At 44.6% G+C, this 72,089-nt stretch overlaps 3 protein-coding genes across 3 annotated transcripts in view; 1 reads left to right on the top strand and 2 right to left on the bottom strand.

Moving 5' to 3' along the window:
- The window catches only part of tango6 (transport and golgi organization 6 homolog (Drosophila)), a 12,154-nt gene extending 3,595 nt beyond the window's left edge, over positions 1 to 8,559 (bottom strand). The window contains exons 1-13 of the mRNA XM_036543869.1: positions 8,465 to 8,559; positions 6,483 to 7,132; positions 4,843 to 4,959; positions 4,410 to 4,542; positions 3,953 to 4,077; positions 3,492 to 3,654; positions 2,704 to 2,753; positions 2,271 to 2,383; positions 1,933 to 2,109; positions 1,645 to 1,771; positions 1,333 to 1,536; positions 819 to 953; positions 43 to 648 (exon numbers count right to left, since the gene is read on the bottom strand). Coding sequence (XP_036399762.1) covers positions 43 to 648; positions 819 to 953; positions 1,333 to 1,536; positions 1,645 to 1,771; positions 1,933 to 2,109; positions 2,271 to 2,383; positions 2,704 to 2,753; positions 3,492 to 3,654; positions 3,953 to 4,077; positions 4,410 to 4,542; positions 4,843 to 4,959; positions 6,483 to 7,132; positions 8,465 to 8,516 — 2,652 coding nt within the window. The 5' untranslated portion in view covers positions 8,517 to 8,559. The remainder of the gene's footprint in view (positions 1 to 42; positions 649 to 818; positions 954 to 1,332; positions 1,537 to 1,644; positions 1,772 to 1,932; positions 2,110 to 2,270; positions 2,384 to 2,703; positions 2,754 to 3,491; positions 3,655 to 3,952; positions 4,078 to 4,409; positions 4,543 to 4,842; positions 4,960 to 6,482; positions 7,133 to 8,464) is intronic.
- An 8,094-nt stretch (positions 8,560 to 16,653) lies between these two features.
- On the bottom strand, positions 16,654 to 52,471 carry zc3h18 (zinc finger CCCH-type containing 18). Its single transcript, XM_036544442.1, has 19 exons — positions 52,397 to 52,471; positions 50,250 to 51,079; positions 46,965 to 47,049; positions 46,100 to 46,248; positions 43,986 to 44,081; positions 43,220 to 43,377; positions 42,002 to 42,119; positions 41,499 to 41,770; positions 26,416 to 26,598; positions 26,110 to 26,235; positions 25,767 to 25,868; positions 23,639 to 23,848; positions 22,667 to 22,807; positions 21,760 to 21,768; positions 21,193 to 21,389; positions 20,775 to 20,974; positions 19,670 to 19,766; positions 18,439 to 18,532; positions 16,654 to 17,697 (listed from the first exon to the last, which is right to left on the bottom strand). The coding sequence occupies exons 1-19, from the start codon at positions 52,407 to 52,409 to the stop codon at positions 17,481 to 17,483; spliced, it is 3,297 nt and encodes a 1,098-aa protein (XP_036400335.1). The 5' UTR covers positions 52,410 to 52,471; the 3' UTR covers positions 16,654 to 17,480.
- Positions 52,472 to 57,486: 5,015 nt separating this feature from the next.
- On the top strand, positions 57,487 to 62,786 carry trhr2 (thyrotropin releasing hormone receptor 2). The gene is made up of 3 exons (XM_036544232.1): positions 57,487 to 57,875; positions 58,226 to 58,640; positions 62,271 to 62,786. The coding sequence occupies exons 1-3, from the start codon at positions 57,487 to 57,489 to the stop codon at positions 62,784 to 62,786; spliced, it is 1,320 nt and encodes a 439-aa protein (XP_036400125.1).
- Positions 62,787 to 72,089: the final 9,303 nt, after the last annotated feature.

Genomic DNA, 72,089 nt, shown 5'->3' with positions numbered 1-72,089 from the left:
GACACACACACACACACACACACAGACAGCAGGGCCTCTTACGGTGAGCACTCTCTCCTGGGCCTGCAGCGCCTCGGTGTTCCTCTCCTGAAGCGCTCTCGTCAGCGTCCTCAGCGCCACAGCCCGGGTCGGGACGTCGGGGTGGCAGGCCTCCAGCAGACACTCGGAGAAGGCCTTGCTGGGGGAGGCGGCGGGAGACTTGCTGACCCCTGACCCGCCACCCGCTGGCACTGTCATGTGAGCTTCTGTTCCAGTGGGACTCCGTGCCGCCCCCTGTGATACCTCCTCCACCAAGGGCGTTTGGGTAGGCCTGTCACCTCTCCTGGCAGAAGCACTTGCTTTCCTGTGCTCTGAGAGGGGAGTGGCTTGGGAAGCAGGCGTGTTGGGTGTGGTTTGGGGAGTGGCTGTGGTGTGGGTTTTTTGGGAAGCGGGTGTTCTGTGGGGGGTGTGAGGTGTGGCAGTGTCGGTTTGTGAGCCAACGGGGTGGGCTGCCCGGGTTACGCTGTCGGGGCAGAACGCCCCATGCGTTGCCACAGCTGCCCTCAGGTCCATGGCCAGCTCTTGGATGACTGGGTCTGGGTGCTGCTGGGAAATGCGGTCCAGGGGTGGCAGGAGCGCTGACATGGATGCGTAGTCTTGCGCACTCAGCTGTGGGGAGGAATGGCCGCATCATACATAGCATCAATCCCATGAAACATCTCACAGACATCAAACATCAAATACTAACCCAGCCATGAATCACTTTTATCTATCATCTTTATCAACAGCCTGAAGGCAACTGTCACTAATTCCCCAGCCTGGTCAGACAGCAGCTGTACCTGCATATTTCCTGCCATCATGGTGGCCACCAGGCCCATCCCCATGCTGAGAGTCTGGGTCTCCATAGGTCCCTCAGAGTCGTGGTCCAAACCCACACAGGCCCGCTCCAGCATAGCCACGATGAACTGCACCACCTTACAGAGACAGAGCCTGGGTCAGAGCTGCTGTGAGCACACACACACGTACATATGCACACACACGCATGCATACACGCGCACACACACACACACAATTGCACACATGCACACAGACACAGACAGACAGACACACACACACACAGACATGCGCGTAACCATAAGCACACGTGCATGCACACACACATGTAATAAAAAAACATCTGCAAGCATACAAGCATGCACACTCAAACACCAGTAAAAACATTTGTCCCTTGGTGGTCAAAGACTCTTCAACACAACACCAAGTAACACCTATTGCTCGCTCCAATGATCACTGTAACGTTATAATACACAAAGGGATTCAGCCACTCGTGTTCTCTGCACGGGGTCAGCTGACCTGGGAGGGCTTGCGCAGCAGCAGGGTGTGGGAGAGGCCCTCACACATGACCGCCAGCACCTGCAGCAGGGCCAGCCTCCGGCCCCGGCCCTCACCGCGCCTCAGCAGGTGCTGTTCCAGCTCCAGCAGCGTCATGGCTGCTGTGTCCATCCTTTCCTCCTCATCCTCCTCTTCATCCTGCTCCGCCGCCACGCCAGTCAGCTCCTGCGGGGGGAGAGATACATATCAGGCCACCCCGGCACGCACTCACTAACAGCGGCCCACAATCCAAGCTCTACGAGTTCGCAGCCTCCGGCCAGCAGGGGGCAGCACCTTCAGCAGCTCCAGGAAGAAGTCTCCGGGCAGGTCGCTGTCCTTTATCTCGGCCAGCAGCTGGACCAGACACTCCACGCTCCACTGCTCCCCTGACACCTTCTCATACAGAGCCTCATCTTCATCACTGATGAGGAAGAGGAGGGAAGAGACAGAGAGAGAGAGAAAGAAATGAGATGATGAGGGTGAAAGAGGGATGTTGGAAAGAAAAGAATTTACAAAACCAATTTATGATGTGTGTCTATACTGTGACATAACAGTGATGTAATGGTGTCACTGGTCAGTCACCTGACAGGCTCTTTCTGTGTAAGTGTGGCTCCTCCCTCACTGCCGGGTGAGAACTGGAGCCCAGGGGCGACGCCGCCCGCCTGGCTGCTGAGACCACACAGCTGCTTCAGAGAGTTCAGGGCCTCCTGGGGTGTTGTGTTGGCCAGGTACCACAGGAGGATCTCCTGACAGGGAGCACTGTGGAGCCAACAGTCATGACTTAGTGCAAAACAGTGTTCAGAGCAGCAGTGTGAAGCCTTGGTTAGGGCAGCAGTGGGGAGCAGCGGTCAGAATAGCAGTGGGGAAGAGTGGTCAGGTCAGCAGTGTGGAGCAGCAACAGACAGTAGAAACACACTAACCGTAAGTGGCAGACACTCTGCTTGGTGAAACAGTACAGAGAGAAGAGCACAGGAACTGTGTCTCCCAGAGCCTTCAACAGAGCAGGGCATGGACTGTTCCCAACTACACACACCTGAGAAAGAGACAGGGAGGGAAGGACAGCAGGGGGGTACACCGAAAGAGGGAGAGTGGGAGGAGGGAGGACAGACAGAGACAGGGAAGAAGAAAGGCAGTGTCAAATAAAGGTAGAGACAGAATTTCTGCTCAGCAGTCAGCAACAGTGTGTATTATACACACAACGTCACTGAATATTATAACGATGGTGATAATGACACTGAGAGTACATGTTGACCAAATTACAACAAAAAGCTCTCAGTAGCCATGCTCAGACTAAACAGAGGCTCAATGACATCATCAGTGTGAGACAGGCTGTGTTGTGTGTGCTGCGCTCACCTTGTACACATCCTCCACGCTACGTGTTATTTCCCACTCCTCCACAGGACCTGGGCCAAAACAGACTCAATCACTGACTGGAAACTATCAGCTTTTCCGACAATACTTATATATCTGTGAGACATTTCTCTTTTTAAATTCCTAGCCTACGGTTTGCAAGGGCAGTGGGCCCATTTCTATTTGGAGAAATAAAGAAAAATACCTCTGTACACAATAAATAGAATGTAATTTTATTTATTCAGAATTTCCAGACAGAAGCCAGAAATAACAGGACTTGTAGCAATACGATGGAAACAACCTGCTAAAACAATGGGGCCATCAGAATATCACAGTGGAAATATCCCAGAGCGCAAAGTGAAATATCCCAGAAATATCCCAAGTGGGGAAAATACAGGTGGGATTATCGGGGTACCACAGTAGAAACTTCTTGTTGTTGCAACAGTACCACAATCTCCCAGTGCTTCAGTTTACCACTCAGTAAGGAATGCCGTGATGGTACAGAGATAGCACTGCCCTGAATCAGTGTGTCAGAGAGTCTGTTTATCAGTGTGTGTCTGTATCCACACTGATAAACTGCTTTATAAACTGCTATATAATAAGGCTTACACTTTTAAAGCAAGATCAAAGCTGAACTGGTATCAGAATCAGCAGACTTATTAAGACACCATGACTAAAGCTGCCACATGCTGGCAGCATGACAGTGCTGTGTTGTGCATTTTGGAGACTCGTAACGTTAACGTGCTGGCAGACACTCACAAATCAGGGCTGCCCCCCCACCCTGCACTGACCTGTCGCACCTCCGCAGCGAGCGAGCGGGCCGAAGAGAGGGGCCAGCAGGTGCCTCTGGGCAAGCTCTGGACGCTCCTGCGCCATGGTGAGCACCGCCCTGGTGACCACGCGCTGAAACTGCAGGGCTGTCAGCTTGTCTTTGAAGTGCAGCAGCTCCAGCACCTGAGCAGTGACAGGAAACACTCTCAGAGTGAAAACCTACCACGGGAGGTCTTCCATGAGCTACAGGGACCACTTGCTAATAATACTGCATTACTGGAAGCTGGAATGCAATATGTGGAAAACCCCCTTGCATTACAACTGGAAGGTAAAATGATTAGAAAATTATCAAATAGAAAGCAATAGTCCTTGTTCTTGATCAGATGGACATAGCTATGTTAGCAAATGTTACAGGATTAACATGTTATGCTGTGCTGGTTCTTTGCTAAAACCCCACCCCGTGAAAGACATTGACACATACCTGCGGGCACACCTGGCTGTAGTAGTCCTCCAGAGAGAGAGACTGCTGAGGGCAGGCCGCCAGGATCCTGGCCACTGCATCACACTTCCTCCAGTCTGTCACAGCCACTTCTGGCCCAGCGCCCCCTAGTGGATGGAGGGTGAGCGACTCCCGTAGTTTACAATTATATCCATTTATACAGCTGGATATTTACTCTTGCAATTGTGGGTTAAGTACCTTGCCCAAGGGTACAACAGCAGCATCCTGGCAGAGAATCGAACTAGCAACCTTTTGATTACGAGTCCTGTTGCTTACCATTACACCACACCGCTGCCCTACACCCCGCACCCAGCCCCCACCCATCTGCGTTCTGTTAACCCCACCTCCCCTGCGTTACGCCCCGACTGTGTCTCCAATCAGCACCACGCTCAAACTTTAACAGCACGGCCTGTGTTTCTGCCGGCGTTCCCATCCTCACCTTCCAGCACGGCTCTCACCACGGCCTGGACTCCGCTGGGCTGCATCAGCCTGTCTGACAGCAGCTGGCCACACAGGCGGCGCAGCCAGGGCGGGGCCTGGGCCAGGGGCTGCCCGCCGCAGCCGGGAGGGGCCTGCAGGCACGAGGGAGCGCAAAGAGCCATCACGACACCGTCTAACACCACGCAGCACATCACATGCCTCACACGCGCATACAGGCTTCACTCACCCAGAGGCTTCACAGATACCCGAGCAGAACAACTACTTGCGCACACACAGAAAGGTTACAAACAAAGATGTGCACACGGACTGCATACTTCACACCCAAGGTTACACACACACGTAAACGTACACACACATAAACATCACTCACAGACACACGTTCATACAGACTGACAACATCACACACATGTGGCAGCGTACTGGCAGCATACCTGTTTGGGACCCCCTTGAAGAATCAGGAGCTCTTTAATGACAATTGGCTGGTACACCTTCCCCAGAAGGTCCTGCAGAGCCTTCCTGCACTTCAAGCGCTCTTCCATGCTGATGCCCTATTGCAAAAACACAAAGACACCTGTGACACACACGCTACACACATGCTATATATGTGCTATGTGCACACCATCCTAGAGGACACATACTACCCCCTCTGCATACAATCCCAAAATATAGATCCTCACAAATAATAGTCCTGTGTGAATAGTCCTGAGTTCATTTATTGCTGCTGAATCATTGTTTTATGCTTTTCAGAGCTGTAGTGCATGCTATCGTGCATGGAAATTTGTGAAATTCAATGAGTATTATGGCCTAACTGAAATATTCATTGCACAGTATATATACAATATATATACTATATCTAGTATATATATATATATATATATATATATATATATATATATATATATAATTTAGCAGAATTGGCAAGGGCTTCTAAAATATGTCTTTATCATGCTGTCTTTCTGGTAATACTTTATTTTATGCCAATGAAACAATGATTTGCTCAAGTACGAAAATAACGAAGAACAAAATTTCATAATAACACAAAGTTTCAAATCCCATCTGTGATCGAGAAGACAGCAAATATAACGTATGTTTACCATCAACAAAGCAGCAAGAAAAAGGCCCAGCATTTAGTCAAAAGATTTAGGCAAATGAAATGGAGTAGCAGTTTCAGGAAGGGAAGAATAACGCTACCAGAAAATAGCTCTGAACTTCAGCAGCCTCAGTACTATGAATTTAAACATTGAACTTGCTATAAAAGCTTCTTCACAGCATGTCCTTTCATTTGAAATCTCCATCTGGACAGTGCTGTGTTAATGGCTTCAAACTAAGAGTGCGGGAAAATACATTCAAACAGAAGCTTTTACCGCAACACTTGCAGCTGTTCACTTTAAAGACAGTTTCAATAATGAGTAAAATTTCTGTGTAGTTCTGATATACTAACTTTACATAACATGAACATTACAATAAAATGATAAAGGTGTCATAAGTGTTATTTTTTTTAATGATTTGTGCTCTCTAGTCATCTGCATTATCGCAAATATTTTGGTGAGAAAAGTCAAGAAATTCAAATTTCTTATATAAAAACATGTGACTTGTGCTAGCCTGCCCAGCTGAAATGCATTGTACTGGACTGTGTACTAAGTTCTCAGCCTAGAAGACTTGGTTTGGCACATTATGTTATTAACAAGAGATGACTCACCCTTAGGGTGCCGCTTACTCATAACACTTGGACCTTTCAGAGCTTTGCTAACAGGATACAGTAAATTGCCAAATATCTAGCTGATCCACCTGATTATTTTTTCCACAGATAAACAAAAACACAGTAATTCAGCCACTCACCAGGCCACTCATCTCAGTAGGCACCCAGATTTGACACCCTACTGAAGAGGAAGGCAGTATATTATACTACCATTATCCAACAATGTAATATTTGTGCTTGATGCTTATGCCCTCCAAAAGTACTCCCTTACACACAGAAGTATACAACATGTCCAATACATGCCCAACACTGTGGCTCTAGCAACACGGCGTGAACACTTCAGTGAGACTCGCTTGATGAGAGGTACAGTACCTTTTCGCACTCACTGCTGCCCCCCTCTGGCCTCTGCGGGCGGTGTCCCAGCTGGCAGAGACCCGCCGTGACGTCACCCAGGTGCCGCGTGAAGACCAAGGTAGCGAGAGAGGAGAGCTGGGATATCTCCAGCAGCACGGATGTGGTGGCCAGGAGCCGGCGGTCGCAGGCGGGGGCCTCGCCTCGGCGCACCGCCCCCTCCACCACCGCCCCGAACGCCGACCTGCGCCCCAGGGGCACGCCCACCCCAGGGGCCAGGTACGGGCAGAGGCCCAGCGTGACCGCAAACTGCAGCGCCGCCCCGACGGCCTTCTGCTGGCTCACGCTGAGAACGTCCGGGGGCAGGGGCGGGGCCGCCTCGGGGGTGCGGGGGTTGGGCTGAGCTGGGGCGGGGCGGAAGGACTCCAGCAGGCGGGTCAGGTGACGAGCCAAACTCAGCAGAAGGAGAAGACATTCCTGCGTGAAGCGCCAGGTGATGTCCTCTGTGTGCCGGTACCATCCCGCCCCCTGGCGGACCTGTTCCCTCAGGCCGCGTAGCTCCTCCCATCCCGGCTCCACCCTCAGGCGTTCTTCTAGAAGCTCCAGGTTTGCCTGCAGCGCGCACAACAGCGCCCCCTGCTGCGTAGACTGCGCAGGACTCACATAGGCCTCTGGAGGACAATAGCGAGGTGGATGGTGATCAACAGTTCAGGACCACAAAATGACAATAGTAAGAACAGCCTAATGGGGACCACTAAATAGAGTTCAAAACCATAAAATACACCACTGCTCTCATCCCAGCCGTAACTCTCTCACATGGTATATCCTCCTGAACCAGCGATGACCTCTTTCAACAACTTCCACGGACTCGTACAGGCTAAACCCACATAATCTTTCAGTTAAGTTCGGGTTCTTGATCTTGATCCACAGGCCCCACCAAGTATTCTGGTTTTCAATTAACTGAACATAACTGATTGGGTGGGATTTCAATTTTAATTGAATACTGGCCTGAATTTAACACTTAACCTTTCACTATAACTAAGCCCTTGTTAGAAGAAATGCATAGTTGGAGGCAGGTTTTTTGTCTGTCTCAATTATTTATACTAAATGAAGGGTTCAATACATTATTCTGGGTCAAGGGGACCAGGTGTGAGACAGTTACTACTGTAATAAATAATATAGCACCTCTACTGTGTTGTCTGAGTTTGATCATATGAGTTTGATAATATGTTTTTATTTAAATAAACGAATGCATGAAAAGAAACCACGGTTTCACATTTGATTATACACTGTACATCATTCTGAGCTAGGACATTTTAATTTAAATGAGCCAAACCACTTGAAACTTCTTTTAGCGTCATTATTAAGCTATGTGATACCCGGGGAACTTAATATGGGAGAGTAAGAAATTAGGTGAGGGCAGAGGAGTTTTGAGCGGAAGAGTGCGGGCGCTCTTTCAGCAGCCGCAGGTGAAGACGTCTGAGCGCCTGTTCTATCGACACCTGCGTATATTGTGCGCAGGTGTTAGTGATGTTATTTGTCTGTATCCACCACAGCTGCACTGACCGCTCAGACCTTTCAAATGTTCTTTCAATACTTGAGAACTGGAACTAACCCTGATGAGTTAAAGCCAGATAGTGCTGTCTTGTCCAGCCAGCATACACTATGTGAGCATACTAACACAACGACAGTGGTTAGATCTCTCTTTCAAGAAAGAGCTAGTTAACGTTAGCAACATTCTTTAAGCCACGGGATTCCAGAGAATTCCACAAGTCAGTGTTAGCTTGCTTGCTATAGCTAAATCGCTGAACAGTTTATATTTGTTTGCTTAGCAGCAACCTAACACACGGACACACAGCTGAACTACGTGTATGCTAGGCAGCTAGCATACACGCTGCTTGCTGGCAGGCTAATTACTTGTAACTTTAATGTATCTGACGTGGTCTCTAATGTGATTTCCACATTTCTGCCCTGACGTGAATTCCGAACCGGATGTTACTGACCTCCGATAGGTTTCGTTAGGACAGAGAGAGCCTCCACAAAAGCCGATGTCATTTCAACCAAAGAATTCCCTCAAATCTCCTACGCGTTTCAGCCTCCCAACTAGCCCAAAGCTCATGGCGGCGCATTCAATAATACGTCATTATGTGGCGCTCTCTAGCTTTTTTTTTTTTTTTTTTCAAGAGTAATGAGGGGGGGGGGGAGTTACAATAAGGAAACCAAACAGACAGACCCAACAGAGAAAAACAAACAGCCTTTATTAGTGTCGAAACCAAAATCCTGCAATTCAGCGAAGAATACTTTCCATATTTACGTAAATTTAAAATAACATTCACAAATTTAATGATACACTGCAGGTACACTCATGTCCAAAAGCAAACATCTGTTTCAACTGGATATCTTAACAGATAGTTCAAATAAATATATCTCGTATTATCTGTTCTTACAAGAAGTTGCCCATTTTACATAAATTCTCTATATACTCCAGTCATAAACAATAGGCTATTTGTATTAATAAAGTCAATAAAGACCAAAAAAGAAATAGGCCTACATCAATTCAGTGAAATGTAATAGGCCTAATAAATATTTTGCCAAACATATTATCATATAAATAAATACAATATATTATAGCTAGTTACATAAATAGTTTAGAACTTCCTTTCCACTACGAAATGCAGTCTGGTTCTATTTTATCACATGTAAAACCACGTAGTTTTCGTTTGCTCATAGGTTATAAGCACGTCGAAAAAGTTATCTTTAAAAATAACCCAAGTGCATTTTAAAACAAACACAACGAAATGTGAGACAAGTCACTACACGTTAGTTTAAAATAAAATCCTCTATGAGAGGTGAAATGAACTCCTTGGTATAACGCAGGTACAAGCTACCGCCACCTGCACAGTGGTTACTTCGAACGTGTACTTGGTTTGGTCTGAGGGACACTGGATCTTTTTGAAGACCTCACGCGGTTGCAGCACCGGTACGGAGTTGTATGAGCTGTCCTCTTTTCCATTAATGATGCACCCGCTGCACAAGCATTCGGCCACATAAATGTCGACAGGGATCCTTCCCTCAACATGGTTTTGTCTGTGGGGGCAAAAATGTTTTATCAAATGTAGGCCTATGTTTCACAACATGAGCTGTCTCGTCAAAAACATTACAATACAGACAAAATATTATTATAATAATAATCCCATCATACTATTAAGACACGTAGGTTAATTTAACTGCAAAGACATCACTGGATAAGGTATAGCGCATTCAAGTCTAAGTTACATCTGTGCTTTAAGCTTTCTAAAACACTGAAGAAAAAGAAAATCAAGATTTGAATTTTTTGAGAATTCCATCAAATCTCTCATTTTAATCATCACATTACAACCGTTTCTACAATTCTGAAATAGATGTGTTGTCTTACCTGTAACGCCAGGGGGAGATTGATCGGTCGTGTTGTTCCGCAGACGAAGAATTTAGTGTAGAACTGGAACAGGTCAGCGGCGACTGTTTGTCCGTAGGCTGTAGCACGTCTCCTCGGCCAGTGCTATTTGGAAACCGGTGCTGACGCCTCTTAAGAGCCCGTTCTTTAATCATATTAGCATCATTTTTGTAACATTTGTAGTTTTGTCCAGAAGTACCCGCCGGACCGGCAACCAAAAGTATGAACAGAAGTAAGACCTGAAAAGAATGCGTGAAATTGATGTTCATGAAGTTCAATAGCATACAGAATGTCAAACGGTGATGTAGAATAATTCAGGATACTGGAGTACAATGACATAATTATTTATAGTATTATTATATTATTACATTAAATATTACATATCGTTAAATTAAACATTACATGTTGTTACCTTCATTTTTATATCATCTGACTTACCCGCATCATCTTTGAAGACGTACAAACCAAGAAAATTGTATTGGGAAGGATTAGCGTTAAGTCTCGCGATTCGCTCGTTCTGTGCCATATTCCAGCTCCACGTTGAATTTATAGTGACTGCCGCCTGCTCTTGGGGAAATCCGACTTTGTAGAAGGAAATGGAAATAAACACAATCAGTTATGCACTTCCCTTTCCCAAGGAGCGCAGGTAGGCTACTCTACCTGCATGGAAGAGGCTATATACCGCAGCTCTGCCCCGAAGCGTATTAATTTACATTAACCTAAATATCAAGATAGCAAGACATTTGGAACACATTCGTAGATACGTCATGTCAATAAACAATAAAAGATTCAAAGTGCGACCCGTAAGACTTACTTATGTGTTGTGCATTCTCACGGTTTTGGAGGTGGACGCAATGCTCTCTGAACTGCTCTCTGAAATATTTTATTTACGCACTTCCTGATGGGGACGCAGAAATGATGCAGGCTAGGCGGCATTAAAAATAGACGGTCATACCCGACCGCCTCTAAAATATCTCGCTGTAATATTGCCTATTTTAGCTCCAGTAGGTTCCATCGTTATAATTGATATCAGTGCTTCTTTGAATTTCATTAGAGGTTATTGACGTTATAAGATGGTGATTCCCCGTAGTAGTAGTGATATAAGATAACCAACGTGTAGAAGGAGGCTTCACTATGGGACAAGATTTAAAACGGATAGTTTACATCCTCTGTAAGAGCTTTGGTAATCCACCACAAAGGAAAAAGAGGAGACTACTTTCTGGTATTGGGCAATGTTTTGGGTTCTTGTCCGATAAAACAATAAAGCAACATACTGTGGACAGTATGGCTTACTCCACAGTACATAGAGTTTGATATACTCTATTCCGCGATTGACCAAAGTTGTTGTCATGACTTCAGACCTCGAAGCCTCTTGGAAGGAAGACAGAGGGCGCCAGCAAGCCAATCAAACCTTTCACAGTAGTACCAGACAGCAGATAGCTCTTCCACCCTCATCTCCTGTTCTTCCTCATCGTTGGGAAAGGCCCCCTCTCACGTTTCAATTCAACTGTGGTTTATTGGCGGGACAAAGCGTTACCATAGCAGCCACATGGAATACATAATATAAAGTGAACATGAAATGTGCGCACATTCACAACTATGTATTCGTACATGTGTGCATTCGCAACAATGAAATGAAGGAATGGAATGAAAAGTCAACAAATGACAGGCAGAACGTGTATCAGAAGAGTTCACTGTGTCCTGCATGCTGTAGGAAGGGGTGACAGAGTGGGTGGGCATTGCTTTGCATTATTGGCATTTAGCACATGGTCTTATCCAGATAGACTTACATAGGTAAGTCATACAATTTTTTACATGTTACCCATTTATACAGCTGGATATTTACTGAGGCAGTTCTGGGTTTAGTACTTTGCCCAAGGATACAACAGCAGCACCCCCTCTCTGATTCCATCCAGAGCTGTAGAGTGAATTCTGTGTACATGATGAAAAGGGCTGTATGTATCCCGGGGGTATCATTTTTATTATTCTGGCTTCCTTTCCCTTTTCTCGCTCTCTTACACACACACACACACACACACACACACACATACAACTTCCCTGAGGCAGAGAATACATGTTGCTGATTCCAACAGAGCAGTCATTTGTGTAATAGCACTGGAAAAAAAAAACAAAAAAAAAACAAAACAAAAAACAGTTCCTTCATCCTTTTAGTTACAGTTTATAAGTATCAGAATCAATATGAGCACAACCAAGGTGCTCAGACCTCCTTTGGGCACATACTGAATCACATGTGGCTGGTGATGATTGGTGCATGTGTGTGGGGCACGGGGGTATTTAAAAAGAGGAACCAGTTATGTAATAATAATAATACACTAGTAGTATTGTAATAATACACTGAGACATAAACACATTTTTATCTAAGAAAAAAAAAAAATGCATGCTATCAGCTTCCTGGTCCACTTCCCCACCTGCACATGGGTATATGTGTGTGTGCACGAGAAAGGGGTGGAATTGGCACACAAACTCATATTTAGTGCCATTTATCGTGTAGGTGTAGCTTAGAAAGAAAAAAAATTCTTATGTCTTTGGCTCTCTCAATGCTTTTCCAGCAGGACAATTTAGGAAATGGACTTGGTTTTCAGAAAGTGAGGCTTGGTGGACTTCACATAAATGACTTCCTATTAAAGCACCGAGAGAAGCCCGCCATCATGCTTCTGCATTTGCATGGGGTTGTCCCCAGTCTCTCTGGCTTTCATATGCATTCGAGGCACGCCGGAACTGAACTGTACTCTGTTCTGACAGCTTACAAGCTTCCCAGAGGGGAATGAACACACATAGCCAAACAGCTTCATTGTGAGACAGTGAGAGGAACAAAAGATGAGAACTAGGTCTCACCCGAGCTCTCTGCAAGGTGACAGAGCCATGGGTCCCCACAGACTTCAACAGAAATTGAGGAAATCCTTCTTTTCATCACATTGTTTATTTTCTCAGTGGTAGCTCATGTGCAGGGCATCTTGTAAAGCATACTTTTTTTGCCATCAACTCCATTTATATAGTTGGATATTTGTACAAGTAATGCCATTTATATATCCTGTTGCTTGTGTTCTTTTTCTTCTTCTGTCTTCATTTGTAAATACCTGATGTAATGTTGACAACAGCTTAATTTCAAGGTGTTGTAAGACAATTTTATTAAGTCAGCCAGAAACCCAATGAACATTGGCTATTATGGTTTATAATTGCTTGGCAATAGGGAGCTGGGTTATTGTTGTCAATTTCTCTGCAGCAAATCTCATACAACATCCAAGTTCAGCACCTTGCTCAAGAATGCAACTGCAGTTCCCTATGTACAATATTAACCTGCACCCATCAGATTACAACCTGAGGTCCTGAACCCCAACGCTGCACAGGTCCGCTTAAATACACTGCTAAACTTAGTGCACTGCATCAGTGAAACAGAAGCTTACTACCAAGCAAGGTGTAGTCACTTTAACCGTGGGATGCAGAAGGGCTGAAATAACTAAAATGAAATATATATTTACCAATCGAGGTGCTTAAACAGTGTGCACTATTCTAACCAGTATATCTGGCGAACAAGCCTGTAGAAGCCAACAAGTTCTGGAGCACTACCGAGCTTAATAGCCAGCATTCCACAGATCAGAAAGAATAGCATGATTGTGTGGGGGTGGCTATCAGAGCTATCATATATCATGAATTTGTTTAGCAGTGTTTATGAGGAGCATTATTATCTTGGAATATGGGAACATCTTGAGGAAACAGTGTTTGCACAATAGGGTGCACTTGGTTGCCTTAAATGGCTTTGTATTCCTTGGCCGTAGGGTGCACCTGGTGGCCTTAAACAGCTTTGAATTCCTGGGCTGTAATTCTACCATACAGAGCAATAATGACCCAATGACCCCTACAAGAAGGCTGCCCATACTGTTACAGAGCTCCCACCATGTTTAACAGTTGGCAAAAGTTAATGTGGGGTGAAGGCTTCTTTTGACTTTCTTCAAAGGTAAACCCATGCAGATGTTCCACAAAGAATAAAATATGACCCATCAGATCATACTGCTTTTGTTGTTGTGAACTGGCCTGAGTTACAAATGGTTTCCGAATGGCAGTCTTACCATAAATATCAGTTTTGCTCGCAACATAGTTTTTGTTGAGACTGGATATTGGAGGTGTAGATTCAATTTCTAGCAACTATCTTGTTAAGCGTCCATCTATCCCTATCAAAGTGAGCTTTGATCTGGGACCACTGTTCTTCTCTCAGATGCAGTTTTCCTTGTGTGGTGTATACGGTCATAATTTTCTACACAGTTTTCCTAAACATATTAAATTTTGCAGTTACTGTGAGTAACACACCTGCAGCAGCAACCTTTTCAAAAAATCAGATCTTTTATGCTGCTTTAGAAACTCACAATTAATGTACTGATTTAAAAAATGTCTTTTATAGCAAAGATATTGTTAATTAATGCCGGTATTAATATGAAGCACATGCGTGAACTCCTTTCTACTTATATTGAGCTACTTCAAAATAAGTCCTTTTTTTGTTTGTTGTTTCATTATTTTTTTTCTAACCTCTGTGTGTACACCTGTGCAGACAGGTGTTGTTTTTTTTTTGTGGTTGAGTGCCAGAACATTGTGGTATGTGGAGGTGTGAAGGTGCGGGTGGGGAAGTGGACCAGGAAGCTGATAGCATGTATATTTTTTTTTCTTTATGTCTCGGCGTATGCATGTATGTACAAAACCCACAATAAGGGCATATATCAACCAAAACGGCACAGGTGGAGACACCCAATCATATGTTGATGAACATATCAAACTAATATTATTGGCACAGTGTTTGTGTGGCAAGTGGCTCTGCCTGAGGGCGATACTGTATCTTTTTAATCTCTTCAAAAAGAAATAAGACTCCGCTTACAAAACAGTCAACTTACATGGAGGAATTATCAGACACATTCCATCAATAAAAATGTACTAAAAATGTATGACGCCAAACAACTGCTATTCAGTATTTCCTTGATTCCTATATCTAACATGCTCCAGTGGTTTTCATCTCACTACATAAAGACATTGTTGAAAATGATGAGGGTGTATTTTCTTACTTATGGTATGTGCATTGGTGATTTCTGATACACTCACATCATTACAGCAACTATTTTTCACACTTCACAAGTCCAACAGTGCACCACAGGGTGCCTGAGAAGTGTGAGATGAGGTGACCCTGGGTTAACCCAAGAATGGGTTAACACACTCTTGAGAAGGTATGGCCGTATTGCCTGTACTTAGACACACTGAATACCTGTTCCAATTTAAAATGGTGGGCAACAGAATACAATTCAACATTGTATGCTCAGGACATGTTTTACATAGGTTCAACAGCTCTAGAGGCACATGCCACAAATGGATTACAGATAGACGAGGAGAAGGCTCAGATGACAGACAATTTACAGCATATACAGTACATGTCTGTATCCACACAACGCCACTACCACCCTGTCTCTCCAAATCAAAGAGACCTGTCCCTGTGCATACATACTGTATGTATGTATGTACATGTAGGTCCAGCAAAGGCAAATATGAATTAAGAATTACTCTCATTCAAATCACAAAAAAATTCACATTGTCTAAAGACAGAATGTGGATAGTTTTTTCTTTTATGAGGACCCAGTAAGGTCATGGTCATGCCTTAATTCACTCTGATCCCAGGTGTTTGAGGTCGCAGTTACACTTGCAAACCCGCAGCCGCGTTAGGGGAATGCAGTCAAGAAAGAGAGAGCAGGGGCCAAGGTTGAAGTTTCGACCAAAACTTTTGATTGCATAATCTGATCAATAACCGACCGGGCATGTTACAGAGAGAAAGTGAAACGATGAAGTCACACAGGGAAAGACTGCTCAAGGCTAAACGGAGTGGGGAAAAACAAGCGCATGCCCCGTGTGACAAAATGCCCGTTGCTGCCTCAGGCTCCCTTCCTAATATCAACGGGTTTCAATTCGCAGACTCTGCCAGCGCCTTCCAACAGACACCACGGAGGTCATGTTCACACCGTCAAATCACTGCCACCCACCTTCTACTCTCAAAGCTGCAGCTTACCTGGCACTTCCATTCCGCAGATGCTTGACACAACAGTGGGCTTTCCCCATCTACGGCTTGGGAAAAACAGACAGATCACACTTTTTTCAGCAAGGAGGCGCGTGGACGAGAGAGAAAGGATTTAGAAACCACACTGACGGCTTGCAGGGAAATCCAAATCAGTGGACAAACTTGGCACGTTTCCAAGTGTTCTGCGAAACAAATTGCCCAAAGCACTTTAACACACACATTATGACTGTCTAGAAAAATCAAATCTGAGTACACTTGAACACAGATGTGTGTACACTTGATGGCCAATTGTAGAATTTGCATGCTGTAAAGAAAGAAAAAAACAGATCTGGGGTATCTGGGTAAATTAAGACGTGAAGACTGGCTGGCTGGCATCATGCTGGCTGGCATCATGGCTGGCTATGTGACTGCCTTTGAAGTAACACTGTGGTTTACAGGTAAGAAACAGAACAAGACAATTAATCATTACAGGTGTTCTGAAGAGGCCAAAGGATCAATTCACAGTAAATGTTATTTTACTTTGACTGACTACTAACAGTAAGCATTTCCTTGTGAAAAAACAATTTTGCGATTGCTGCCCCTTTTACATTACACTGTGAATTCCAACACTGTGCTGTGCACTGCACATCTTTTGATATTAAGACACAATTTCACTGGAAAACTGACATTCTGAAAAATTGCTGCGAAGGCTAAAAAAGAAAGAAAAGCATCTCTCTCTTTATCAAAATAGTTTATTCAGTTGCTTTTCCTGCCACAAAAGCAAGACACAATTCCCCTTTTCTGAAGATATCTCAAATACAACCACACTGGGTCAACTAAAACTGTGGGACAAATAAAATAGACAGATTTTTCTTTTTTTTTAACGTAGGAAGAGCCGGGGGAAAATGCTGCAGATTAAAAAAGGCATACTTCACATCACAGTAAGTTGTTTGCTATAGTTTTACACTTGAAGAAATTGCAGTTTCTCATGTGTTCGCTATAATTGTACACTTTAAGAAATCGAACACAGTCGAAAAACACTAAACAAAGGAACTAAGAGAATGAAGTTCACTGGTAAAGAGACCTTCTTGAATGATGGGTCCAGAAAAAGGTCACGTGACATGTTTTCAGAGTCTGTTCTCCACACCAAATCTTGAAACCTGTGTCGTTTCTTTTTTTATTTTGTTTTAACCAGATTCTGGAAGCAGCAGAACCACAGACCTAAGTGTGGAAGAGCCTGGGGTCCTGTCTGAGACAGCAAAAAAAATCAGAAGCATCCAAACAAAGTGAACGAGAGAAAGACAGAGACAAGGGGAGGGAACGAGGGGAGAAAATGAATCACAGGTTTCCTGTTTCGATGAGACACTTTGGGGGTGGGGTGATCCCCTCTGTCCAACAGGGAGAAACAGTGACGGCCCCCCCCTTCTACCACTTTTTTTCTATTTCATTTCAAATATAAAAATCTGACGGCCTCTCTCTGAGGGCAAACGCGCGGCGGTGTCACGGCGGTGTCACGGCGGTGTCTCGGCGGCCCGTGCCGTTATTTCCCGGGGATCTTCGCCCTCTTGCGGGCGATGGCGTCCTCCACCGCCTTCAGCTGCTTCAGCAGCTCCTCGCGCCGCGACAGTGTGCTGCTCGGCTTGCCCGACTTAGGCGGGGTGGGCCCGGCCGCACCCGGCCCCGCCCCCGGGGGCTTTCCTGATGACATTCCTGGCCCCTTCCCGGAGGACTTCGGCGGGGGAGACAGAGGTCTCTTCCTAAAAAGGGGAGCACCCAAACATTTCTCCCAATGGCAGTGAAAACACAAACACACTACTACTGTTAAGCAAAGCTTGGAACCAAACTAACAAAAAAGGTTTCACTGTTCATTTGTGACAATGAGATCATGGTACTTTACTATGAGGCCATATTTGTGATCACTCAATTAAAATAAATCATGTTTATGCTGCCCTCACTTTTGATAGGCACTGGTAGGATCTGGAAAAAGGGTGCAACATTCTGATTCTATTTTATCAGTTATTATTAGTTTATTCTATTATTTCAATGTTTTATTTTTAGCCATTCAGGTCAACAGCACTTTCTTCCACCAAAAAGGAAGTGGCACAGCTAGCTTAACAGATGCGACTGTCCGTAGCTTATCATTTTCACACGCTATCCATTTATACAACTGGATATGGACTGAAGCAATTCAGCTTAAGTCACCCTTGCCCAAAGGTATAAGAAGTAGGAAATTTCCAGGGAACCTGGAAATGAAACTGGTAACCTCTAGGTAATGACTCCTGCTCCATGCCAACACACCACACTGCTACACTGTGAACGTGTGCACCTCTCTCTGTGCACATCCATTCATGTGTGGTGAAAACATGATGCTGTTAGACAGTTTTCTCTCTCTCCAGATTTCAGCTCAATGACAATGATTTGCAACGCAGAGCTATGACATCGCCTGTCACCTGAGGTGCTGGGAAATGAGGGGGCGGGGAAGGGGGGGGGGGCGTTACCTCTCTGCTTGCAGGGGCATGGGTCGGGGCCCAGGGCCTCGGGGGCGGTCCAGTCTGGGGGAGAGGGGGGGTCTCAGCATCCTCCTGTCCCGACCTGCAGACAATGAAGGAGAACTTTGTTACCTTTAGGATAATGAGGAGGGCATGGCGTCATGGCACCAGCTTCCCCATCTACAGCAGTGAATATGCCTTCAATGTAACACACAAATACATACTCATAAATACACGTGCATGCACCATCCACACGCACGCGTGCACACACAGGGGTTTTCTTGTAGTTGAGCACTGGCAGACTGTGGTATGTGGAGGTGTGAGTGGGGAAGTGTGACATTTTAGTTTTACAGCACCTTATAAAATAATAAAAGCAAAAGGGCTGTAAAAATGGACTATATCACCATCCAGTTGGTCTGTTTTTCCTTGAGGTCAGCTGCAGATACACCGTCTGCGCACTAGCAAAGACGTGTGGACCTGGACAAAGCCTATGTGTGTGTACGTGCGCATATGTATCCAAAGATATAACGTACTTATGCAGAACACCACTACCTTTGCAATTTTTTTTCCTAACCAATCAGGAGTACCATGGCTTGGGTTTAAGGACTGAACTTTGTGTATGACACTGACATGTAAGTGTGTTTGCTTGGCATTTGCACTCACATCAGATCAAAGGAACACTTTAACGTGTCACGTTAATTTTTAACCTTGTCATGGGCTGAGGCAGCAGAGTGGCAAAACTGTTACTGAGCAGCACCTGTGGAGCAGCAGGGTCTATTGCCATGCGAGAGGCTGTGATTAGCTCTTGGCACACAAGGACACACAGAAAGCATTTCCTTGAAACCTTGAAAAAGGGCCTTCCCTGGAGTTGCTTGAATTATTTTAAAGTCCAATAAATTGCTAACACACGAAATGTAAGACTTCCCTAGTGCACCTGCTCAGTAAATAAGTAATGTGAATGACAAATTTGGATGAGTGTGGCTGTCTGCCTGTCAAGCTAGCGCAATGACAACGATTTATTACTAAAGGTCAAGGTAGAACCAATGAGGAGAGGGTCTGCTCCTTTACATCCCTGCCCCTCATACACAATTAACCTGTTGACTACAATGCTCATGTTCTCACTGCATGCGTTGATGTTCATGCTTTTAAAAGGTTTGTTTGGTAAGTGCTGGTCAAATTTAACGGGTTGAATCCGGTCAGTTTTAGTGGAAGCTGGCCCCAGTGGGGAAATGACTCTTACCCCTCTCCGGTGACAGCGCTGCCCTCTTGCTGGGAGGGGACGTGGGCCGTTCCTTGTCGGAGGGCAGGTATCTCTTCCTGTTTCCCCGGTCCGCCTGCTGCTGAGGTGACAGACACAACCATTCATAACCACAGATGCAGAGGGACAGGCAGTGACAGCATCCACCTTGCAATGCCTTCCTGGAAATCCCTTGATAAACCGGATAATCATGAAACCAGTCCTAATTAACCCACAGACACAATGTTATGAAGCAGAGTTTACACTCCTGAACATTGGTTACAAGTCTGGATTTTCCACAAAATATCCTACATAAACGTAGTAAAATATGTGTTACAATATCAACACTGATGACGATTAAGGGATATAAATACTGTACAAGCATTTAAATACAAGTATATTTAAGTATATTTAAACAGACTGCCACTGTGTAACAACTCTGGAATGACAGTATATGGACAACAGCAAAATGCAAATTATGCTGCCATGTGGGCACCAGCTAAGAGCGCGTTCTGCAGATATCCACTTATCTGGATGAGGTAATGTAATCATTTGTGTCCACTACCTGACCATCCTGATGATATAGAGATGTGTTGTGAGGGGATGCTCATGGAGCAGCCAGTTTAACTGATAGGCATACACTGGCAGGATGAGAAACAGTGCAAACACATCATGGACACAATAAGCGCTCCCTCGTGAAAGATCCCAGAGAAGAAAAAGATTTTTGATTTTGCTTTTTTACCTCATTGCTTGTATTTGCCCTTTCTTATATACAGTATGTCCTCATTTGCAAGCCTCTTTTCACAAATAGGGAATATGTGTCAAACAATTAGTGATGGCACATTTATAAATGTTGTGAATGCAGATTAACATGACCTTTGTAAAAATGGGGAATGTCCATCTGGTAGTTTGTCATTTCACATGATATAACCCCACATCTCAATTAAATGTGAGAGAGATTGTAGAGAAAAATCACACATAAAACTATTCTGTAGCTGTTAGCCATTAACTCTGAAACTTGCAAATATTCCAAATGTCAAGGCGTGAGGTCATGCTCCCACCAATAGGAGTGCTGATGATGCCTTTCTCTGAGATTCTGTCCAATCACCTTGTTGAGCAGAGTTAGTTTGATGTCCTTGTGCGAGCCGTACCCCCCAGGGGGGCCCATGGGAGGCGTGTGCAGGGGGTGGCCCTTTGTGCCGGGCCCAGACCTCTGTGAAGCGGAGGTGGAGATTTTGGGGGGTGGGGCCAAGGGGTCCTGTTTCCTCCGGTCCTCTTTGAAGGGTTCTTCTTTTTTCGCTGGCTTTCCTGGGAAGACCACATCAAGAGGACAGTGTCACAGCCGTACTCCTGTGACAACGTAACTGCTCGAGCACAATACCTCAGCAACCCGACCACAACACCACCACAGTGTTCCACTACTGAAAGCTCCCTGTGAGGACTCAAGAAGCCTACATAACTGAGGCCTCGTTAGCACATGAAACAGGCAGCACAGGCATGCTATGCTGCTGCACTCCCTCCTGTACCTTTGTCCTTGTTGGGTCCCCTCTCGCGGGGCGGGCCCTTGTCCTTGCGGGAGTGCGCGGGCGTGGGCGAGCGGGAGCTTGCCGAGGACACTGGGCTGGCCAGGTCAGCGTACATGTCGTCCGAGTCGGCGCTCCGCCTGGAACTGCTGCTGGAGGAGGCCGAAGAGACCGAGGACACACTGCTCACGCTCAGAGACCTGCAGGAGAAGGAGAGCGAGAGTGTCAACATTAAACACATGCACACGCTCACTCACAAACTCACTCACACACACACGTTCACACACACACACGCTCACTCACTCACACACAGACTCACACACGCACACACGCTCAGAGATCAGCAGCAAAGAAAGTGAGGCAGACACAATACCCCTCCCACACACACATACACACCCACACAGGGACACACACAGAATGATACACACGCAGAGACCACCCACACACCAAAACTAACAGACACAAATCGAAAAGGACAATCACCCCTACAATCAGATAAAACAAAACATGACAGGGGCTTGTCATGGATGGACCAATCAGAAAAAGACAGGGTGATTAACAAAACAGTACCTGGATTTCCTGAGGACGCCACCAGCAAAGACCAAGAGCAGGGGGAAAAGGGAAAGACAAAAAGTCATCATGAGTCTAATGCAGTATTTCTGTCAACACCATTTTTTTTTCCGAAGATGGTGTGAACAGATGGTGCAAGGGTTACACAGGAACAGGAACTGGTCACTGGAAGTTTCCACCGCCTTCACAGGCAGCAGGTTCTGTGAGGTCACTAGCTAGCCGGCCAGTGTGATAGGGACCTGTGTGAGGCTATTATTACTACAGACTGACAGGGTATTCTCCTGTCTCTAACCACCTCACATACGTCACCCAGGTTTTTCCACTCTATGCAAACTGGCCGCATGCTGAGAGCCACAGATATTAACAAGCCTTGGTCTGTATTCAGGCTCATCTCTGGGTTTGTCTGTCTGTGTCTCCCTGTCTGCGTTCACCAGTTTCTTTTTTCCCCCTCCACATATTCTCTAGAGTATATCTAAATTTAACAGGGGCAATTTTCACTTCCATCCTTTCTCTCTTAAACTGTTTAAGAGCAGTTTGTTTATGAGTGAGTGAACGTTATGAGTCTTTACATCTCTCTGTCTTTAGCTGGGTTTCTGTACGTCCCAGACAACTCATGTCTCTGCCCGTGTCTCTGCCTGGTCTGGGACCCTCTTAAACCGTCTAAGTGCTGTTTGTGTATGTTTAAGTGAATGTTACAGGCCTTTGTGTCTCTCTCTAGCTGGGTTCTTGCATGTCCCAGGCGTCCCTGCCCGTGTCTCTGCCCGTGTCCCTGCCAGGTCTGGGACCCTCTTAAACCATCTAAGTGCGGTTTGTGTATGTTTACGTGAACATTATGAGCCATTATGTGTCTGGGTTTCTGTGTGCCCCAGGTGCCTCTGCCCGCATCTCCGGCCGGTCTGGGACACACCTGGACTTCCTGGAGCCGGAGCGGGAGATGGAGGCGGACGAGGAGCGCGTGCGGGAGCCGGAGGGAGAGCGCGACCGCGACCGCGAGCTGGAGCCCGTGTAGCTGCTGGCGCTGCCGCTCACACTGCCGCTGACCGTCCGCCTGCGAGGGGACGAGAGAGAGAGAGAGAGAGAGAGAGAGACAGCATCTGTTACTGCATCTGTTACTGCATCCTCCCAACGTGAAAGGGGGTGCGTTGTAACTGAAATTGCATCCTTTTCAACAAGGCCGTATATGTTTGTGTCCTGCCCTACAGAGTTCAGTCAAGACATTCCCCTTGCTCTTCCCTACAGAAATCCCACCCTATAGATACCAGACAGACATTTCGCATTTGTTTCCCAACAGAGATCACAGGTACAACCCCCCCCCCCCCCCCCACCCCCCCACCCAACCCAACCTCCCGATTCCCCCCGATGTTCTGAGTGTGTATTGCTCTTTCCCCAACACCAACACCTACACGCCGCCCAGGGTATGCCCACTCCACCCCCAAAAACCAGAGGGAAATGAACAGGGAGCCTTTATTGCAAAAATCTCCACCACGGAAGGAATGACATGAAAAGTTCCTCCATGAAATGTAAACAACCAACAGCCTGCCAATTTGCATGGATTCAAATGAAGCACTGAGAATGACAGTAGTGCAACTGTGTAAGGACCCCCCCCCCCCCCCCCAACCCCCACCTCAACCCAAGCCCTACCAGAAACGACTCAATAAAGGACTATGATAATACTGAACGCAGGATCAGGAAAGGGGAGGAAAACTGTACGGACCCACAGCCGTCCTACCCATGTTGACAGAGGACAGGTTGGGGAGAACAGACAAGATCAAAGCCAATGAAAACACATACTGCCCAACACTGCCCGCCCTCCCCCTAACCAACGGCCACGGTCATGCGGTCAGCAGTGGCAGGCGAAGGGGGAGCCCTGGGACCATACCTCCTGGGGGGGTTGTGATGCTGACGCTCCTTCCTGCGCCCCTCCCTGGGGTTGACAAATTTGGCTCCCTCTCGAGGGTTGGCAGGCTTGCCCCCCTCGGTGGCAGGTTTCAGCAGTTTCCCCGGCTGCCCCGGGGGCGGAGGGGTGGGCGGAGCCTTTGTGGGGGCCTTCTCCCGGCGGGGGGGCATCACTGTGGGTTTCAGTGGGAGGCTAGAGGAAGATGTGGGATGAAAAAAAAATATTTAGGTTTCCCTCTCACCCTTCTCAGATTCCTGTGATAACACCAGACAAACAACAACAAACAAAGAAAAGCAAGGCTGAAATACGAGACCAAGGATGCAGTGTGAGAGTTGCAGGGGTGGACAAATTGGTTGCCCGGGTAACCCCTTTTTAGCCCCAGGCAACCAAAACTCAACACCTGGTTTTCCCTCTCCTTCCATCTTCCTTTCCCCAGCATCCAGCGCAACTGGTTGAAAGTAAATGTTGGGGTTCAAGATTTACATGCATGGTCAAGTTTCAGTAGTTGGCCAGACAAGGTACAAGCTAGCTAGTAGTAATACAAGTGCATTAAACCACTGACTTGTTTTTGCTTTAGGTGGTAGCGAGTTAGGTGATCAGGTGAGTGCAGAAGAGCTGTGTCTTCAGATGTTTCTATAAAATAGTGAGGGATTTGGCAGAAGGGATGAAGTGTGGAAGATCATTCCACCATCAGTGGAAGTGAGGTCCATTGGGGGAAGATGTCCAGGTCTAAATTATTATTGGTTGAGAGTACAGCATTACATATGAACTGGCTGTCTGCTGTCCCCCTGCCCTTTCATTCCCATGCATGAACGGCACTGAAGAATTTCTAGACACTGATAGCTAGATTTACGTGGATATCAAACATTATTGAAATGGTAGGCGGACAAACATATTAAGTGGGAAATACAGCTAAACACTTAGCAATGCTTTGGCATAGCCAAACTAAAAGACAGGGACAGACTGAGCTTAACCTGCTTGGTGAGGCTGGTTAGCCAAGGTTATCTGGTCACGTCATGTGTTTAAAATTAGCTAAGAGCTAAGCGGGGGGAAAAAAAAAAGTTAGGGACTGCTTGGCTAACTTCACATTCCCTCTTACTCCTGAGGAAATTTTAGACATGAGAGGCATGCGCAGCCAGAAAAATACAGATGAACATGCCAGCGGTTGGCAAGCAATGTATAATTGTTCTGTTAGGATAGATAACATTGTGAGATGTTGTTGAGCTATTTTACTGTCAAGAAGCTCTTGAGCAGGAAGGTAGAAAATTACATTTTTGAAAGAAGTTTATGGAAATGTACAGGTATTCAGACTTGCAGTAAATTGCAATATCCATTTCATATTCCAAGTTGTACTTTTTATGTACTCACCTGTTCGTAAAAACACTTGCAAACACAGATAATTCCAAGCATATTTCCATAATAATTTACAAAAATTTGGCCCACCAAAAAGTGAACCTGGGCAACCCGATTTGGGATGTTGGTTGCCCAACGGAAAACCACATGAATTTAATTCAGCTCCACCCCTGGATCTGTCAGCACATCTTTTTATTTTCTTTGGCATTATTATCTTTTTTTTTTTTTACAGTGAAACACATATTTGCTCTGCACTTTGCATGCACACAGCTCCTGCAGTAAGACAGATATGTGACTTTTTTCCATTCTAATAAAGACTTTTAACTGTTTACCCAAGGTTACTGGCTATAGTCGCACATCTTGCAATCAGCACCTAAATGAAAGGTAACTGTGCAACAGCCAAAGTTCCAGCCCATTCAAGACTAGAACTGTCCAGTGTTATGTGTTTTCCACAAAGAATGCTTCTGGGATTAGTTATTTGTATTATGTTACAGATCAGTCAATGATTCATTCTGCTGCCTAAATCACAAGTTAAAGTCATTGGGGTGTGGTAGGTTTAAGATGAGTCTATTGTGAACAAATGAGTGTGTAATTTGTGTGTGCATATAGCGTGTGTATATGGCTGTGGAGAGTGCGTGCGTGCGAGAGAGCGAGAGAGAGAAAGAGAAAATGTGTTTGTGTAGTGAATGTGCAGTTTGTATCAATAGGGTGTGTAGAATAGGAGCAGTGCTTGTGTAGTATGCGTGTAGTTACGTACCCTTTGGCTGGAGCAGGTGGTGGCTCTGCTTTAGTCTTGGAGGAGTTCCTCTGAGAGAGGGGGGTGGGGGAGGGAGAACGGGATGAGGAGAAAGACCTGGACCTGCAAGAGGAGAGACTGATAAGCCACATCCCCAAGCAGCTGTCTCTACCGCCAATCAGGAAAAGGGAGGCAAGATCAGGCACCGGGTGGGGCTGGCGAGAATCAGATTTAGGAGAGTTAAGATGTCAAGGGAGAGCAATCAGGTGTGTGGAGGGAAGAGAATCCGGACGTATACAGTCAGGGGTTAAGTGTATAGGGGGAGGAGTCAGATGCGAATATGTCGGTTGAGGGCGTGTCTCACCTGGAGCGGCTGCCACTGAGAGAGCTGTGATGAGAAGAGTGGCTGGAGTAGGAGCTGAAGGAGGAGGAGCGAGACCGAGACTGAGACGAACCTGAGCCCGAGTACGACGACGAGCGGGAAGAAGACCTGCAGATCACAGACCACAGTCAACCCAGAGCCAGACTGCGGCTTCTGCTTTATGAATGCAGCCCAGAGGTTAACGAAGACCAGGGTGAGGCTAATTCATTCAGGGATGTAAATAAATGCAGGAGAGAGGCTAATGTTTTATCGATACAATGCAGAAGAGTCAACAAGGGCATTGGGCACCTGGAGGAGTTGGAGAGAGAGACTGAGGACCCCGAGGGGCGGTGTCGCCTGCGCCCGCGTGGGGGGGACCCCGTCATACCCGCACGTCTCCTGGGGGACTTGGACCGGCGCCAGGGGTCCCGCCACTCATCTGGACGCTTGAGCAGCGAGCCCAGCTCCTTCTGGGGAGGGGGCTCCATTGGCCTGCGGAAGCGAAGAGGTTGAACACTGCCGTGTCAATCACATATCACCCAATCAAATTCCACATTTCCACAGACTCTTTAACATCATCAACATTGTACCCTTGAAGACAATGAAAGAAATGGTAATTGAACAACTGCAAACAGCTTAACTAATGATGGATTTTTTTCATTGGACCTTTTTCATCTGCAAGGTACCTTATGACCAGAAGAAAAAAACGGAATGAACTGACTAAACTGCTGAAATCTGAGGCAAGTTGCTTCAAATGATTCATAGTAATACACACTAACTTTGTGGGCCTTTCCATAACTTCTTGCCCTCCAATGCAAGAGGACGAAGGTGAAAGATAAGACAAGACAACACTATTGTTCTCCAGGCGGGGAAATGTTGGTGTTAGCAGCAGCAGAAAGACAGGCGAAGAAGCATAGATAAAAATACAACGAATGATAAAAATAAATAAAAAAACAACAAACAAGCAAAACAGGTTCAGGTATTTACAGTGCCCAAATGTACATGTAGTGCAAAATGGCATGATAGGCGGGGGGGGGTGGCTGGGGGTCTCAGGCTCTGTTGTACAGCCTGATGGCTGTCGGCACAAACGAGCGCCTAAATCGCTGCATCTTGCGCTTGGGGAAGATGAGCCTGTGGCTGAAGGTGCTCCCCATCTGCCACAGCTCATCATAGAGGGGATGGGAGGGGTTGCCCAGGATGGTCCTAATTTCATCCCTCATCCTCCTCTCCATCACGTATGAGGACGTGGCAGATGCAAAATCTATTTAAGTGGAACTACTGGGATGAGAAGGGGGTGACACAGGGCACATGAAAATGCACAGACAGACAGACAGACACTGGGACAAGAGCCAGTGTAGATACATAGACACGTTTGGCACAGGCTTTACTTCCTACTGGGAAAGACCATCTGAACGCTCAGCCTTCTGTTATTAGCCACAAACATCACAAATGTTTACAAAAGGATGAAGGAGAGATGAGATGGGATATTCCCAGACCATCTCTCCCCACCGTCCTACCTTCACACAACCAGCTGGATCTTGATGTCACACCTTAAAATTACTGAGCAGGGTGTGCAGTGCTTATCACAGCCTTGATTCTGCAGTCAAGCAGTACACAGAAGACCAGTTTTCACCAGGACGGAAAATCCACTGGATGTGACAGAGAGCTTTCCACAGTTTTTTTTTTTCCTGACTGCAAAGTTCACGTGCCAGGGTAAGAGGTCTGAGGGAGGGCCGTGGGCCTTATGTGTCTGCAGATCCAAAGTTTGGCCAGAGTCATCTGACCAGAGTCACATGGCTCCATGTGATTCTGGGGGAGATCTGTGGTGACAGAAGTCACATGGTGACAGTAAGGGCTTCACAGCACTGGTTACAGCAAACTGTGACCGCCACTCATCGGCTTGTCAGGGTGAAGGGCTGATTTAAGAGTGAAAACGCCTCAGGAGTTCAGGAGTGCACAGCTGGGCCTCACGGCGAAGGGCTGTGAGACAGGGGAGCTCAGAGTGGAGGAGTGTGTATGTGCCTTGGACTGTAGGAGCATATGACTGGGCCTCAGAGCGGAGGACTGCGCGAGTGCGGGCCTCGGGGTGGAGTTCGCAACCGAGTCTCATGGTAAAGGACTGTGTAGGTGGGGGCCTGAGGGTAGAGGAGTATTAAGAGGAAGCCTCTGTGTGGGGGACTGTATGACTGGGCCCCAAAGTAAAGGAGTATGGGAGCGATCCTCAGGTGCAAGGAGGGTACGACTTAGCCTAATGGCAGAAGACTGTGTGAGTATGAGCCTCATGGTGGAGGAGTGTACGACTAGACCTCAAGGAAGAGGTGTTTGTGAGTGTGGGCCTCAGGGTGGAGGACTGTGAGTCCACAGAATGACACTTCTTCACCTTTTGCCCCCTAGTCTCAGAGCATACCTTCTGCCCCTTGGTCAATTTTACCCGCTTCAGTGCAGCGTGGGAATTTCTGCAGCACTGGCCTGTTGCTCATTAATCAAGAACACAATGTAATAATAACAAGAAAGAATTTGCCTGACAGAACTATGAAGTCATAATGAGTAACTTGTCTGAGGCCTGTTTTTCCAGTTTGAATCTACCAACCTTGAAAAATGAGGTTCTGCATGTGTACAAGGGGTGATGTCACGGGTGAAAAAAAAATTCCACAGTCATGACACAATGCAAACAGACGGCCACGTACCCTGAACACTGGGGACAATCACAGCAGCTGGCTGGCCTATTTTTTTTTTAATTAGATTACAGTTTTGTGCAAACTTCCTCTTCAGAGAACCACAAAAAAGGAAACAAGCACAGAAATGAGAGAAAAGGCAGGGTATTTCTCACCTTCTCCTTTGTTCTGTATTCAATGGCAGAGCCCACAAGCTCCGCCCAGCCTGCTTCCACACAATTGGTTGAGAATGCCAATAAAGCCCATTAAAAAAAGGGAAAAAAGTTTCCTTTTCAATACACTTGAGCGCTGTTACCTTGATGCTGTACATTTAAAGAAGCTCAACAAAGGCGGGGCCCTGCTAGTTACAACAACCGTAAGATAGCTCCATATGCTCAACTACCTGCACCTGAATGAGGCCATGGGAAACAAGAGCTCACCTGAACGATTCATCTTTGATGTTTCTGGCAGAGACTAACTTCCTGCTCATTTCCCGGTTTGCATTTTAGGACTGTACCGCAATGCTGCCAAGTAAACACGACATAAAATGGCATAACACCTTTGCTGTCTTATGAATGAAATATCCAAATGTTATGTTGGTTCAGCGTTACTGTAATGTTAGCTTTGGCAGATTCATGTACAATGAAGCTGATGATTGTGTGCTTAGGATTAAGTTCACACAAATTCATCTCATCAAAGAAGTCTCTAGTCTCAGAAATGGAACAAGGGAAATCAATGCACTGTTCTCATTCACCCAGAGTACATATTAACTGAGAGGGGCTTATTAAGAAGTCCTTCAATGAGACGGCCTGAAAACAGTTTTCAGACAGAATAGTAATATAATAGTATTACTATAGTAATATATAGATAGTAACATAACGTGTGAACTTCTGCTGGCAAGTCAAGGGAAATGATGCTGAGATCCTAAATTTCCCTGAGAGACAGACTTCATTTTGCGGCAGGTGAAAAACGTCCTGAATTTTCCTGCCATCTGGCACTGCTGCCCCCACTGGAACTGTCTGTGTCCAATGCCAGTCAGTGCACACAACCCCCAGAAGGAACTGCTTTCACAGAAAGTTTGCTCCTGTGCACTCCGCCTCCCACCCTCCGCAAGAATGCGGACACGCACTGCGGAAGTGCACTGAGCACCGCGCACTTTGATACTACATGTCCGCATTCCTGTGGACACTGTAACCTCGCCGCTCGCTGTTAGCAGCAACACTCCTTGCATGATGAAAGACTGCGACTCCTCCCCCTCCTACAGGCCGGGTATAAACCCTCTCTGTCTTATTTTAGACTCTCATTTGCACAGCAGACTGGCTTGGCGCCTAAAGCGGCTGTGTAATAAACAGGCTTGCATCATCACCTGGAACTATCCAACAACTCCCAACTGCTTTTTTGCAAAATGTGGTATTCTCTGAGCTCAACAGAGCTCAGGGAAACCACTCGGACACCTTTTGCCACAGGTGTCCGAGTGCTTTGCAAACTTGTGGTTTTCCCAGAGCTTGACAGAGCTCTGTGTCCGCAAAGTAGCAAAGCCCTCAAACACCTGTGGCAACAGAAACGAGAAATGGCAGAGGAAATTTGCCTCCAAATACCTGACACAAGATACCTAATCTCTGTGTCATTCCAATTAGATATCACTGTTTTACTGGCATCAGAATAAAAGAGAGCAACTTCTGAATGCAAAGTTTGTTTAACGTCAAGCTGCTGACAGCTCTATGCGTACACAACAGTTAATTGCTCAAATTCTGGTGTCAGGTGCCAGGTGAGCTCTCCTCTGGCAGCCTCTTAAGACCGAGCCGGGGACTCCAGATATTATTTATGGAAAGTGCAGGTCTTGTAATAGTGTAACAGCTCATTCAACCTGCTGAGCTCAAACTGTGGTCAGGGTGATTTTGTGGTCAAGGAAATCATGTCAGTTTTGGTTTATTTTTATTAGCAGGAGGGCATGGACCTCTAGATTAGATTTGATTAGATTCAACTTTATTGTCATTGTGCAGTGTACAGGTACAGAGCCAATGAAATACAGTTAGCATCTAACCAGAAGTGCAAAAAGCATATATAAATAGCAAGCATAAATAAACAGCAATGGTGTGTAAAACTGGTATGTACAAAGTGCAATGTACAATGTACTCTATGTACTCAGTCAGCTCACTGAGCCAATAGCCGAAAAGCTTTTACACCTGTTACAGTGAAGGTGACATAATTCCCAGCCTCTTGCTTGGCACAACAATGTGTACGCATGAATTATTGTCTAGGGAGGCAATATCTAGTTTTATTTTGGCAGCGCTCCAGGCATAATCCCAGACTCTGACTCCTCCCCCGCTATAGAGCAAGGTATAAATCCTCTCTGTGTTATTTTAGACTCACAGTCTCACAGCAGACTGACTCCGCTGCTAACATTGCTTTCAAATGCATCAGCCTTGCATCATCCCGGCCTACGCCTCTACCTGTGGGTGCAAACCTCCAAGCCCTGTCAGGGTTCCTTCACAGGATACATGCCACACTGAATGGAAATGTGGACAAACTGAAAGAAATGATCTACCTGAATTAAGGATGTGAATGAATACACATTCAAGACATATGCAGGGGGCGAATCTGACCAGTTTGGCCCTCTTTAATTTGCTCTAACAGATCTGATATCATGATCCCTGACTGGAAGAGAGAAGAGGTTTTGATGTTTTAGAGCTAAAAGTCCATACTGTCAAGCCAAAGAATTGCAATTGCAAACAAAGTACTTTAAAAGGACTTCCTGGAGGTCAAAAGCTGTTATGACCATTGTGCATCACAGCCGCACATATAAAAACGAGAAGGTGGTTTGATTTTGCAGCTTTAAAACTGTCCCATCGAATGCTGTTGTCAATGAGCAAAAAATGCCTAGACAGTAATATTTAACCACGGATGGCATATTAAAGAATTGGAATTTGTCAAGTTCTCACAGCTAATGTAGCTCCGAGCTACCAGGTGGTTAAAGTGCAAAAACCAACCACAAATACATTAGTGTGTATGTGCTGGAACCTTCCCTTGCACATACGTTAGGTAGAAAACGTTGCTCTTCCTACTGTTGTTGCCCTGAGGTCCTCTATCCCCTGAGCTACACGCAGTACAATAAGCACCGCCTGCCCGCGGACGGCACAAACTGGTCATCATCCCTGTTGACATCAAACATCCATGTGGCCCTTTGCAGTTCTGTGGACGATCTGAAGCGTACTCAGGGTTGGCATGTTCATGTACCACCTCACCCAATTACACAGCTGGATTCTCAGTGAGGTAATGCTAGCGGAGTGCCTTGCTTACAGTGTGCAACAGCCATGCCTTACCCAGGTTTCAAGCCTACAACTTTCTGGTTCCAGAAAGTTCCTCAGTTCCTTAAAAAAAAAAAAGGAGCAGTGCACCGCCCTCACTCAGTGAGTGGTGGGGAAAAAAATGAAAAAAGGAAGCTGGTTTATTCATTCTTGCACTGGTCCTATTCAGTTACAACAGCTGTTCCTGATTTCATATGATATGTGTATCAAACAGATATAAAATGCACAGCAAAGTGCTACACGATACACTCCATTAATATTTGTGTGATGCTGGACAACAACAATGTGATATACTGCTTTTGGGTATTTTTCCTCCTGCTCACTTTCAAAGTCCATGATAATTGGAATTTTGCCACCTTTAAACAAATATGGAGTGAGGGATACAGTTAGATGGAAAGTTAATTAAGAAAGAATTTGCTCACCAAATGAAAGTTGAGCTTAATGTGATGGACATACTTCCTTCTACATTGGCAGTAATAAGATTGTGTCAAGCACGGTATTATGATTAAAGCTGGTGAGTGTGAAGAATTTCTTCACTATCATCAAAGCAATGGGCACTTTTGTACAATGCACTCAATCTATTACTTATCTGTATGTAAAGCCTTGATTAGAATGGCTCTACAATGCAAGGTTATTACTGAAACTGGTTTATTTGCATTTCGTGTTGCCATAAGTTTCAAGTGTAAGAGTGACGTCAAAGTGGGGAGGGATGGGGAAACTGGTGAGTCACAATGGTGATGCAATTCCGGCTTCCAGCTCCTTCCACAATATGCACAAACATTGTAAAATGCCTCATCTCCATATCTCCTCTCAGGAGACACCACTGGCAACAGCCCTGGTGGGAGGCAACTGCCAAGCTCCTCCCCCTGCAGATCAGGACTGGGTACAAATGAGCTGTTTTATTTTTGACTCTCAGTCATGCAGCGGACAAACGTGTCAGTTTTTTTTCCCAGATCAGTGCTTCACAGTTTCAATACTGATTCACTGACCTTTATAATATGACTGGCATAACCAGCCATCTGTTGCACATAACAGGCTAATATTAGCAGCTGCCCGCGAGGTATCGATAGTAGAAATAAACTGACCACATTTGCCCGATTTTGTTTGGTGTGTGGCATGTGTTAATGGTGTGATTCTAAAAGTGTTTTCCAGTGTGTGGGAGATCTCGCAGGCTTCCCTTTGTGTTAGCAATGGGTGTTTCCCATATGGGTCACCTGATCTGTCACGATAACTCTGGAGGGGGAGGGGTGTGTGTGTGTGTGTGTGTGTGTGTGTGTGTGTGTGTGTGTGTGTGTGAGAGAGAGGAGTGGAGGGGGTGTGGGGATGGTGGTGTCACAGCACACACTTTGCATCATCCTTGAATACATTCCAGTGCTCTGGTACTTCCCCTCAGCCGCCTCATCTGTAAACCCTAATGAGAAAGTACCACTACAGAGACTTCCCTGTGTTCACCCTTCATAAACAATAACAAAACCAAAATTCCAGTTTCATCATCATGTGACAGGTGTGTGTGCATGCGTATGTGTGGGAGGGCAGCACACAGCACAGATCTACATCACATGCTGACTGCAGCCTTTTCACTGCCGCTACCTGCTGGACAACACACCAACTAAGTTGCTAAATTAGACACGCACATACTATGCAGTTGAGCATGCACATTACAGGCACATGTGAAAACACACTCAACCACCCACGCAAACAGGTGCGCGTGCACAAACATACGTTTCTTTAAAGACAGACACACACACACACACACACACGACCAGCTCCTCTATGCACTTCAATTCAACTGCCAGGAAGCGTGCTGATGCCAAGCCTACTTCCTGGGTTTCTAGGTGCGGAAATGAAGTTTAAATAACTGCAGCTCAGTGACAGCCAACAGTGTGCTTACAGTTTGACACACTCCTACACACAAAGCTCCAACTGAATTCACTTGTGTGGCCGACGCCTTTTAACGCCACTCCCTCTCCTACTGTAGGCCCGAAACCATTTAAAACTATTTAAAACAGAGCCTGGCACGAGTCCCGGCTGATCACAGCAAGTTGCCCTGGTCAGGCACCGCTGGTACCATCCGGAAGAAGGAACTGCAGAAGGAAATTTAAATCCTGCCCCAAGCCTGGGAATTTTCTGTTATTCAGGAACTGGCCATGCAAGTCAATTCAGCGTAGCAGTCACTAATTTGCGCCTACAGTCGTTGACTGGCTGCTGAAGGCATTGGCCCCTCAGGAACCGGTTCATTACTGAAAGCATCACACACGTCCCATGTCACTGGCTGATTACTGAAGGTGTGGCATGTCTATCTGTGCGGTAACTGGCTGGGAGCTGGATACATTACACTACCTATACTCATTTGCAGGTTATTGAAGACACAGCATACAACACACATTCAGCGGAGTCGCTGACCAGTACTTGCAAGAAATTCAGTTTACACTGCTTAGCAACGTGAAACATCAAACAACATGCAACAACATGATTCAACAGCAATCCTGTTAATTGTAAGCCAATGCGTTTAGTATCAGGCAACACTCACGTATTAACTTCCTTGCTCACTCACTGAACAAAGATATCGTCACTCTTATTAGATAAACACTCAGGTAACAAAACCCCTGGTGACTTAATGATGACATAATGTATCAAAGACAACCAAAAGCAAAAATTAGTTATTCCGAAGTGTAGCCCTCCCTCTCCCAAGCAAGGGTGGCAGAACGTGGAAACTGTGCCAACTACATTTACATTTAATTCATTTGGCAGGTGCTATTATCCAGAGTGATTTGAAACAAGTGCATTCGATAGAATGAAGCAAACAGCCACAGAGATTGAGTGGCTGAATCATTAGTGCCATCCTTGAAATAAAGCACCATTGTGGAAAGCTTTGCCACAGAGGGAATCAGTGCTGTCATAGGGCATACAAATGTAAACTATTACAGCTCATTTCCAGTCACCAAGATTGTATATCCTCCAGTTTCTATCTGCAGGTGTTAACCACACAGCTCTCAGGCCTCTCAGAGCTTCAAGTGCCACCAGGTTTTCATCTTCTGTGCTTAAACCACCATTACAACCATTTTATAGTAAGCTGTACAACTACAACTATTAGTCTTTAACACAGTGTTAGGAAGGGGAGATTTAAGAAGCAGGCAAGAGATGAACTGATAGAGCTGAAGATGAAATAACAACGAATTGATGAACTGAAAATACTAAAGAAAGGGTCAGGAAAGGAAATTTAGGGCCAAATGAAATCTGTAATTATTTTGAATTTTATTTTAGATTTTGAATTCTGTTTTCTCAGTTTTCTACTTTCATTGTAAAACTATCCAGAATTTATTTTTTTTTCTAAAGAATGGTCAAGGCAGGAGGTGCTCGTTCTGCCAAACATCGGCGTTTCACCTACATCGCTCCCCAGTGGTGGAACGAACTCCCGGTCTCGCTACGGACAGCTTCTTCACCCCAGTCCTTCAGACGGGGCCTGAAGACGCACCTCTTCAGACTCTACCTGGACTGACCCAGCACACAATTGCTGCCCCCCCGCCCATCAGTGCTGTCGTAAATTGCTGTGCTTTTTAAATTGTGCTTTTAAATTGTCTCTTGTTGCCGCCTTTACCCTGACGCTCATTGCGCCGTTTGAAGTTGTCGAAGTCCGTCGTTTGAAAGTGTATCGTATTAGTTGCCCTATAGGCTGTAATTGTACAAATCTAATAGTACTGTGTCCTCAAACAGATGCTGCTCTCAGCTGAGAACAGTCTCATTGTGGAACTGTACACATCCTGTCCCCGTACTGTCGCTATACTTGCTGTATGCACTTTTGTAAGTCGCTTTGGATAAAAGCGTCTGCTAAATAAATAAATGTAAATGTAAAATAAATGTAAATGTAAAGAATAGAAAGAACATACAGCATTTTTACTTAGACTGTTACTTTTTCATTAAAGTGCCTGAAGTTAGAAAAGAACAATATTAACAATGAAACGAAATTTTGAACAAAAATGAAATAACATTGTTGTGTATTATAATGAACTGCAGTATTAAAAATGTAACTTTAAATGATCATAAACAAAACATGGACACTACTCTGCCCTGAAACTTGCCAACAGAGTGGCATTTCTGAGTTTCTTCACTGGTTCCTTTGGAGATTCTTTACACATGACTTAAGTTACTAATGCGGGGCAGAGATGGCTTTGTCAGGGCATTCGCAATTTGCAACATGTTAATGTCATTTCCCAGATGGAATTTCACGGTGATTCTTCAATTTATCAAATTCCGTGATAAACCCCAGATTCCCTTAAGTCCTAGTTTTTTCCCGCATCATGGAATTAAACTGGCCATTGAAACTGAGCACCTCAAAAATAAGTTTTGCCAAGACAAGATTCACGTCGACAGTGTTAAAGGGGACAATGAGTGGCATGGTGGCCTTTGAGGAAATTCTCTTGGTTGGAAAAAAAGATAGAAATCCTTCAAGTCCATTTAAACAACAGCATGGACACACACAATGCTCTCTTGCTGGTGAACCCACACAGACAGGTTCATCACTGTTAGCTTACTACACAAAGACACTAGACTATACTGGTCCTAAAATTGGCATAGGCAAAAAGTCAACGGCTGAATGTGAGACGATGGCATTGTCATCTCACATAATTGACAAGAAACAGAGACGGTTTTGGAGTTATCAAATGCAGGGGAGCACTGGGATGACCCAGAGGAAAAAGTGAAGGCCCTGCCTTGGAGTATGCAAGCCAGTATCAGTGACAGCTGCAGATGGGGTGCCAAGAAGGGACCACAACAAACTCGATATAACAGTGTGCCATTTCTGCATCCTTTTAGGGAATTGAAACAATCAACCAATGGATTTTGTTGAGATAGGATTAGAGAACACACTGTTTTGAAATGACCATGTAAATTTTTTGGGTCTATAATGAGCTTCCCTAAAGACAACCATCTTGAACTGACTGTTAAATTCCACTTTTGATTTGACAGTGACATAAGTCAGACTAAGAGGAGATGTTTGACTCAACTGTTTAATTACTTTCGCGGTCGGTAACCAACCAATGTTGCTATTATTATTAAGCTCTGTCAGGACAGCAGTTTGAATAAGGGTGCATGAGCTGGGGGATACTGTTGAGGAAACACGTAGCCCTTCCTTGGGTGGGCCGAGTTGCTTTCTTTTAATTGCACTTGTTCCTGGCTTTGTTCCATTTCTTTTTTATTTCACTTTGTCAACATCGTGATGAGCTTTTCCATATTATCTGACTAGATTTGTTTTGTGAAAAGGAAGTTGGCTGAAACAAAGCTTGCTGGGGCTGTGAAGCTGATTAACTCACACCATGTGATAATGTAGGTCACATGGTTGATGGGGTTTGTGCATGCCCTTGTATGTGTGTGAAAGAGGCAACAGGTTTGTAAGCACACAAATGTGCAGTTTATTAAGGACCCTTTTAGTATTTTTGTAAATACCAAATACATTTGTACAAATATTGGCATGGATATAAGTATAATAATGTGTAAAAAGGAAGGACAAAACAATTTAAAACTATTTAATGTCCCTTTAAATTAAGCTGCTAGTGCTGGTTTCGTCGTCGTTTTTTTCTTTTCTCTCTCCTACTTTCTCTTTCTTGAAGCAGCCCGTTTATGGACAGGTATTACATATTAGCACAAGCTATAAATACTATTAAACGTATGTGACGTTTATCAATATATCAGCGTACAAATGTATCTGTCTCAGTCGAATAAACCAGAGACAGACTTTAACAAAATCACCTTTCTGGTCTGTACAACCGTAACTACAAACTACCTGAATTAATATAATAATTTGAGATCAAATGACCAATTAAAATAGGACTTCATATCAACCAGCGGTCTCTTGTAGAGTTTTGTTATTTAGGCTGCTCGTTAAAAAAAAATATATATATCACAGTATATTATATATTACAATATATTACAAGTGGACAAAGGACGAGGGGGGACGAAACATGCATTGCTCTGGCCAACACTTGTCTATATGCTGGTCTTGTTTATTTTATTACTAATTTTCATGGAAGAGGTTAGAAAACAAATGGAATGCTAACAAGTGCTACCCTGGCACATGGAGGTGATATATCTATGTCAGATTGTTTTGCCTTGCGAGATCAGGTTTTACACTATTGTGAAATTATTGGGGATGTTTAAGATGATGAAACATGCCCTCATTACAAGAAAAACTATGCATTGGGGAGACAGATGGAGAGAATATAAATTCCACAACAAATAGGAAGAAAATAATACAGAAACTTAAGGGACACTATTCCAGCAAAGGACACACCTACTTAAAAAGGAACAAGAGATAATCACTTGAGCAGAAGCTAATTTTTCATCTTACAAATCAGTGGGGAAGGTCCACACACAATCTCAAAGAGGTTTTAAATAGGTATTAGGTAAAGAAGCACAGGCTGCACCATAGATCCCTCTATCATTACTGCAACTCAGAACAAAGTCAACGATAGAGCTGGATATGTCTCACACAGGCCTATATCCCAACTGGATGTAGATACAAAACCTCATGACCAATACGGGATGCAAAAAACCCCTGATACTACTGAAATAGGTCCAATACTGAAAAAAGTCCAAAGAAATGGGTGGAGTAGCCATTCCAAATGTGTTAAATTATTACTGTGCAACCGAGATAAGACCTATTTTGACATGAATGAGTGAAGAAAATCAACAGCTAAATAAAGATGGAAGTTACCCAAAAAGCAAAGGCATTATTTCCTTTTACTGAGAATAAAAATACTGATTCTAAGAATATAAAACAACTGTTGTAGTAGCAATACATTTGGGAAAGACTTGTAAAAGTGAAAACATGAGAGATGAATCTATAGTTTTTAGGGAAATTACCAAGGCTCCGACTTCAAACTATAACAAGTGGTGTTTGCACAGAGAGCGCAGCAAAGAAAGGATTAATTATATCAACAGTTCCGAGTTCTAGAGACCCTCTGTGTATACTGGTTTTTATTCTATCTGTGCTCTCAATTTATTAAATTTACATGGCCTGTTAAATCAGTACTCATCTCTACTTGACTTTCGTCTGTTGTCAGTTCTCTGCTATTGGTTGTTGGAAATTTGCATGCCAGATAATTCCTATTTCCGCTCATTTGAGTCCCTTAAACGAATCAGTATTATGAACAAGTAATCTTAATCACTCTGTTCAATGTGACCTATAACAAGAAACTGACTACTGAAACTGAATACTTATAATTTGTACAGCTGTACCAGATTTGTTCAAAGGGCAAATATTCACAAAAATGTAAAACTAAACAGAAATATAAATGAATATACGTATATATGTACATGTGTATTTATGTATTTATATGTATTTATGTATTAAAACTAGCACACACAGCGGGTCCCAGGACCTGGACTGGGAATCACAGAATTGGATTTTATCAAATGTGCAATGAAGAGGGTTGAATTCCTTTGACGATATATCCAAAAGTTATGGTTTTCCAAACTTACAAAATTGCAAGCCTACATGTAACATGTAACCTAATAAAAAGTTAAATCAGGAGTAAAATACTGCAGGGTCTCCCCCTCCTTTTGTTTCGCCTGATTAAATCTGACGGTAAATTTAATGTAAACAATATTGTGGGAAATATTATTAGGGACATAAAATTCTTTATTGTGACCACTGAGAGGAAAACACCAGGACAAAAAAACAGACAGGAGGAAGTACTAAGAATCTGCATTCCAAAAAAAGAAAAATAATTTCATTAATGTATTTATGGCAACCAATTCCTCACACTGGTAAGAATATGTCTGGAAAATCTAGATGCATTACTTCATGACACCTGTATCACAATCAAAATGCAGTGCATGATGGGAATGATGGAAATGATGCTTAAATGCTGGATAAATTGTGAGGAGGTAACACCTAACTCACATATTCAAGTTGTAAGAAGATTCTGGAAAGAATTTTTTTGAAATGTCATAAATAATATTTGAAATTGCTACAAGTGTCTTATTAAACTAGGTACTACTTCATTGGTGGTTTCATGTAAATGTTACAAATTTTGACTTTCGGTCTCTCTTCTTTATGTCGCTAAGTAGAGTTCAGCCAATTATGGATCCATTTTATGAAAGCAATATGGCACTCAAACCACTGGCACATCATGAAAATTGACATGGCTATGGGTGTGATACCTAAAGAAATGAAAGAAAAAAGAAACCTTGTTCAATAGTATTATATTTCTGCTTTCTTCTCACCATTATTTCTCAGGGGAATATAGTTTTGTGATAGCTCACAAAACAAAATTATCGTATTATACGCATTGTATCGTGACAAGAAGGCACTGTCTAATGCCTATTGAAAAGCTATTGTTTTTAAAAGCAGAACATGTTTTTTGGATACTTCCACCTGACCTTATTACAGAGAATGACATTTCTACACAGAACACTGAACAGTATAAAACCTCTGGAACCAAATTTTAGCAATTGGAAAGAAAGGGTAAATGAAATTATGTAAAGGAGGAAATAACTCATAGAATAATAAACCAAGGAAAACTGTTTAAAAACAAATGGGTTAAACTTAATAATGTTGATCGTGCCTATGATGATAATCGTGGCATTCTCACTGCAAGATGACAATGACAAATGTACAACAATCTAGCTGAGATTTCACCTAGTTTCCCACTTCACTTACTCACAAGGGAATGAAGTATCTCTCTTGCCACTCTTGACGATAACGCAGTAACCCTCTACTGTTGCACTTTATTGTTTCAAAACCCTTCTGAAAAACTCCCTTTCAAGAGTACCTTGCTAGCTAACTGGCAAACATTATTTTCCAAATCAAAGAAACAAAGTCAGTCCATGCCTCGTGAAGGGGATTTTTGCAGCCGTTTGTCTTGGAGCTAATTAGTTAGCTAGCTGGTTACCCATCACATCCCGCTATGACAAGAAACATTAAGTCTGAAGAGTGAAACCTGAAAACTGAATTAATAAAAAATAAAATAAAAAAATCAATGTGGCAAGTTAAATAAAGGTCCCCATACTTCCACATTTCTGCATTTGTTCATCTGCTTCTGCTTTGAGAAGTTGCTAGGCAACAAGAAAAGTACAACCGGCAACTAAAGAACAGCTCTGTCAGGGGCTTATGGGAAGATGTAGTGATGCCATGCTTGACATTATTAAGTGCATTGCTCCACAAGCAAGTAATCAAAGGTGGAAGGAAAAAGTCAGCAAAGGAAGTTTTAATTTATAGGTCCCATCACGCCTTTTGACAGGCCAGTGGGAGACAGAAGTGATAACCTGCATGCTAAACATTTTTGCTTTCACACCAACGCCTGCCTGCTCGGGCCTGAAATATTGCTGCATATGAAATGGGGCATTTTTTCCACCTGGGGACGGAAAATAAATAACTCAAATGGGGGGAGGAGTTAATAACTCAGGTGACGGGGTGGAGTTTCTAACTCACCTGGGGGGTGGGGCGGCGGGGGACCTGGGCTTGGGTTTGTCCTTCTCCTCCTTCTTCTCGCGGGGCTCCCGTGGGGGGCGCTCCCGGGGCCTTTCCTTCTCCTCCCTCTTCATGCGGTCCCTCTCCCACTCCTCCTTCCGCCTCTGCCGCTCCCTCTCGCGCTCCCTCTCCCTCTCCCTCTCTCGCTCGCGCTGACGCCGCTCCCTCTCCCTCTGCTCCCTCTCCCGCTCCCGGTCGCGCTCCCTCTGCCTGTCACGCTCCCGCTCGCGCTCCTGAAACACACACACACGCACGCACGCGCACATCACGCGCAGACATCCCCAGACACACACGCTCTCCAAGTCACATTCAAGGCCCGGCAGACTGCAGAACAGATTCACAATCTTTTAAATCCACTGGTTTTTTTAAAAAACCTGTTTCTTTCCATAAATCTGAATAATTTGAATGAATGAAATGACTGAATGCCATTCACCATGTGTATGTGTGTGTATGTGTGCACTCACGTTGTAGTGATAGGGCAGCGGGGTCTCTGTGTACTGCACTCTGAAGTTCTCATACTGTCCTCCTCTCCAGAAGGCCTCCATCTCATAGTCGTAGTAGGAGTCTGTGTAGGGGTCATTACTGCAAGAAAAAGGATAACAGCATGAACATAAACACATATACATAAACACACATGACTGTAACAATGTAATTAAAATGAACTGCATTATCTGGAGGAGACAAAACTGTGGTTTGAGCACCCAGATTTGAGCACACCATGCATTTTAAATACAACGTATGTTCCAGATGCTTTAAAACTGGGGTGGGGGTGGGGGGGCGGTGAAGAGTGTTTTTCAACCTTTGCATGATCGCATTCCGAAGAGGACGGAGGTGTTCAGCTGAACACAGATCACAGGATGTTGTCTCACATCCCAGATAAATTATTCCAGCTGTACTGTCATTGGAACAAGTAGTGAACTTTGTCACGAAGTTCACATATATACACTTTGTCATGATTATGTTCCCACAGCCAGCTGTGAAGTAAAACTCTTCTGTTCAGTTTGGTGTTTACTAATGGGACACGTGGAAGAGAACATACATCCCTAAAACACACACACGCACACACACACGCACACACGCGCGCACACACACACACGGTGCATAAGGAAGACACACACACATGTACATGTAGATGAGAGACAGAAAGGAAGGACATCACACATCTGAATGCAGATTTTTTTTTTTACTTCTATTTTTGTCTTCCCTATGCCTAGATTTACCACACCTTTACACAAATGATTGCAAATGTAAAAAAAAAGGCACTGAAACCCCCTAAACGTCCAAATTCAAATTACCCGAGTGAGTTGAGAACTGAATGGCCTCAACCGTGTTACTCACTGTGCCGACTATGGCTGCGCTCAAAAAAGGGCCCATAATGGGGTAATTATCGATACTGGGGCTGATTATTTAATCCCTATATAGACACCAGGACTGGGGTACATTAATTGCCCTGTATTGGTGCAGTCCTGGGATAGATGAATTGCCCTGTATGGGGACAAGGCTGTGATTGATTAGTTGCCCTGTATGGGGACAAGACTGTGATTGATTAGTTGCCCTGAGTGGGTGTAAGTCTGGGTATATTAATTGCCCTCAATGGGGACAAGACTGGGTAGATTAGTTGCCCTGTATGGAGGTGAAGCCGGGACACATCAGTTGCCCTGTACAGGGGCCGCTGCACTCACCCCGGGTCTCTGATCTCTCGAGTGATGCGGTAGTTACGTTCCCTGAAGAAGTCGTTCTCCTTGTCAAACTCACGCTCGTCCTCTCCGATGGTCACGTTGAACCGTTTCTCCTCAAAGTCGGGTTCTTGCTCTTTGCGTATGGTGGCTTTCTTCAGCACCTGTGAGCGGGGGGGAGGGTGGGAGGTTTCAGTCATCATCCATAAGGAGGTCTCCAAAGGGTGGCACCGCCACCAAACAGCCACATCACAGACATACCCACACTAACACCAGACCTTAAACACTACCAAATCCACTGGCTCCACTTCAGCACACACGTACACTGCACAACAGTGATGTATTCTTTATGAAATTGCATTCCATTTCATTCATGACCTTGATACAGGGCCAAATCTCTACCAAAATCTGTCTGATAGGGGAGTCATTCTCTTTTCAAAGGTCACGCATTCCAAAATGTAAATAGCGAAAAAACCCAAGAGGGCAAAATGAAGACCATTTGACCTTTTAAACAAAACAGCTGCTATGACACTTCAGCAGGAAGTGTTTCACTGAAATAAACCTGTGAACAGGAACACATTCACCCCATCCACATTCTACAAAGGACAGGGACTTGTGGCACAAAGGTAAAGCCACACATGTAGGTGAAGGTGTAAATACACAGGCACAGGTACAGCTGATGGGTATGAATTCACGGATATAAATGATGGCTGCAAACACACAGGGATATTTGGGATCTAAACAGGGGGTGTTTGCAGAGGGACAGCTATACCTCTTTGGCATGTCGGAGACCCCTCTCCCAGGCGCTCTCCACTGGGGGCTCCACTGGTGGGGGCGGTGGGGGCAGCTCCTCCACAGCTGGTCCCCCCTGTGGGAGAAAACAAACCGCTGCAACACACACGAGCACACAGGCAGAAACACGCTAACGAGTAGCACCCAAAAGGTACAGCTGCGTGTGTGTCTGTGTCTGTGTCTGTAAAGCCCTGCAACTCTGACCCGAACCTGACGGGACTCCACAAAACACGCTGAGGTTGGGGCGGTTCAGGCCTACGGCTGTGTTATAGCAATCGGATTCAAGTCAGGCTCAACGTTTGTCTTTGAGTCACTTTACATCCTTTACATCCGGTGGGATTTATTTTTTGTACGGGCCTTTATTCACCGAGTGCACTTTTTCATTTACTGAGTTTTGGATAATATCATAATAGATAATATTGATATATGTAACCTGCTAAACATGATTTTGAGTTCATTTTTAACAGTAACCAGTCTGATAATAACCAGCATGTTCACAATTTTTTGTCAACTATACAAGGCATATGGTTTGTCAGCTTATATTTTTTATTTTGAATATTACGCCAAGCATCTATGTTTTGGTATCTGCTTGCTTATAGTGTCAGAGGATCTAATTTAATTAACTGATTATAAATAGAACTAGGGAGGTGGAGTTACAGATTGTACAATGCGTTCATTTCAACCCTAAATACTTTATTCTCTATCTTTCTTGGGCATATTCTGTTAACCACCCTAACACTGTGACTGTGCTGTTGAAAGAATATGGGGCACAGTTAACTGGGAAGTTATCACTGTACTTGCACACAGAACAGCTTCCTGAATTATCACTCTTGGCATCATATGCAACAGTTTCAGCCACGCAAACATTAGATTTACGTTTATTAATTTAGTTCTCATCCGGAGCAACTCGCAAGAAGTGTTCGTAATAGGGTTAGGCAACTAGCTGCTCAGATACTGAATAATTAGCGCCATCCTTGAAATGTAGTGCCATTGTGGGAGACAATGCCACAACTGGAGTAAGAGCTGCCATAGGGCATATAAAGTACTACTCCTAATGTCCAGCCACCAGGTTTGTGTCTCCACAGGTCTTTATTGCCTCAGCATGGTTACCACTGAGCTTTGGCCTATGACCAGCCTGAAGTGCCACCAGGCTTTTATTTTTCTGCTCTGAAGTCACGACAAAGAGCTTTCACCACAATGTGACGAGTGAGAGGGGTCAGAGCTCAGAGCCCAGGTGTTGTCTGAATAAGTGGGTTTTGAGCGGGGGGCCGGAAAATGGACTGCTGTTCTGACAGTTGCGGGAAGCTCAATCCACCACCTGGGGGCAAGTGTAGAAACGGAATGTGAGTGAGAGTGACGCTGTGAGGAAGGCACCGCTTGGCAACCAGATGTAGCGGAGCAAAGTGGTCTGGCATAAGTGTGGGGTGTAATGATGGATTGTATGTATTGGGGTCCAGTTTTTGCTACTGCTTTTTAGGCAGTTTTAAATTTCATCCAAGCCATAACAGAGAGCCAGGGCAAAAGAGATGAGAGGTGTGACGTGACAGTGTTTTGGCTGGCTGTACGGTCAAGTAGCTGCGGTTTGAATCAGCCGGTGGGGTCGCACAGCACCCGACAGGTGGCCAGACAGAAGAGCATTGCAGCAGTCTGGTCTGGAGAGCATGATGGCTTGATTCAAGAGTTGGCAGTAAGACAGGTGCAGCATTTACAGCTGTTATAGAGCAGGAATCTCCAGCTCCATGACACAGCTGCTACAGTATACTGTCAGGTTAACCTGAAGGACAGGTGATGTGGTGCTGCATATCAGTCAGATATCGGTGTTGGTCCAGGAAATCCTGTTCAGTGAACCCTTAGCGATTGTACTAGAGATGTATCAGCGAGACGTCTAATAATACTTCTAACATATGTACACTCTTAAGAGTATGTGTGTGAGCAGAAGATGCAGCAGTAAGAGAGTGTGTGTTTGTGTGAATATACAGAGTGTGTGTTTTAACAGTAAGAGTGTGTGTGTGTGTGTGTGTGTGTGTGTGTGTTACAGATCGAGCCGCATGTGCGAGTGAGAGCAGTGGAGCGGGCACTGGCAGGGGTGCGTACCCATGGGTTGGAGGGCATGAGGGGGTGGGGGCCTCCAGGTGCCCCGCCATTTGGGGAGAAGGGGTCGGGCTTGCTGATGAGGGAGTAATTTCCCTTGTCGTTCACACCCGGGTGGATAAACCTGCAGTTCATTCCCCAGGTGCAGTTACCTGGGAGTTGGCACAAAAACGAGATGAGAGGGAGAAAGAGGACAGAAGCGATCTGCTAATCCCAAAAAACACACATCTACAGTTACACTAAACAAAAGCATCAAAGGAATACAATGCAATACAACTAAAGCACTGGTACACTTGAAAAAATAAGTGTTCGTCATGTTTGTAAGACGCTGATGACTAAGTTCACTGTTTTCTCAGAAAAAGTATACGATATTAACTAGAATTCCAAAGCTTGAGAAATGGGTTCCAAATTTTAATGACTCGACAGATATCAGCACTGAACGTGAAAGGTTATTTAAGGTTCAAGAGGCATTTCCCGCCACAACTAGAACTGCAATATGCAGTGAAATGGTGTCCCCTGCTGTCTGAAAAAAATAATACAATAATATTAACAGACTTTGTGAATAGAAGGTTTCAAGCACAAACTACCTTCTATGCACAAGTGCAACCGAGCGGTGTTTAAACTTAGTGTGATACAGCTGCGGGTTTTGCAGGTGAGCGTGGTACAGCTGAGGGTTTTGCAGGTGAGCGTGGTACAGCTGTGGGTTTTGCAGGTGAGCGTGGTACAGCTGTGGGTTTTGCAGGTGAGCGTGGTACAGCTGTGGGTTTTGCAGGTGAGCGTGGTACAGCTGTGGGTTTTTCAGGTGAGCGTGGGACAGCTGAGGGTTTTGCAGGTGTGCGGTGCAGACAGGTGTATTAGGAGGCCCTACCTTTCATGAAGAACCTGCAGATGGGACGGGGACGAATCTTCCTGTCCATGGGATCCTTAACCTCTCCTTCCTCCAGGTCATCATCCTGTAGGGGAACAAAGGATACTAGATTACATCACCTTACCTTCCCCTCCTTTCACCTGCTGTTCCTCAATGGACACTGGGAGAAGATTCTACCCTAAAAGACCCAGTAGGGATAGCCTAATCCCTGCATCTAGGCTCACAGTTTCAGGTTTTGTCCGATTTCTTCAAGTAACAACAACATTGAATCCAGCGTCACATTTTTTAAAGTTCTTTTTATCTCTTGTACCCCGACGCACAGAGAGACCGATTGAGGACTTCTAAGCACATGGAGTCACATGTCACTGTGAACTGTAACAGCGTCCTTTTTGTAGTCTTCACTGAGTTGCGGCTTGAGGCTTCAAGCCAAAGGCTCATGACTGACAAGCCACAGACACCTGAATGCGTCCATGTCCTAAATGATCACACCCATACCTCTGCCAGTAATAACAGGCATTTGGTTTAAACTGACAGTAAATGAAAACCAGTGTTAACTGTGCCGTCAGTGTTAAAATGAAAACAAATCCTGTGTTCATTCTGAAAGCACCTAGTTTACTTTATGTGCATATGCAAACACATTCCACAAATCCATAAATCCTACAGGAGAGCAAAGAATATAATTTAGTAAGACACATGAATGGGGTCACCAGAGTAGCACAGTGGCTTATCGTTCGCCTTGAACACAGATGTATGGCCTGGGTTCGACCCCAGCCAATTCTTAGGAGAAGCCCAAAGCGGCAGAACTGAATAACTTTGTTCCACCTGGGATAGGGGTAGATCAGCCACGCGCCAATTGTAGGATGGGCACAGCCTCACTGATGTCATCCAAGCAACATCCAGGTGCCCAAAGAGTCACACGGCGCCTGAGACATGAACGACCCCTGCCGGCATACCCATGCCACCTACCCCTGACCGACCAACGCCAACATGCTCAGCTACTGCGGGCTCCCAGTCATCGCCATCTGATGACACAGCCGGGATAAAATCTGGGCCTTAGAGCTCAACTTGTGCTCAAAGCAAATGACTTAAACACTGAGCTGAGTGAGGGCAAATGTAAAACTTTTGCACAAACAACAAACACCAATTCAATACATTACTCTCACATGAAATGTTAACATAAGCACCAGCTGCATATCCTGATGAAAACACTGGGATAGAATTCCAGTACTAACAGAGAGGAAATACACCGCATGAAGAATTGCTCAGGCTGCTCACAAGAACCATTTTGAGCAGACAAACATACACTTTAATGGAATTAAATGTTTTCTATAAATCAACAACACTGCTTTCTTCGGTCTTTCAATAGTAACAAGTTTTACCAAAGAGATTCAATGTATGTAATCAGACACTCCATATTCCACAGTCAAAAATTCTAAGACCATCATGAACATCTTAAAGAACAGAAAGACCCTTTTAGACCACAGCAATTGTTATGGAGGCACTTAAAGGTTCATGAGAGTGGAACTATTTAATTAAGTTTAGTTAAGGACATTTAATGCAGAATGGCATGACAGCTGTGGTAGTCTGAACGTCACTATTCTAAAATACAGCGACCTTCAAATCATTCATATGAATGATATATTTTTTCTTCGCAAAGGTTTGCGTGCAAACTCTACATTCAAAAGCTTGTCTGAAACATCTAAGGACTTTCCCCAATAACGTTTTAGAAAAATACTGTCAGACATAAATTGCGATTTTATCCTTTCTTTTGAGACTCCGCTTTCAAAAATCGCCTGCTTTTAAGCATCGAGTAGTCCTGGATTGATGCGATTCTTATAGATCATGCACACCATATGCTACATACATATACAATCCTCTGTTTGCTCTTGCCAGCCCACTCTTTCAAGTTCAGTTTCAGGAGTTTATTGAAGAAGCATTTTGCGACACCATTCCGTCACCTCCATCTGGTTTTTGTAATTATCCATCTCCCTCTAGGAGGGAAACTCCAGGGACATAAAATCAAGGGACAGGACGCTGTCTGCTATGATTGGTGGACCATATGCCAGGATTTCCGATTTTGGCAGTATGCTTACTGAGAACTCCAGGGAAAAACTAATCACTTGTGGAAGAGAAAACTGACAAAATATGTACTCATTTCCTTAAATCAATAATTTCTTCATGTAAGAGACAGAAGCATGAAGGATCTATACTGACAGTATATCATCTTCAAGTCCTGATATCTCTTTAAGGGCATTACAGTGTACACAACGTATCATTATATCACTTTGTTGGCTGAGTTGTTTGGATTGAGCTGACTGAAAGACGGCTGGTGCCATTTAAAAGAGATTATTCAAATAATGTTTCACGAATGTAAACAACTTGCAGAATAAGTTTGCCAGGTGCCGAAACTAAATGATTAATCACGAAGCAAGGAAAAAAAGCCAGTACAATGCAAAAAAATTACATATTGCTGAAACTACTTAAAATGCAAAAATAATGAAAACTTGCAATTTTTTTAATAAATTGAGGCTACTGGTTATAAGCATGCAAAATGCTATACTTAATGAATCAAACTGAAATCTGTTAACTAGCCAATGTGGAGGGACCTCTCTCTCTTGCTGTCATCATACAGATGCTGTTCTTCAGTGTATCATTTCTTTTTTTTTCTTAAATATTCTGATTGTGTTCAATGATGATGTTTACGATACTTCACTTGGTCGTGGGAAAAAAAAACTGTTTAAAAGAACAGCCATAGACAGCCATGGTTGTATGTGTGAAACAGGACTAGTTCTCAGAATGCCAGAAGGTGCATATCACATCACAGGAAGGTGAGTCATATCAATTCATCAATCTTGCAAAAACAGACATCTCAGACTATCCAAGAATTTAACAACGGAGAGGACATTAGTGACAATTACAGGCTTAAAGCGTGTCAGCTGACTTGAACATACGAAGAGTGACATATTATACCCCTTTTCCACTTAAGATTCAGCACCAGTCTGACTCATTCCACCATTTTTCACTATAAAACTAGAACAAGGTGAGATCATTATATCCCCTTTTCAATGCAGCATTAGAATCAGTCTGGTTCATTTTCAAATGTAGAACCATACCCCTTTTCAGCTGTAGTTCCAGCTCTAAAGTGAAATGAGTATAAGAGATAGGCTGTGTTTTTGTGGTCTGACCACAGCAGGTGGTCAGGTAGACAATGCAAGGCTAAAAAAGTGACCTTTTCCCGCCGCAATCACAGCACACTTTTTGACAGGGATTCCCGGAGCTACTCACATCAATCTCGCCCTCATCAATCTCTCCATCATCCTCATCTTTCTTCTTGTCACGGAATGATTCCCGTCGGCCTCTCTCTGGGGGCCGGGGCTCCTCTGGTTTCTTGGGCTGGGACCCCTGAGGGGGTGAGACCGCGCTCTTCTTCCCCTTGTCCTCCTCTTCCTCATCATCCTCCTCCCCCTCGTCGCCAGGTCCCCTCCCTGCCTCCTCGTACTCAGGGGCAGGCCCGCTGGCCTCCTCCGGCACCTCCTCGTCATAGTCCAGCTCGTGCTCATCCAGCTCTCTGGAGACGGACGGCGACTCGTCCTTCAGCTCGCTCACCACCCTTCTCTGGACAACCATCTCCTCCTCCTCTTCCTCCTCTTCTTCCCCGCCTGTGACTGCTGCTAGCGCTGTCTTCGTCCCGGCATCGTCATCGTCCTCTTCCTCAGTTCCGAGGAGCAGCTTCTCCTGTTCAGGCTCGGAGTCAGGAGACTTGGGGCCCTGGCTGATCCTATCCCCAGCCTCCTCTTCCTCCAGGAACTCACTCGCTTCCCTCTCCCCCGCCTGCTCCTCCTGCTCATAGGGGTCCCCCTCGCCATTCAGCTCCCCTCTCTCCTCCTCCTCCTCCTGGTCAGAGATGTTCAGGTGTGATCCCTCCTCCTGGTCCAGATCCCCGCCATCTTCCTCGTCCTCTTCATCCAGCTCGGAGGCCCCGCCCATCTCGTCCTCTTCCTCTCCCTCCTGCTCTTCCTCATTCAGGAGCTCGCTATCCGAGTAGCCTTTCTCCTCTTCCTCAGGGGACTGCGGGGACTGGGTGGGGCTCTCAGGAGTGTCCATTATGGATGATTCTGCAGACACAGAACTGCCATTAATACCATCACTACACACTAAAACACTAACTATCAAGACACACTGAATCTGTGGCAAAATGCAAAAGGACTGAATAAGAACAATCCCAAAATTAAGACCTCCGCTTTTCAATATCCTCATTTTGCAGGGAACACCAAACGTGCAAAATCGTGGCGTTAGAAATTTCAGCCAGTGCAACAACATGCCACCATATCAAACTCTGTACGACATCAGGGCTGGCATAGTATGACCTCGCCTACAGTCGAAGATCCATAAACTGCGTTTGCAAAAAGAATTAAATAAAGCTGTAGCTATGGACTGGTAATGTTCCGGGACTTCTACAGACACTGAACAGAAGACACAGGACTGTTGTATACAACCTGCTACCGCTAATGTACACTAAAGTGAGAAAACGAAAGATGTACGCTAGCTATTTTGATTACAGTGGTCAATCTACAATCTACAAATAAAAAAATTAAACCGAAAAACACTGCCTTTGTTCTCTATGACACGTCGTAGTCTATTTTCCCCTTTTTATACGATTTCATGTGACAAGTGAAAAAAAATAAAACGAATCAACACGACTCAACATCATTAATCTATACAAACTAGCTACCCCGGGATCACGTATTTATTAGATATACTGTAGGTTGCTAACTGATTAGCTAACTTATTCAGCAAGCTCGTTAAATAAGAAGGCACATGTTCCCACTTCGTATTGTCTAGCGACTTCTGCTAATAAAACTACGTTGCAGTATTTCTTAGCTAAATTAACAACTCCACGCGCTTTGTTTGCTCAATCAGATTGTTTGTTCTGTTCAGTAGCCACTGGCTAATCGATCGGCTAACATTCAGCTAGCTAGCTGCAAACGTAACGGAAGCCGTCTTACTATGTCGGGATAGCTAGCGCTAGCAGGCCCAAACACTACGCTTGCAATCCAACACCACGCCACCGGCGCCGTAGTTGCTTTCTGAAAATGCCGTATCTCCTCACAACATGCGTCAACTAACATTTCTTTATCGTTAGCAAGATTTCAGATACAAATGCCGATTCCTTAAATTCTGATCTAGCAGGCGCCATGCTTCTATCCTCATTAGCTAACAATAATACAGAGGACCCTAAACACCAGAATGAGCGTAGCTAGTTAGCAGGTTAGCTAGCGAGCTAATACACATTTGACGAGCTACTGAACTGCTACCTTTCCAGCCTGAGCGTCTTTAGAAACAGGGCCGTGATTTTAAGAATTACCCAGTCTCTCCCCTTCTGACTTTTAGAAACTACAATAAACAATCCGATCGATGTTATTTTCTTTTACCGGAGAGAATCATAAACTCTGCATTACACAGTGAGAGCGGCCATTGCCTTTACGTCATCAACAAACGACAGAGCCAGTATCTCTGTAGGCTAGCAAAGATGCTGTACTACACAAAGATGGGTGGCTCCTTCTACACTCTGCATTGAAAGTGTGGTCCTTGGAAACGAAAATTCGATCACCTGAACTGAAGACAAAAGAATAAATAGCAACCGGATGTTGATGTTTACTGATGTTGAGAGCAGTAGCTGTAGTAGTTTCCGAATAATAAACAAGTTCAAGTAGAACATGAGATGAAAAGACGAAAAGTCAGATGAAAAGTTCATAGGATTTTTGTAGAAATAGAGATTAATTACTGTGTCTCATGTGCCATAGTTCCCGTTGTGCAAACTCACGCTTTCACACTTTACCTTTCATTTGCGGAATCTGAAGCCTCATTCTAACCTCGGGTTTAAAAGGCCTCTTGAGGTCTTGGAGCATTAAATGCAAATTGCATGCGCATGTACTTAAAACTCCAAGGGAGCCTACACGAGATACCTCATACCACTTTGAATGTGAGTTCGTGTATAATTCTACAACCAATGCCTACCGCTAGGTGGGGATAAAAAATAGACAAAACAGGGCCGATGGTCATCAGGCGCCAATTCGTCCTGCAGTAGATTGTACCATTGTCCCTCCTACGAAATCCACATATTTTGCCTTGTCATATTCCATTACTTAACGTGAACTGCTACTTCGACCTGAAAAACATTAAAGAGTAAACACGTTCGCCGATGTAATGAAGCTATATGGTTAACCAGTGACCTTACAGTTAATCACCTAAGATGTGTTATCAGGCCGGACCTAATAAAGGAGCAATGGTCTGAATTCCTCCTGTTGGGGTTAAAACCTTTAATATGACCTATTAATATTAACTATTATTTTACAACGTCTCTTCAACAAGTTTCTCACCTGCCTCTCCCTCCCTCCCTCCTTCTCTCATAGGGCACCCAGGACAGTCAAGCAACTGACGGTTTGAAAAGGACCTGGTTGTATGTGGAAAAGTCGGAGATGATGTTGACGTTACCCTAATTTGCATGTTGTTGCCCGTGTTGAAATTCAAAGACGGTTGGCTACTGCAAATTATTGCTGAACGACTAAATCGAATAAATCCACCACTAATATCAGCTGCCTAGTTTTTCCACTGGAAAAAAAGAAATATTAGTTTTGACTTTTTATTTTGAAATGCATGAGATTTGTCAGGACGGGCTGTATTATCCGTATTACATGGATTCGCTCCAATATGAAAGAAAGCGCGTTCGAACAGAAACGTTTTATTTTTGATAAATCAAAATAAAGTAGAATATCCTCGTGTGTAAGTATGTAGGCTAGGAACAATCAATGCACGCGATAACCTAACGTCTTAGGTAAGATGATTCCAGTGATTTGGACCAAAAATGCAAACACATGGAATATTGGAAAAGGTGCAATCTCCACGTGTTTCCAGCGCAAACACATACCGATACCTGTTTGCAGAAGCCTGATGTCAGCAGCGGAGAAGCGACACAGCAGAGGCGAGGGCGACAAGACACAGACGCACTAAGTAAGCTGGCGCGATCAGGCTTTTTGGATATTGCGCTTGATCTGCAGGTGTAAAACGCGCGCCTTGTGCACCAGAATTTAGCATCACCAGAAGCATGGCATAATATACTTCAGATGACTTGGAGCGCAAAGGGAAACTCAAGGAGGCGAAACAGCAAGCGGTATCATTTAATCAGCGACTGTCTGCCTTTCACCAAACCAGGATGGACATTGGGTAGGTAACATTTCTTTCTCGACTACTTTAAGTTTGTAGCCAGAGAAAATACCCAAGTCACGGGTTTGTCTGAATAATAATAAAATAAACCAGTTTTGATTAGGTATGACATTTTTGTGTTCAATTAAATGAAGAAAGTAGATACATGGAGCTATTACTAATTGTGGGATGATTACATTGTAGATGGATATGTTATAAAATAAACTGAAATCAATAATTCACAAATTTATTTATAGTGGGCTACTTGGGGGAAAAGACTGAAACTGTAAAGGACTGAGTATGCTATTGGTTACAATTTGTGGTTAATTTTGTACATACTGTGACCATCGCCTTAAACCGAGGCATAGTTATGAAATACGTGAGTTTTCATATCATCTGTTATTCAAAATGGCATGGAAACTGGAGACAGTAATAATGTTTTATTAGTCAGAGAGGGATTCCGGCTGTGGAGCAACAGGTTGTGTTAATGTATATATGTTGCTCATTTATGATAAATCTATTAATATGAATGGAACGGCACGTGCTGGTTTTGGACAAAATCAGTGTTGTTCCTAGTCTATTTAATAAACGCACGTACGCACGCGTGCACACACACACACACATCCTCTTATTCTTTATCTGCCTGTGATAAACTCAGTCAGGAAATTTAAAGTCTCAGACTGAGCGACAGCCTCATATCAAAGACTACACATGTCTCCTCATGGTGCTTCATCATCATTAACCAGGTCGTAATCAATTTCGCCATCGCGCGACAGCGAGGGGGCTCTAGCAGCAATAAATATTCTCTCGGCGAGCACGGAGTTCTCTTTGCGCTTCTAGATTCCCCCATACTAAGACACATTTTATGGAAGCTGATGTTTAAAAACATAAATGTCAATTCATACATCTCCACATACTAATGATATCTAAACGAAATTGACCTCTACACAATGTTGAACCTTAAATGCACTTAAATGACCGCAGAGCTATTCTCCTCTATATTTTAGTCCTCCTGTTAAAGCACATCACCCCAGTTATTCGCTCCCCTTTCTACCCTTCCTTGCTCTTAAATCTGAGAAAACACTGTCAAATTCACAATATACACCACCTGCTACCTTATTTCCAGAGACAGAACAGTGACATGTCACTTGAAAATGGAGCCTTATCCATCCAATCTAAGAGGAACAGAGAACATTAATGGAAATCGTTTGGGTTCATTGTGTTATGATTATCACAGTAGGGTTAACCATGTTCAGATCTTACTGTATGAATAATAATAGCTAGTCAAGTGTGGATCAAATGTGCCCATGCCTTGCCATGTAGCTATCTACTTCCTTAGTTGGAAAATGACTGTTTTTGGGGGAATAAGACAGATTACAGCAAAATCCTTTGGATGTCAGTAAAAATGACAAAAAGTATCAAAGTTAACTGTTTAGCTATAGTGCCTTTCATCCAGAGATCAGCACCAAAGTATCCTTCCCTTGAAGTACTTCAACCCTGGGATAGTTACTGAATTACTCTTCACCCTGGGTTCAATACTGAAGAACTACCCTCCCATTCCCCGCCGGCATAATCACCAAAGTGCTGTTCACCCTGGAATAATCATTAAACTACTCTTCACCCTGGGATAATGACTGAGGTAGCCTCCACTGGGTATATTCATTGAACTGCTCTTCACCTTGGAACAGTCACCAAATTACCCCTGCAAGCTGGAATAATTGCCCAGAGTCCTTTTCACCCCGAGGTATTTAGTGAAGTAGTTTTCACCCTGGGATAATCACTGAAGTTCTCTTCACCCTGGGTTAATCACTGAAATGTCTTTCACCCTGGGATTTACACTGACAAACTGTGGTGAACCCTGCCAGCAAATGTAGCTCTCACAAGTTTCATTCTACACTCCACATATTTTAATACGTTGCTGCAGCGTCAGAGCAATGTTATCATAACATGGTGCGAAATTTAGCCAGGGCAAGCCCAGGTTGTGTAGCGGGCTTGAGTTAAAATGACTTTCCGTACTGTTTTCACCTCAATTTACCAGAGGGGGCTCTCTGGAAAAGAGACAATCTCATTTCCAAGGGAAAGAGATGGCGGAAAAAGTCACAGATGTGTGGCTCCCTTTTCCAATCATAAGGCATACTGTCCGACTAATAAACCTGAGATAGATCTGGAAACCCCATCGGTGGAAACAGAGATTTTGGCCAGGCTACAACTCCTGGGTGTCCACTTCATGATAAGATTTAACATATGACACATTGAAGTAATTAACCCTGGGATCACTCCAAAAACAACACACAAACATTAAAGCGAGAGAGCTCGTTTGTTTTGGGATGAGGGCAGTGGAGCTGAGATGCAGCCGCAGGGCTCTGGATGATAACCGAAGGTGAATGCAGCACAGTGTTCTGAATTTCAACTTCTGTGCTATTTTGATTTTTTACATCAATGTACAAAATTTAGAAATATTTAATTGTAAGCATCAACATTTATGAAAATTGGAAAGAATTATCATGTTTTGCAGATTTGTTTGTTTTTCATTTTTTGTGTTTTCTGCCAGTTGCAGTAAAGGTATTTAAAAATATCGGGGAAAAACAATGACTTTCAGAACACTGTGAAATGATATGTTTTACAGAGAGTAGTAGTGGTTTATACCACATGTGAGAACACAGTCGCTCTCATCCGATGAGTGAAATGTCAGATTTGAATAAATTGGTCTAAACGCTCGGTGGTTGTCTTCCTGGTTAACGTCCCAGCAGCAACATGACAGTGACTGTGCACCTGCCAGGTGTTGCCTACAGATATGGGCGAGGAGAGCGAGGGGGAGAAAGATGCAAAGGGTAGATGTCAGCTTCCGTTTCTACGGTGACAGGCGGGTGGCCCGCGCACAAAGGCAACTGCTGGGGTGGTGCGTCGTGGGGCAAACAACACTTATCTGGGGAGCCCCAGTTGCGATAACCACGCGTCAAATTAATCATCCCGGCTACATCATGGGCGGATCCATTTACCAACTGCTTTATGATGCCAGCCTTCCCATTAACCTTTTTAATCTCTTTTCTTTTTTTCTCACAGGTGCATTATCAGAGAGACACCGCTGATTATTTACAGGAGGAAAGGGACACTCTGAAAGAGAACACTCAACTGTAACCCTTGATCCAGCAAAGCACAATTACACCCAATTTTATTGTCCCAAAGGGCACGGTAGAGCAGAGGTCTACACACACATATCACCTACCAAGACATCTATCAATATAATCTCAAACAGGAACAGCGAAGGAGATTACGTGAGATAAAGCGACAGAGTAACACAGGCTCACGTACGCACAAAATGGTGATGGAGAACGTAAGCTCCAGATCAGACGTCCCGACCAACATCTCCCTCGTCAGCGCCGTGGACGCGGTCTCGCAGTCCCTCCAGTATAAGACCGTGTCAGTGTTCCTGGTGCTGCTGGTGTGCGGAGTGGGCATCGTGGGAAACGTCATGGTGGTCCTGGTGGTCCTGACCGCACGCCACATGCGCACACCCACCAACTGCTACCTGGTGAGCCTGGCGGTCGCCGACCTCATCGTCCTGGTGGCCGCCGGACTGCCCAACGTGTCCGACAGCCTGATGGGCACCTGGGTGTACGGGCACGCCGGCTGCTTGGGCATCACCTACTTCCAGTACCTGGGCATCAACGTGTCCTCCTGCTCCATCACAGCCTTCACTGTGGAGAGGTGAGCTCCCTTCCATAGATATAGAGGTGCTAGATCAGGTCCACCCCATTAAAGGTTGTTAAATGGCCTGACGCAATTCTGCTAGCCAAGGCTCACAGTTAACAATACCTAACGAGCCCACAAGCTTGCTGCAACAGGTTAGTTAGGTTTTAATCCCCTTCAGGACCATGTTTTAAATAGTCTTTTAGCATTTGAGCGTCATGTGGGCAAGTATGTCTCTAGTCCCGAATTCATTTTATCTCGGCCCTTTTGTTTATCTGTAGTTGTCTTTGTAGTCAACGATGAGTCATTTTTTTCTGTTTTGTCCTAGGCACATTGTTTATGTTGAGTTGTTTTGTGCTCTATTAAAGGTACATTGCCATCTGTCACCCAATGAGGGCTCAGACCGTGTGCACGGTGTCCCGGGCTCAGCGCATCATCGCGGGGGTGTGGGTGCTCACCTGCATCTACTGCATGCTGTGGTTCTTCCTGGTGGACATCCAGGTGAATCCGGACCAGCGGGTGCAGTGTGGCTACAAGGTGTCCCGCGACCTCTACCTCCCCATCTACCTCATCGACTTCACCATCTTCTACGTCCTGCCCCTGCTCCTGGCCATCGTGCTGTATGCCCTCATCGCCCGCATCCTGTACCTCAGCCCCCTGCCGCAGCCGGCAGATGCCGCTACTGCCACCACGCTGCACCGCAGCTGCAAGGAGACGCCCGAGGGCGGGGCCAAGGGCGGCCGGCAGGGACGTCCCAGGAGCGCACTGTCCTCCAGAAAACAGGTGTGTGTGTCAGAAAAAAGTTACCTTCAGGAAACAGGTACACGTGTCAAAAACAGCTGCCCTCGAAGAAACAGGTGCCTGTGTCAGAAACAGGTGTTTTCAAGCAAATAGATGCATGCATCAGAAAAAAAGTGTCAAACAGGTGCACGTGTCGAAAAGAGCTGTCCTTCTGGAAAACAGGTGAATTTCTCAGAAACAAGTGTCCTCCAGGCAACAAGTGTGTGTGTCAGAAACAAGTGTACTCCAGGCAACAAGTGTGTGTGTCAGAAACAAGTGTTTTTCTGGAGACAAGTCTGTGCATCAGTGACGTCTAGGAAACAGGTGAGTCAGAAATCGGGTCCCATCCTCTTGCAGGCACGTCTTTTATATTGCTTCACTTCTAGCTACATGCTAAGAGTAATCACCAAGCCAACATTGTTTTCAGATGGTGTTCAGCAACATGTCACTGTACACTTCAGAGCTTGTGTTGTGAAACTCTTGGCTCTGAGACATGGCCATACCCATGGACACCATATTGTTATTGACCAGGGTCATCTGAGTTAAATAACGGTAGCCAGACTGACAAAATGTGCTGAATTTTCATGGTAGAAGATCCCTGCATGCTCCTGAGTGTAGATATTAGTTAGTGGTAGAGTCAGTGCCAATAGCATCAGGTTATATCAAAAGCCACCTTCACCTCGCTATACATTGATTTTCAGTCACAATTTCATCCTGCAGAGGGCGGTGGTGACCTGGAACTAAAGCTAGTAAGCAAAGGTCACAAGGCAGGACCACACCCTGAATGGCACATCAGTCCACTGCAGGGCACACACTAACACACATACACACACACACACACAGACACAGTACGTTCACAGGGATTCATTCAGAGACCCTAATTAGCCCTAGGGGGGAGGAACATGCAAATTCCACAGTTTGGAGAACAAAGACACGATTTCTCATTATCTGGCAAGATGACATTTGGTTAACAATGAGGAGATGCATTCCTCCAGCCTACTGTGTACTGACAGGAAATTTATAAATGTTATGGCAAGTTATATTCCCATGCCAGTATTAGCAACCTAAAGACCAGCACTGTGACAGCATTCCTTTTGTATGATTCAATCACTGTATATTTCCACAGATGTGATTGGTTATCCCCAACTGCGTTTTTTTGCTTGATAGTTTCCCTTTTTACAGGTTATATGCATACCTACATACATACATACAGACATGCATGTATTGTACATGTTGTCTGTTTAAATAAGAAATTACTGGGGACATTACAGTTTAGTACCTTGCTCAAGGGGACAACAGCTTGCAAAGGAATCACATATTCAACCTTCTGGCTACAAGCCCAGATCCTTAAAAGATAATGCCAGCCAGATACCCATTTGATTTGTTATATTTACTGATATGTATCGTGTCCCTACATGCACGACTGTGTGTTCTGAGCTGAACCCTGTAAGTCTTTATCCCTGCCACCCCCGCCCCCCCCCCCCCAGCAGAGATAGCCAGCCTTACTGCCGTGCCAGTCAGAGTGAATGCAGAAAACCATGCAGAAAACAGGAAAAATAGCTCTTTGATCACTTAAATACACAAAGAATCGTGTTGGAAAAAAACGTCCTGGGTTTATCAACGCACGATTTGCGCGTAGTCACGGTTTCATTGTTTAGGAGCAGACTGGCGTTCTCTGCCACGATGCTGTTGATGTATGTGTGAGGCAACCATCCAGCAGAGACCAGAGCTGTGATTTCCAGATTGGAAGCTCTGTTTAGTGTATTGCATATGCAACTTTATACCTGTGCCTGTGTAGCTCACAGAGGTTGCTGTGATTCCAGCAGCCAACACCATCCTGTGACCTTCTCCTGGACTGTTACATTATGGTTTATTATGGTTTTGGACACGCAGATACTGTCGGCATTGTGAGGTGCCATGAAGGGAGGGAAGAGTGTGTGTGCGTGTCTCTGTGCAGTTATACAGAAGCAGGTCTGAAAGGTGGCTAGGTAAGTGTGTGTGTGTGGTGTTGTGGAAGCAGCTCTGAAAGGCTTCTGAGTGTGTGTGTGTGTGTGTGTGTGTGGAAGCAGCTCTGAAAGGCGTGTGCAGTTAGGTAGAGGCAGGTCTGAAAGGCTCCTGACTGTGTGTGTGTGTGTGTGTGTGTGTGACTCTGTCTGTGTGGCTACGTCGAGGCTCATCTGAAAGACCTCAGTAAGTCTGTCTTTGAGCAGCGCTAGAGTGACTCGGTAGGTCTTGAAGGTTTAAGACGATTACATTCGAGCGGCTGATTTGCATGAGTAGGTCTTTAGCGTTAACTGGAGCTTTGATACTGTGGGTTATTATAGCCGTAGCTTCTCAGTTCTCACTGCTTTGTTTTATTGACCACACATTTTCGCCCTTATCAGTGTGAAGCAATCCTCAGCACTCCCAAAGAGGCCATTACAGGGTAGTGGACACCCTCTAGGCTCAGTGGCAATCTGCTGATTTATTTGAAGTGATTGCACAGTATATCTGTGTGCATGGACTTGTGTGCTGAAAGCTCCATATTGTGTCTTTGCTGTTTGTCTTTGGACGCAAACAGCAAGGCTCCGTCTTTCCCTTCTTCAACATCCACAGATAAAGACCCCTCGTCAAAAGCAGCCTGCATCATTTGTTCTGAAATCCATGTGTGCTGATAAGCGTCTTTGGTAATGAGCCGTACTGCTGCCCCAGTGTAATTATCTCATTGCTCGTTAATTAAACCACACCTCCCTGCCTCCCCCTTGTTCAGTTTATACATTTTGCGCTCTGCAGTGATTTCCTCATTTTACTAAAAGGTCATTGTCACTTCATTCTTACACATCTTTCAGCCTGAGCAGAGATTTTTACGGACAGCCATTTAACAGCAATCTTTTCCCTTTCCTCTGTTAATACTCAGTGGCAAAAGGTAGGTTGAAAAAGATAAATAAATTCATGCAGCATGTTTAGGCTACCAATAATTTTGTGTGTGCTGTGTGTGTGTGTGTTAGACGGAGTGCAGCTCAACACCTGGTCCATTGTGGGAAGGTATTAAGGCATTGAATAAAGGGACGAGTTTGGTTTTGATTGCGTTCAACCTCTCCCTCTCTCTCTTTGTCTCTGTCTCTCTCTCTTTCTCTGTCTCCCACCATCTCTCTCTCTTACTGCCTCTTGCTCTCTCTGTCTCTCCCTCTCTCTTTGTCTCTCTTTCTCTTTCTCTGTCTCTCACTGTCTCTTGCTCTCTCTCTCTCTCACTGTCTCTCTGGGGCTCCGCAAAGTTTCCTTCTGTTCTGTCAGTGTCGTCACAGTGCCATGGGCCACATGATGCCGATCGTTGTTTCTTAATGTCTCACACGCAGGATGCCACAGCACCCCCTACTTAGAAAAGAACTTAGAAAAGAATCCTGGCAAAACTCGATAACCCATATTATCATTTTTTTTTAAGTTAAGCTGAGGAAAAGCAACATAATCGGTTTCAGACAGAAAGCGTGAAAGGTCAGACAGAACATGCAGAACTAAGTAACACATTGTCTTAATCTTCTTCCTCCGCTTCCCTCTACTGTGAAGTGGAGATTCTGGTGAAGATGGTTGTGTAATGCATGGTAGTCCCCCCCACTTCACTCTCCTCTCTCTCCTCCTCCTCCTCTTCCTTCTCAGGTGACGAAGATGCTGGCGGTGGTGGTGGTCCTCTTCGCTCTGCTGTGGATGCCCTACCGCACACTGGTGCTGGTTAACTCCTTCGTGGCCACGCCCTACCTGGACGCCTGGTTCCTCCTGTTCTGCCGGACCTGCATCTACGCCAACAGCGCCATCAACCCTGTGGTGTACAACCTGATGTCGCAGCGGTTCCGCTCGGCCTTCCGCGAGCTCTACCGCTGCCAGGGCCGGGCGACGCAGCGCCACACCCTCTGCGCCGTCAAAGCCAGCTACAGCGTGGCGAGGGACCCCCCAGACCCCGCCCCTTCCGCCAACGGGGGCAAGAAGGGTGGCGGGAGGGTCACCGGAAAGGCGGGCGTGGAGGTCTCTCCGCGCAAAGAGGTCTCTTTCGGGAATGAGAGAGACGGGTCAGCCATGGAGGAGGAGAGGAGAGACACGCCCGCAGATCCGCTGGAGACCACGCCCGGGCCTGCTGAGACAGAGAAGGGAGGTGAGATGAAGCACAGTGTGGTGTAGAGCTTCTCACAGTGGAGCTCAGGAAAGGAGGAGGTTGGCTGCTCCTACAAAAGCCTCCCCAGAGGGACCTGACCAAACAAACCAACCGCGTCCCACCGAGTTTCTGATTCGTCCTACTCCTGCTAGCCACGGAAAATACATTCTATTATATCTGCAAAGAAAAAGATCTCAAGATCCCTCAAAGAAATAAAGACATCAGCCACTTTGTTGAGCGTCTTTTGGGAGGCAGATGTGGTTTTAACAGAACTCCTCCTGGGAGTTATTGCTGTGGTACGGTTTGCGGTGGTCCAAGGGGGTGGCTCTTTATGAATACAGATGGAACACCCTGTATCTCTGAGGTACAGTGGCTTTTGATTATGAATACAGATATTACATGCTATTTCTCTGCGCTAGGCTGGCTTTCCTTTATGAATACGGACATGACGCGCAATGCCTCTGTGGGAGGGTCACTTGTACCATCCATCACTGTCGCGCCAGAGCCCTCCTTGTGCTCTCGATGTGAAGTGGAGCGCGTCTGACACTGAACCTGCGCCTCAGATCGAGACATGGCCTTGCCATCCATCTTTCCATCTATCTTGCGTTCTTTGTCCCTCTGTCTTTCTCAATCTGTTTGTTTGTCATCTATCTCTCTGTCATTGTCTGTCCTTTTGCGTATATGTCCATCCATTCACTCATCCATCTAATATATCTGGGTGTCCTGACGTGTGTGTGCATTTGTGTGTGTGTGTGTGTGTGTGTGTGTGTGTCTGTGCATGCGCGCGTGTGTGTCTCTGCCCATCATTCTGTCATTCACTGACTGAAGTAAAATCCTCAAATCTCCCACATTTTTGTTCCTTTTAAAACACAATGGCTGCACTCTAAATCAAAGAGATGTTTTAGCTACATCTCTATCCTTAAAGGTGTGGAGGGTAATTATTGGTTTGCAGTGCAGACATAAAACCTGTATATTTTAAAAGCACAACACCAGCATATTAATCATTGTTAAGTAACAGACTGAGACAGTCATGCCACAGTGACAAAGAAAAAAGAAAAAAAATCCTTCAGTTTGCTTGCATTATGTATTTTGCGCTATTGTCAGTACCAGAGGTTTGAAAGATTTCCATTGTTGGGCTGATATACTCTTTGCCATTTTGATGTGCTGTCAGAGCTTTGATTTGAATTTGAATTTGATCTGTCAGTGCTGTGAAGCTGCAGCTCTGCACGGCAGTGAAATAAGCTTTGTGTTTGTGTGATGAATATGTGTACAGTAGATGTGTTTAAATTCTTGCCAAAATGTAATAAACTTAAAAAAAAAGTTCATTTCCACATGTTCCAAATGTTATCATTTGATCTTGATCAGCTATGTATGCATAAAAGTAATTTTGTTTGTCCGGATTTTTTTTATGCACAGTTTCTAGTTGCAAATAATTTTATGGTGAGCTTTGATTTTTTTTTTCATTAAACTGGCGACTTGCTAATTTTGAAACTGGAACTGCTTTTGGAACTGTGGTAATTGCAGTTGCTTAAATGTAAATTAAGGGCATAATGGCTTCCATCCAACATCACAGCTTTGGAGGCAAAAAGATTTAACCTTTCACCTTTGACTGTGAGATTTCAGTACTTTTTTAGTCAAAAGCAGCAGCAGGCAGCAGATGGCCAAGAGACTATCAGACTGTCAGCTCTAAAGTGAACATCAGACTCCAGAGCAATCAAGACACATAAAATAGTTACTGGCACTATTAAACATGATAATATAATACTAGATTAATGTTCTATTTTTACACTGTCAAAGCCGAGGTGCTTGAAAATTAAACTGAAGGAAAGTGATTGGAGGGTACCATCCTGTACGGAAATGAAATATAATTGTAATATCCTGAGAAATATGTTGTTCAGCCCAAGAATAAATTACAAATGCATGTAAAATATATTAATGCAAAGGAGAAACATATTGCAACATACCAAAGCAGCAATAATTTACATGTTTTAAATATATTGGCCGAGATACAAATTTATATACTCTAAAATATATTTTAAATATGCAATTTTTGTATGGGAAACCTAGAGGAAGAAGTTGTGCAAGTGGTGTTTTTGTGGGTAGAATTTTAGGTGCCGTTTTAGAGATACATGCAATGACTTTAGCCATATTTACCTGGGCTAATAGAGAGGTCTAAATTTATCTGACATTAGCCACACACAAAAGGGTGCACAAACACACGCATTGCCCCTTTTCTTCCCGTGCTGTAATCCTGAGGACATCTGCGCGTAAAGTCACCGATCAAATAGATTCTCTACGGAACGGCGACAACAAATAAGCGATCTCTGAGGCTCCGGTACGGGCCAAGCTCGAGCCAGGCGGCAAGTCAGTCAGCTGGGCGGTTGCCGTGGTTACGTACGTTTTCCGCGCTCTGATTAGATTGGAGAGGTGTTGGCAAGGCAGATAAGACTCCCCCGAGAATGGATTTCCGACCGGGAGCAGCGGTGCCGCTCCCCTGGGCGATAAGCCCCCTTTACAGCAGCATGCCATTCAGCGAATCGAGACCGGCTGATCCGGGGGAGCGTTTCTCTGAACTCCGCAAATAACGGAATTATGACTTTTGTTGCGGAGGTATTCGAAAGAGAAACTTTGTTCTCTCTCTCCTCTATCTCCTCCTCTCCCTCCCTCCCTCCCTCCCTCTCTCTCTCTCTCTCTCTCCATCTCTCTCTCCTCATCCCTCTCTCTCTCCATTTCTATCAATCTCTCTCTGGTTTGTCTCTATCTCTATCTCTCTTGTTGTCACTCATTTGCTGATTCCTAATAAGTCACACATGAATTTAAAAGATATTAAGTCCGTGGAGAGGGGGGGGGGGTGGAAATAGAATTTCCAACCTATCTGTGAAAGCCTCGTGCAACTCGTTGAGAGAGGAGCGCTTTCATAAAGAGAAGCGGAGATGTACAGATAAATCGGGGATGAATTATGAGGAGACGACAGCCCAACAGATACTCATCCTCTTATCAGAATCTCTCGCTTATTTCAGAGCGTTTGAGTGCCCCCCTTCCCCCCATCTCGCTCCCTCTTTGACGACATTAATTCTCAACCCTTCTGATGAAACAGGATCGGATGAGGGTGGTCCTTCATTTAGGATGTTTGGAAAAAGGCAAAAGAGAAGAAGGTATTAGGAGGAGGAGAAACTACAAAAAAGGAAGTTGAAGTATGGCTCAGGACATGCAGATTACATCCCTGCCTCTATAGCTTCAAAAAATTCTGGGTATTGAGGTTGTCTGTTCCTGAATGCCACTTGCACGTCATTGAGAAATCACGTAAAGCACAAGCACAAGTCATTGTATGACTTCATTAAATTGCCTGGTGTCACATAAATGGCCAATCTTCCAGTTCAACTGTGAATCAACATAATCTGCTATTGCCTTAGCACTTCAGCCACATTGCTTAGCCAACATGATTATGGCCTGTGGTATAACTCAGATCTCAGTTATGTTGTTGTTGCTCTGCCTGTTGCTTAACAACTAAGCAAATAGCTGTAAAAGTGCAGTTCATTTTTGCCTCTTTGATAGGATTTGTCAACGTCTGACTGAAATATGCGTAATAAGCCAGTCTGTTGCCAAGGAACTGTATGGATGGAAAAAAAAAGACAAAAAGAAAGGAACGGTCATCACTGTTTCATCAATCTGCCTTTCATCTGGAGAGTAGTTTGTAGGCAGTGTTCAGAAAGTGGGCGCGCATAAAGGAGAATTTCCCCAGCCTCCGGTCAATATTATTGATTAAAAAAAAAAATACAACCCATCGTTTCCTTTTTCCAAAGATGAATGTTTGTCGATGTTCAAGACCACTATGTGGAACATGAATGCACAACCACAGGGATCCACCGCCGGAGAAAGAAACGGGCAAGTCAAGCGTCCATGTTGGGAATGGGGCACTCTCTTGTTGGCCTGGGTCATGGATGTTAAATGAGTAGTGCACTTCTAGAGAACACATATAAATAGCCAGTTTCTTCTGTGTCAGAGAAAGGCGCCACAGTCCCAAAGATTTTGCAGCCGGATATCCCTCTGAAATACCTGCTCAGAGCAGGCAGAGCTGCCATTGTCGTGGCTGAAGGTTCTGGGATCAATTCCCAGCTTGGACACCGCTGGGACTTATCGCCACCCGATAGCGATGCACTTTATCTCTACCACTCAGGTAAATGCCAGGTGCAGTCGCTGAATAACTTTAAACAGCTTTCTGTGGTTGATCACAGAGACAGCAAGAGGGAGAGAAAGTGTCTAAAAGACCAATACTAGCAACCAGAATTCTTCCACTGTCTCTCTCCACGTCTTTCTCCACCAGACTCCAAAATCTGAAATATATTTTTACTTCCTACATCTTACTTGCTCTCCTCATTACTAATCTCTGAGTTCTACCCAACCACGCATTTCACCCTGTCTTAGGGAGGGGGGTGGGGACAGTGACAGAAATTGTAATAATGATAATAATAATGGATTGCACTGGTGAAGTGCCTCTCAGGGGTCTCAGAAAACTTCATGGCGACTCAGCTCAACCACAGGGTGTAGCACCCATCCACCGTGTCAGCTGTTTTGCACCAGAAAACTCACCATACATCAGTTGAGGTGGAGAGGGATATATTTACTTTAGCCCATCAGACTGGGGGCTGACTAGATGGTCAGATAGAGGTGAGGCCATACTGGGAATTTAGCCAGAACACTGAGGAGCTCTCTCACATTTTGATAAGAACCCTGAGATTTTTTAGTGACTACTGTCAGAACCCCAGTTTACCATCACACATGGAGGACAACATCTCTTGCAGCGTTCCCATCACTGCAGTGGGGCATTAGCGTTCTGTTACGTACAGCAGGAAGACTGCCCTCTACTCACTCAACAATGCCGCTTCCAGCAGCAACCTGGTTTTTCTGAGAGGTCTCCAATCCAGGTACCAACGAAGCCCAGCTCCACTTTAGTAATTGGGACAGAAGTTTCAGGATGCTTGCCAGTGACAGATGACAAAGAGTGACACATAGGGGAGACTGAGAAGGACACCCCCTCTCTCTTTCTTTTGTTCTTGATCTGTCCGTTTTGTCCTCTTCACTGGACCTGAGATTAAATTGGAAGTGGCCCAGCCTGTGTTTGTGTGTGTATGTGTGTTGCACACACAGTAATTACTCGATCCAGGCTGGCGATCTTCACTGAGTCAATTGGATTAGGGACGCCCTGCTGGTCCAATTTCTCCTGCCCCCCCTCAAACCTCCCAAACCCCCCCTGGAGGGCCCACAGGAATATGTGCCGGTGCGAGTCACACCTGTCTCCTCTTCGCTTCATTATATGCCTCCTCCACCACATTCCGCCTCTGTCATACCACAGTCACCAGGGTCATTGTCATGGAAACAACAAGTCAACAAACACCAGCCACCTTGTAACTGCAAAGTATGGAAATATCACACGCAATGCCTGGCAGTTTGAGGAATTCCAGGTCTTACTAGAAGCAGGTTAGTGTACCATCACCAGACAGTGTCCACTCCAGCCTGCTGTAAGTAAACCAAGAATGGCTCAAACAAACTGCTATGTGTTGGGAGTGCCATTTCTATCCCTGTAACTGTCATCATCTGCTTTCAAAACCTAATAAAGTTAAGATAATTATAGTAGTAATAGCCAGGGCACATATGTATCTCATAGCCCAACAGGCATCATTCACAAGATCGAGGTGGCCAAAGACTCAAACACACTGAATAAATTTACATGAAAATAGGATGTGGCCATGAATCATTGTACACTTGCTACATGGTGACATTCAGACCCTCGCCAGCTCAGTGTCACAGCTTTGCCTACTTAATCAAAAATAAATTAGTCAAAGTTCACAATACTTTTGTTGCTTATGCTCCCTGAAAACTGAGTCAAAAGATCAAATGATGTCTAAAGACTCTGAAGGGGGCATTTCATATCAGTATCATTTTTGAACTCATTATGTATAATCTACTGCAGATGACCTACTCCTGTGATGCTGATGGATGCCTGTGCATTGTGTGTGAGAGTACATAATATGCATGCTGTTCTTTGCTACATGTTTCATGCGTGTTTAGTTTTGGGAATTTGATCGATTTTCCGTGACACCATTCATTCATACCACCAACTCCCCCCTGGAGTCGTGAGGACAGACGAGTAAAAACGAAGAGGAACCAGTTAGTCACCCAAAATAAATCAGCATGTCGAGCTGGGTTTGGTGTTCTGCTACAATGCAGTGACCCTGGACGCTCATGCATGGTCATGACAAAAAAACAACTCGAAGGGCATCAAAATAATGCACTGAAACCAGATTCTGCCTCTGGGTGCACCCACCACCCATGTACGAGAGACAAAGAGCAGCCAGTGCCTTCTCCAGCCCTCACATACCCCTCTTCACAGATAATTCCTCTCATTTTGCTATACATTTGATGTGCACAGCTGCAGTCTCTGGGAGTCCGGCGTGTGTTAAATAAAGTGAATGAGTGCCACTCTTACCTACAAACAGAGTACTTGAGTACACAGCGCAGGGGTTTCTACATCAAGTGTCAGTGTGTTTGGATGTGGCCATAAGCCTCTGGCCTTGGTACCGTGGTACTGCGGTACCGTGCTCAACTCGGAACAGGCGTGATGAAGACCGTGTGGAGAGTGTTCTTCCTGATGCTATGCGTCCTTTTGATTACCATAGCGACTGTGCCATTGTCGGCGTGGAGCTGATTGGTTTTAATGAGGGCCATGCTGATTGGAAATGAAGTGGAGATGGAACAATGGTGGGTACATTCAAGACTTACTTCAGAGCACTGCATTATCGCGGGCTACATTCATGCAAATCTGATGATATCACAACGAGGTTCTTCACACACACACGCTAAGAACTACTACTTTGAACTCCCTCCAAACAACAGTCAAGGCAGAACATTTATACCCCTGAAGTTTTTTTTTTTTTGCTTTTTTTTTTGAGAAAAAAAAAAGCAAAAAAACAAATTTTACAAAGTGAAGTACTGAACAGCTCTGAAATGAAACCCACACTCCCACACTGAGGGACACTGTCTAGGCTCCTTCACAAAAGAAGTGGTCCTGCAATGGAAATACTGTCAACTGAACTGCTCTACAGCTGATGCACTAAAAGAGACTTTTCCTTCTGCTTTCAGATCGGTCCTTTAATGCTGCATAAGGGCCAATGGAGTTAGACTGTAACAGAACAAGAGAAGCCCTTACCCTCCCACTGTAAAACCTGGAGCAGGCACCCGCACTGGGATGTCTCACAGAACAGACAGGGTCACAATGACACATCCCTAGTGACCACTCAATTTGGCTCAGCTCAAAATGCTCTACTGGCTGAACACACAAGGTGCATACTGCCAAAGCATAAACAACAATCAAAGAAAAATACAGAGCAAGACATGAATGGGACATATCTTGGCATACTATAAAATTAACAACAATCACAACATTTCTCTTAATTAAATATGAGATTGTAAACAAACATCAACAAATCATTACTATTGTTATCACTGTCACTGGTGAAACTAGGACTTTTTTCTCTACCACTATGGTCAAAATACCAATCCAATAAAATAAAATATCAATTAATAATATATAATAATTAATATCATTGATGTCCTTAACAACAATAGTTGTAGCAATTATTACAATGTGTTGCTGTTGTGGTGTCACCCACAGGCTGTGGCTAGTGGAGATTTGTATACATATACATTTATTCATTTAGCAGACGCTTTTATCCAAAGCGACTTACATAGGTTACAGTTCTTTACAATGTTATCCATTTATACAGCTGGATATTTACTGAGGCAATTGTGGGTTAAGTACCTTGCCCAAGGGTACAGCAGCAGTGTCCCAGCGGGGATCGAACCGGCAATCTTTCGATTACGAGTCCTGCTCCTTAACCACTATGCTACACTGCCACCTTCCCATATACACACATATCAATATGTTTTGAAAGATTAGACTGGTCTTTGTAGCTAAGACTTTTTTGTGGATCTAGCTCATTTTATTTCAGAGCATTTTAATAATTTTATGAGTTGAGGTTGCCCTTTTGTAGACAATATCTAAACTCAACTGCTCTTTTATCAGTGTTGATTAATGGTAGACATTGTCCTAATTCAGCCCTGCATACATTATTGGGTGTTTGTCTTTATGCATGTAATATAATTTTGCAGAATTCTGCATGCAGCCATTCACCTCGGCCCCTTTTCCCATTTGGCAAAATCGTGTTCTGTAAGTGGACCTGACACTTCGCTGCCATGAAGTGCAATTGGTTGAATGATTGACTCAGAGATCTTTAGATAAATTGGAAATGGAATGTCAAAATGTATTCCACACTCAGTGGCTTAAAAATCCCTTTAGGCTTTCTCATTCAGTTCACGCACAGATACAGAATTGAAACTTCTAGATGACATTATTTTCAGGCTTAAATAACTAATTTGTGTAATTATGTTACGTTTCATCATAAATGTAAATTGCATTTGCTTTCCTAAACACTTAAACATTTAAACGTTTGCACATTTTCTGAAAAACAATTAATTTTATTTTCAGCTTACTGCTAGGACACAGGTCAGACAGTACTGTTCAAGCACACTCTGAAGTAGTCCCTGTTCGGTGGGTGGCACCAGACCCAGATCATCTCCCTAGAGCAGAAAATGGAATTTATTCATCATGCAGGGTAAGAGTATTTGTTGATATTTAATTGAGTCAGCTTGAGTCAGATTCTTCTTGCTAATTTTAACACCGACTTTTATTTTTCTGGATACATTTCAGTTTCAGAAAGTATGTAACATAATGATTTATGACAAAAATATTTTTTGGAGATTCTGCAAAGCAATTAAATAGCTTTCTTTCATTTTACGGATAATGTCAATGAGAAAATGTAGGATGTAAATGTGACCTATGGTAGGATGTTTAGCTAAAAAGCCAATTTGACTCTTTTTCAAGGCACTATATTCTTTAAGAGAAGCTAAGATTATGTTGTTCATAACGCTGCAGAACGCGCTCCTCATGTTACTGTTCACACTAATGCTTCAGTAGATGTTAGGGTTGAAACTGCCTCTGCTCTCACTCGCTGTGTCGCAAGTCAAGTGTGTTGCTGCGATTTGGCTCCCATTTGTGTGTCGCACTGTGAAAGTGGGAACGATGGCAAAGGGCCTGGCAGTTCCAGTCTCGTCGTTGTTGACCAGGTTCAAGTTCCCCAACAAAACCAGCAGACAGCACTGTTTTACTCTGTGTCTGAACTGAGCATTAATGTCTATTGCACCACTCACACGTGTGCAACGATAATCTACAGAGAACTGAAGCACCGAAACTAGCAAGATAAATATCCTCT

This window comes from Megalops cyprinoides, chromosome 13 (genome assembly GCF_013368585.1).
Source record: "Megalops cyprinoides isolate fMegCyp1 chromosome 13, fMegCyp1.pri, whole genome shotgun sequence".
Taxonomy (NCBI): Eukaryota; Metazoa; Chordata; class Actinopteri; order Elopiformes; family Megalopidae; genus Megalops; species Megalops cyprinoides.
Note: the sequence above shows the minus strand (reverse complement) of the source record. Positions and strands in the feature narration are given on the sequence as shown.

Excerpts from the sequence above, each read along its gene's own strand:
- zc3h18 (XM_036544442.1), bottom strand. Across the intron at positions 26,599-41,498 it reads CCCGCCGCCCCACCCCCCAG|GCCAATGGAGCCCCCTCCCC; the intron begins GTGAGTTAGAAA and ends TCGCTTCCGCAG. Across the intron at positions 17,698-18,438 it reads ATGCCCCTGCAAGCAGAGAG|GAAGAGACCTCTGTCTCCCC; the intron begins GTAACGCCCCCC and ends TCCCCTTTTTAG.
- trhr2 (XM_036544232.1), top strand. The coding sequence starts at position 57,487 with ATGGTGATGGAGAACGTAAGCTCCAGATCAGACGTCCCGACCAACATC. Across the intron at positions 57,876-58,225 it reads ACAGCCTTCACTGTGGAGAG|GTACATTGCCATCTGTCACC; the intron begins GTGAGCTCCCTT and ends GCTCTATTAAAG. Across the intron at positions 58,641-62,270 it reads CACTGTCCTCCAGAAAACAG|GTGACGAAGATGCTGGCGGT; the intron begins GTGTGTGTGTCA and ends CTTCCTTCTCAG.